Below are 72,089 nucleotides of genomic sequence, written 5' to 3'. Positions count from 1 at the left end.
TGCACAATTCCATACGGGCTTTTTCACAAACACTTATCATGCATGGTAAATATGTTGTTGAAAGTAGTAAATTTGAACATACAACCAACCCTTCAAGAAGTAATATTAATTGTCAAACAATTCCTTAATATACTCACAAGCAAAAACATAGAAGAAAATAATCACCCAATTAAATTTTTAACACCAATTAAAAGAATAAAAAAAAGAAAGAAAAAGAAAATACAGATAATGAAAGTAAAAAGAAAAGAAGAAGAAAATATAAATAAAAATAAGAATAATAATAGAAAAGTAAAAAAGGGAAGAAGAAAGGAAAAGAACCTTAATAATGGATGTGAAAAAGAAGGGGAAAGAAGGTAAAAAGTAAAAAGGAATAAAGAAGAAAGAAGGAAGAAGAAATAAATAAGAAGTGAAACTAAAAAAAAAAAATTAAGATTTGGGAAAGAAAAGATAAGATATCTGGCGCTGATCTGGATAAGCTGTGCGTTGCATGTGACGTGGAAGTAGATTTCTACACTATCTATCATAGTTTACTCATTTTCTGTAAACCTGGGTTACTAGTTTAGTATTTAAACAACTTTTAGAGATTTATTTTATATCTCATGACATTTTAGATCTGAACTTTGTACTCTTTGACGACAAGAGTCTCTAAACTCCATTGTTGGGCGTGAGGAGCTCTGCTGTGTCTCGATGAATTAATGCAATTATTTCTATTTTCTATTCAAACACGCTTGTTTCTATCTAAGATGTTCATTCGCACTTCAATACGATGGATGTGATGATCCGTGACATTCATCACCATTCTCAACCTATGAACGCGTGACTGACAACCACCTCCGTTCTACCTTCAATTGAATGAGTATCTCTTAGATTTCTTAATCAGAATCTTCGTGGTATAAGCTAGAATCCATTGGCAGCATTCTTGAGAATCCGGAAAGTCTAAACCTTGTCTGTGGTAATCCGAGTAGGATTCAGGGATTGAATGACTGTGACAAGCTTCAAACTCACAAGGGTTGGGCGTAGTGACAGACGCAAAAGGATCAATGGATCCTATTCCAGCATGAGTGAGAACCGACAGATGATTAGTCGTGCGGTGACAGCGCACCTGGACCATTTTCACTGAGAGGACAGATGGAAGCCATTGACAACAGTGATCTGCCAACACACAGCTTGCCATAGGAGGAACCTTGCGTTCGTGAAGAAGAAGACAGGGGAAAAGCAGAGATTCAGAAGACAAAGCATCTCCAAAACTCCAACATATTCTCCATTACTGCATAATAAGTCTTATTTAATCCATGCTCTCTTGTTTATTTGCAAGTCAACTGATAATTATAATTGATCTCCTGACTAAGAGTTACAAGATAACTATAGCTTGCTTCAAGCCAACAATCTCTGTGGGATCGACCCTTACTCACGTAAGGTATTACTTGGACGACCCAGTGCACTTGCTGGTTAGTGGTATAAGTTGTAAAAAGTGTGATTTACAATTCGTGCACCAAGTTTTTGGCGCCGTTGCCGGGGATTGTTCGATTTTGGACAACTAACGGTTTATTTTGTTGCTTAGATTAGGAAAAATTCATCTTTTTAGTTTAGAGTCACTAAAATTGCGTCTTCTATTATTGTTTTTGGTAAAAAAAATTTTAAATCCTTATTTTTTCTTTTTAAATTTTTCGAAAAACTTTTTAAACTAATAATTGAGTTTTTCTCTTTGAGTTTAGTTTCATATTTTAAGTTTTGTGTCAATTGCATGTTTTTATTTTCTTTTAAATTTTCGAATTTTTGTTCATTGTTCTTTCTTAATCTTCAAGTTGTTCTTGTTTATTTTCCTTGTTTGATCTTTAGTTTTTCTTGTTTTGTGATTTTTCTTGTTTTTCTTGTGCATTTTCGAATTATTAGTATTCAAAAAAAATAAAATAAAAAAAATAAAATATTTTATACATTAAATACTTTTTCTAAAACACTTTAAATTTATAGCTCAATTGGCTAGAGCATTGTGCTTATGTTCTTGGTAATTGGGATCTTCCTTTTAAAACTTTTTCAAAAATAATTTTTTTTTGATTAAATCTCGTGTCAAACTTTTAATTTTGGTGTTATCTTGCTATCTTCCTTTGATTTTCCAAAATTTATTTTTGGTTTTCTAAAAATTTTAAGTTTGGTGTTCGTTTTTTTTATATTCTTGAGTCCTTTGAGTCTTTGAATTTTTGTTCTTCGTGTTCTTGTGAATCTTCAAGGTGTTCGTGAGTCTTTCTTGCGTTTTGATATTAAAATTTTTATGTTTGGCGTTCCTTGGTATTTTTCCTCCAAATTTTCGAAAACAAGGAGTATTAGATCTAAAAATTTTAAGTTCTATGTCTTTTTATTGTTTTTCTCTTTCCTCATTGAATTCAAAAATATCTTTTTCCTTTCTTTTAATTGATTTTTCAAAAATTACCTTTAAAAATTCAGATTTTTTATTTCAAAAATCAAATCTTTTCAAAATTCAAAATCTTTTTCAAAAATCATATCCAAAGTTTTTCCAATCTTCTTAATTAAGCAATTACTTTCATTTTCAAATTTATTTTTCTCTTGGTTTTCGAAATTTGCATTCTAATTTCTAATTATTTTATTATTTTTAATTATCTTAATAATTTGTTTTATTCTACTTAAATAAAATAAAAAAATTAAAAATATATTTTTTCTTTGAAATTCATATCAATTTCATTTTATTCATCATGGATCTAAGTGGAAATGAACAGTCTAGAAGGACTCTGGGGTCATATGCTAATCCCACTGCTGCTGCATATGGGAGTAGTATCTGTATACCTTCCATCAAAGCAGGCAGTTTTGAGCTAAATCCTCAGCTCATTGTCATGGTGCAACAAAACTACCAGTATTCCGATCTTCCACAGGAAGAACCTACTGAGTTTCTGGCACAATTCTTGCAAATTGCTGACACAGTACGTGACAAGGAGGTAGATCAGGATGTATACAGACTGTTACTATTTTCGTTTGTTGTAAAAGATCAAGCTAAAAGGTGGTTAAATAACCAACCCACAGCAAGCATAACAACATGGAAACAGTTATCAGACAAATTCCTGAATCAATATTTCCCTCCAAAAAGGATGACACAGCTAAGGCTGGACATCCAAGGCTTTAAACAAGAAGATGATGAATCCCTTTATAATGCCTGGGAGAGGTACAGAGGGATGCTAAGGAAATGCCCCTCTGAAATATTTTCAGAGTGGGTGCAATTAGACATCTTCTATTATGGGCTTACAGAAGGAGCTCAGATGTCCCTAGACCACTCAGCTGGTGGATCTATAAACATGAGGAAAACTATTGAAGAGGCTCAAGAGTTTATTGATATAGTTGCTAGAAACCAGCATCTGTACATAAGTAATGGGTCCTCCATAAAAGAAGAAGCCAAAGCAGTGTCTACTGAACTTGGTCCTCCAGAACAAGTTGCTGAACTCAATCAACAATTGTGCTTTCTAACAAAACAGCTAGCGGAATTCAAGGAGATGCTACAAGACACTAAAAATGCTAATAAAAATATGGAGGCACAATTGAATCAGACAAAACAGCAGTTATCAAAGCAGATAACAGAAGAGTGCTAGGCAGTTCAATTAAGAAGTGGAAAAACATTAAATACCTTACTTCAGAGCAGCAGAAAGCCAAGGAAAGAACAACTAATAGACGATGAGCAGAATATTATCCAAAATCCTTCTGAGGAAAGTAAGAGCCCAGAAAGGAATAACTCTGGTGTTCAAATGCCAGAAAAAGATGCAAAGCTGGCGTTAAACGCCCAACCCACACGCAGTTCTGGCGTTCAAATGCCAGAAACAGGCAAGGAGCTGGCGTCAAACGCCCAATGGAAGCTCAGTTCTGGCGTTCAAACGCCAGAAATAGGTAAGAAGTTGGCATCCAATGCCAATCAAGCTTCTAACCCCCTGGCATTCAAACGCCAGTGAGGGATCAGACACACACAAGTGCTGATAGCAACCCCTCTAAAAAGGCTCTTCCAACCACCTCTGTAGGAAGTAAACCTGCAGCAACTAAGGTTGAGGAATAAAAAGCCAAGATGCCTTGTCCTTAAAAAATCTGCAAAGAGGAGCAGGATAAGCAATTTGCTTGCTTTGCAGACTATCTCATGACTCTTGAAATAAAGATTCCGTTTGCAGAGGCACTTGAGCAAATACCCTCTTATGCCAAGTTCATGAAAGAGATCTTGAGTCATAAGAAGGATTGGAGAGAAACTGAAAGAGTTCTCCTCACTGAAGAATGTAGTGCAGTCATTCTGGAAAGCTTCCCAGAAAAGCTTAAAGATCCCGGGAGCTTTATGATACCATGCATATTAGAGGGTATTTGCACCAAGACAGCTTTATATGATCTTGGGGCAAGCATCAACCTAATACCTGCATCCACTATCAGAAAGCTTGGTTTAACTGAAGAAGTCAAACCAACCCGGATATGTCTCCAACTTGCTGATGGCTCCATTAAATACCCATCAGGCGTGATTGAAGACATGATTGTCAGGGTTGGGCCATTCGCCTTTCCCACTGACTTTGTAGTGCTAGAAATGGAGGATCACAAGAGTGCTACTCTCATTCTAGGAAGACCTTTCCTAGCAACTGGACGAACTCTCATTAATGTCCAAAAGGGGGAAGTAACCCTGAGAGTCAATGAGGATAAGTTTAAGTTAAATAATGTCAAAGCCATGCAGCATCCAGCCACACCAAAAGACTGCATGAAAGTTGATCTTACTGACTCTTAAGTAGAGGAGATCAACATGGCTGAGAGTCTCGAATCAGAGCTGGAAGACATCTTTAAAGATGTTCAGCCTAATTTGGAGGATTCAGAGGAATTGAAAGAGCCTCTGAAACTTCCTCAGGAAGAGGAAAAACCTCCTAAACCCAAGCTCAAACCATTATCACCATCCCTGAAATATGCATTTCTGGGAGAAGGTGACACTTTTCCGGTGATCATAAGCTCTGCTTTAAATCCCCTGGAAGAGGAAGCACTACTTCAAGTGCTAAGGACACACAAGACAGCTCCTAGGTAGTCCATAAGTGATCTTAAGGGCATCAGCCCAGCAAGATGCATGATAAACCTATATTTCATGAGTTATTTTGTGCTTAGTTTGAGTGATTTATTCAATCCTTCACCCGCTTATTCATATTAATTGCATGGTTTTACTTTTCCTTCCTTATTATGTGATGTATGTGAAAAACATGTTTCCTAAGCTTTAAAATTAATTATTTTAATTACCTTTATTTCCATTCGATGCCGTGATTAGTGTGTTGAGTAGTTTCAGATCTTCTAAGGTAGGAATGACTTAAAGGATGGAAAGGAAACATACAAAAATGGAAGGAAAGCACCAAACGGAGCTTCTGAAGAAACTGGCATCCACGCGATCGCATGGACGAAGCGATCGCGAGCCAAGCGCGAATCAGCAGCGACGCAGTCGCATGACTGACGCAACCGCGCACCTTAAGCAGAACGCACATGACATAGTCGCATGACTGACGCGACCGCGTGGCAAGAAAATGCTATGAATGATGCGACCGCGTGACCCACGTGGATGCGTGACAGAGGCCACGCACCAGAAATTGCAGAAAACGCTCATAGCGAATTCTGAAGCCCTTTTTGTCCCAAATCCAAATCCAGAAGGTATAGACCAGAGGTTATGAAGTGGGGGAATGCATCCATTCAAAGGGGGCTCGCCAATTTTCACTTTCCATGATTTAGATTTAGTTTGAGAGAGGTTCTCTCCTCTCTCTCTCTTAGGATTAGGATTAGGATTTAGGACTTCTCTTAGTTTGTAAGAGTGACTCTCGATCCAGGTTTAATATTTACTTTAATTCTTTTATGCGTACTTATAAATGTTGCCAACTTGACTTATGAACCCTTTCCATATTATGATTTGAATTAATAATGATATTTGAGGTATTTCAGTTATTGATTGATTTCTCTTTAATTTGTGTTACCATTGTTTCCAATCTGAAGATATTCTATTCCAGCAATTTACTTTTTCTCTTTTTTTGGTCTTGGTTAAGAAATCAGTAACTCAACAGTTATCAAACTCAACATAATTGATAATCGTTATCTTGCTAATTGAACTGAACTTCAATAATCCCAACTTTTTCTTATGAAATAAATAGGATTTGAAGGTCAACTAATTAGTCCCTTGACTTTCCTTTACTTTAGTAAAGGTTAACTAAGTGGAATTTAGATTCAACTTTCATTATTGTTAAGGGAGGTAACCAAGTTGGACTTCCAATTTCTCTTACCTTGCCAGAAGTTTGCTTTTCAATATTCATTTATTTTAATTGCCATTTACTCTACTTGTCATTCAAATCACTTGCTTCTCACCTTCTAAACCCCGATTACAACCTTTATAGCCAATAATAAGAACATACTTCCTTGCAATTCCTTGAGAAGACGACCCGAAGTTTGAATACTCGGTTAACAATTTTTAAAGGGGTTTGTTACTTGTGACACCCAAAACGTTTGCACGAAGGGATTTCTGTCAGTTTAGAGACTATATCTACAACGCGACTGTTTTTATGAAATTCTTTACTGGAAAAAATCCCAACGTCAAAATGGCGCCGTTGCCGGGGAACTGCTAACGTGTGCCTTATTATTGGTTATTGTAAATATTTTTCTTTTGCTTGTTTTTCTATTTTTGTTTTTCCTCTTTATCTTTATTTGCTACCATGAACTCTCACCCCTCTCGCTTTGAGTTTGGTTCTAACTTTGTTGAAGGAAATAGAAGTTAAAGCAGGAATATGCATCAAGGTCAGACCAATCAAGGATGGATGGAGCCAAGAGGATCTAATCAACCCTTTAGGCAGCAACACCCTCCGAGATATCCTGGACAACGACCATTCCACCGTGCATACCCAGCTGAAAGATATGGTGGACAACCTTGTAACTACCAACAAGCCCCACCCCGTGCATATAAACCATCCTTTCAACATAACCTCGAACCACCACACTCACAAGCTTCTCTTCACCATTCGCCACCATATGATCCTTCCTTACCCCAGTACCAATCCAATCACTCCCAACCACCACCACTTCTCTATGTATCATGCCCAAGTCTGGCAACCCGAGAAGCAGAGGTTCGCCTAAAGGAAACAGTAAATAAATTTCAAACAACCATTCGACAACTGGAGCAAGTAGTAATTCAATGGGTTTCTAGGCGCTCAAATACACAAGGATTAGCCACAGCCCCATGTGAACAATCTAATGAAGAGCGTAACATAAAGGAGATACCAGAAACTCCAGTGGACAAGACAGAGAATGAATTCGTACTAGAACAGGTAGAAGAAGCTGTCATTGTTCAGGAAGAAGAGTTGGTTGAAGATCTAGGAGATGCTGAACCTCCATGGGAATCCAGAACTGAGGAGAACTCCGTCAAGGACGCTACAGTTGATGCTAAGGAGGATATTGTACAATCTCCAAGGCAAGTTATTTATGAAGAATCAGACGGAGTGATCCAGGACACAAATTCCCTTGATGATGATAGTCACAAGTCAAATTCTCTCAGTAATGAACTTGCATCCGCAAGTGAATTCTCTGAGATCGAAGAATCTTCCCCAAGTGAATATGAAGACGATGCGAAGGTAGATTTTTCTCAACCTCCAATCTATGACTCAAGTGATGAGGAAGACATAGAAGACTTTGACCAGGACATAGATACAATTGTAGAACCCTGCAAGGAAGTGGAGGAATTTACAGAAGAGCACAAGGGAATGGAACTTACAGAACCACCGGAAACACCTACCCCAAGGCCATTGCTACCTAATACAAGCTTCAAGTGGGTACAATCCTTAACCTTTAACTTTGCTTATTAACTTGAATATGGTTTGGTTGAAACAGATGGCCAGCTTAGAGCTCTTTGCGGATTTAAGAGTAAAAGGGAAATGGCTCGTACTCAGAGTTGGTGCACAAGGTTCAATAAGGTTCCACGCTTCACCTCGAAGTACACGGATTGGTATCATGCTTCATTGCATGGATCACGGAGAACGTTTGGCCACCATGGTGAGATTCTACTTTTTAAACCGCCCGGATGGAAACATATAGATCAAGACGGAGGCGGATTTAAAAACAAGGCTTGGGATCCTGGAATCTATTCTGACATTCGTCACCCCGGGAGCCTAAAAATTTGTTTGAAGCTGCTCAGAAGCTTTACATGCCTAGATTGGGACCCCGGAGGCTATTGGCATTCCAAGCACTGGTGGAGATTTCTGGATGAATTTAAACACAAGCCACCATAACAGGAAGCCCTCCCAATGTCCAACTTAAGTACTTTAACTAAAAGTGCTAGGTGGGAGACAACCCACCATGGTATGGTCGTTCCTTTTGCAATTTTAATTTTATTTCATTTTGTTTGTTTTTGAATTTTATTTTTTTATTTTATTAAACCTGGAATCATGCATAGCATTCACATTAAGCATTGCATCCTACATTCAGTTAAAAAAAAAAACAAGGGGATGCACGACGCGATCGCATGCCCCATGCGATCGCGTCACATGCCGAACTACACTTCCCACGCGACCGCGTCAGCGACGCGATCGTGTGACCCGGAGATCGGCGTAATTATCCAACGTCTAGAAAGTTAGGCTGGAATCGTGCGGCCCTTGTGCGTTTTGCACAATTTGGCCCACGCGATCGCATGCCCCATGCGATCGCGTCACTTGCACAATACCAAACGCGACCGCATGAGCGACGCGATCGCGTCGCATGGATTGCACATCACCCTAGAAGGAGACAGAGAGTTATGCTGAAACGGTGCTAGAGTCGTGCGTTTAGCACAATTTCCAGCGACGCGATCGCATGACCCACGCGATCGCGTCATCCCCTCTTCCACCCCTTTCATGCGATCGCGCGCCCCACGCGATCGCGTCACTCCCATTTTCACCCCAACCACGCAACCGCGTGCCCCACGCGGCCGCATGGATTCAAAAATATAACCCCCCCAGTCACGCGAACCCTATCAGTCGCGCAGCCCCCCCCCCAATCCTCTTCTCCCTCTCTTCTTCTTCTTCTCCCAACCACCACCCAGCCACCACCCAGCACCACCCAGCAACCACCGCGCCACCACCCAGACACTGCCGCCGTACCCTGCCACCGCGCCGGATGCCGCCGCAGCCACCACCCAGCCGCTTTCTTACCCCGTTCTACTCCTCACGCCTACCAGGTTCCGATGAATGCCGCCTTTCTGTCCTTCGCAGTTATTTTACAATTTTTTTCCGTTTCTGTTCTTAATTAGGATAGATAGATACGCATGCTGTAGTGGATTTTTAGGTTGTTAGGTAGCTTAGGCTGTGGTTAGTGGATCTAGGTCTGTTTACTTGCACTGTTCATGCTTCTGTTTTATTAACACTGCAATTCTGCTGTTCCTGTGACCTTGTTCATATGCTGTGATTTCCTGCATTTGCTGCTTGTTACTCTGAATTTTCATGTTTCTATTAATTATAGGTAACTGCAGCAAGTTTTTTTTATTCATATGAACTGCCTTGTTTGCTATTTATTTTTCGGGACAATCCAACTTTAGCCGGAATGCTGCCCAAATTTTTTGTGAATTGTTTTCATTCATGTTTTGGTTTGGCAATCTGAACTCTGTTGTTCTCTGCTTTACCCAAACCGTTTCATGAATGCTATGGCAGACTTTATTATCCTCTTTGATTTCCTGGTTTATAAACTGCATTTGTGATATTCTGATTCCAGTTCTTGCTTTCTTTATATCTGTTTGAATCAACATCACCCTGTTTTCCTTGATCAGTTATGAGTTATTTCTAGTCATAATCATGAATCCTTGTTATATGGAATATTTTCTTTATGCCACTTACCTTAACCCACATTTTATTGACTCACTAATTTTAATTTACCAACCCTCTTTCAAATTTTAACCATACTAACCTTTTTGAAATCTCTTTTCTGATATTTTTTGCACTTTCCTCTAACTTTCTAACCATGGCATACTGACAATTTTTTCTATTTAACTTGGATTCTGATACATTTTGGATTGTAAATTCTTCCTTTCCAAATTTTAAACTACTAAACAATCCTTAATGCACATTTACTTGACTCATTTACCTCATTCTAATTCTCCTTTGCCGCTTTGAGTTTTCTTTGTTTAAATTGCCTATTTGCTTCCCTATTTTTATCCATATCCTGGTTTCCCATTTTTCAGGATGTCTGCCTCACAAAGGAAAGGAAAAGGCAAGGCTACTGGCAAGCGCAAGAGAGGAGATTCCTCCCAGTCCATCATTGCACTCATGCATGATTCCTCATGGCGGGAGAAGAACTTTACACAGCAGGAAAAAGCTGACCAGCTACTCCCTGCAAATGATTCAATAAAATTTGCAAACCAGTATTATGAGCTGAAGTATACGGCATTTGCAAACTCCAGGAATCTATACCTGGAGAGAACTCTGAAGATTCCAGAAGCACTCTAGCAGTACACCACTGAGCAAATCAAGCAAAGAGGCTGGTTCTTTCTGGAGAGAACATTGACAGAGGTCAATGCATCTTGGGTCCGGGAATTCTACTGCAACTACTACATCACCACCCTAGATGCAGTAAACCTGAGAGGAAAATAAATTTTAGTCATTGAGGAGGCCTTAGAGGACATTCTCCAGCTCCCAGCCAAGTCCGATAAGCCTGATGGTTATTCAAAGGCTGAGGAGGACATGCGCCTGATGCAGTTTGATTGGGATGCTGTAAAGGCACGGATAGCTCACGACCCGACGGTTCCTTGGGAGATGGGTCAGGACACCACCATGCCTAGAGGAATCAAGAGGGCGTACTTAAATGATGAGGCTTGGTTATGGCACCAGATCTTGAGCAATTATGTCATGCCGAGTACTCATGAGACGGAGATCCCGGCTGCTTTGATCACCCTCCTATGGTGTGTGTTGGAGGGTAAGGACCTTTATCTACCACGCTTTATCCGACATTATATGGCCAGGGTCCACGTCCGAGGCACCCTCCCTTTTTCGTATCTGGTTACACAGCTAGGCCGTCGAGCTGACGTGCCATGGGAGGATGCCGATGAGAGACCACCAGTGGCGGACTGCAGGAAGATCATTCCTCACAGCAGGAACTTCCTAGCTTTGGGCTACAGACCACCACTCTTCACTGCTACTGATGAGATAGCCCCACCGTCTGTTGGACCCTCTTCATCCACAGCTGCCACTGCTGCCCCTGCTGCTACCACTGCACCTCCACCTGCCACTGAGCCCGTATACTGCCTCGTGCACCGCCTATTCCGACAGCTTGATCAGATGGAGCGCTGTAACCGGCGCCGGTATGAGAGATTGGAGCGTCGCAGCCAGCGACGCTATTCGCATCTGAAGCTGATGATCCGATAGGGTGGTGACATCCCCTTCGAGCCCGACACACCATCTGAGCCATCAGAGGAGGAGGAGGATGAGCACGATGAGGATACTCATTTCCAGGAGGAGACCCATCAACAGGCAGACACAGAGCAGGCTGCACCACATCAGGAGGTTACGCACCAGATAGAGGCTGCAGATCCGGAGATCCCGATCCAGTCAGCCCCGCCTCTACAGTAGCCAGACCCTTAGCCCACCACCACCACAGAGCCTCCAGCTACCATCCCTACCAGTGATGACACCCCTTCACACCCAGCTTGACTGAGCATCAGGGACGATGCTACATTTTAAGTGTGGGGAGGTCGCCATCTCTGGCGTTTTATTTTGGTGAACCACTACATCTCTTTTTTCTTTTATTTTGGATATTTTTCTGTATTTCTCTTTTTTTTTTTAGTACTTATACATTGCTGCTTTTATGTATTTTTACTCTATTTTTTGCATTTTGCATTTTTAGTTCATATTTTTAGTTATTTAGTTTAGTTGGCAATTCTGACTTATTAGTGGATTCATTAGTATAGTTTACCCTTTTTAGCATAAGATAGCATAGTTTAAATTGAAAAATATAAAAAGGAAGTAAGCTAGGAAATTGAACATAACAGATTTAAATCCATAAACCTTATATATATAGCATTACATCATATAGTTATGTTGACAATATTTCATCAAGGAGGAACATTAAAACTTTAAAGGCTACCCTAAATAATTTTTTTATGAGAATAATGGGAATTTTTAACTAAACCTGCATAACATGTATGAATGATATATGATGCTTGAGTTAGAGAACACACAGCCTGTGAGTCTTGAGCTTAATTGTATGGTTGCATTCAAACCATAATTTCATTTCTGTGTGTTTCGTTTCTTTTTATTCTGATGTTCTTTACTTTGCTTTAATCTATATGTCCAATTATAGAATATAGATACATGCCAAAAGAATGATTGAGGCCATCATTTGATTTTAGCTCACTTACCCCAAAATAACCTACCTTTCACATCACCCTTGTTAGCCCCCTCGAGCCTTTAAAACCCCTTTTATTCTATTTAGCCACACTACTAGCCTTAAGCAGAAAAACAAAATAAAATCCCAAGTCGAATCCTTGGTTAGCTTTAGATAGAAATTATAAATAGATTAAAATGTGGGAAACCTATTGGGAACATGGATGATAGAAACAAAAGAGTAGAAAAGTTAAAAAGAAATAAAATAAATTTTGGGAAGCATGCTCATGAGAAATCAAAGTGATTTAATTACCATGTGCATTTAAAAAAAAAATATTTTTCAGCATTCAATAAAAGGGGATACGAAAAAATTCCCCAATGCAAAATAAAAGCAATGCACATGGGATAAAAACAAAAATTGAAACATGAGCATGTAACAACAAGTGGGATAATATGGGAAAATTGGTAAAGAAGCTTGTTCTACTAAATATGTATGTTAGGTGATATCTTAGTCCAATTAAGGATTCACTTATTAGCTCACTTAGCCTTATACATATATCCTTACCTTTACCTTGGCCCCATTACAACCTTAATTAAAGACCTCATGACTTTTGGTATGACTGTACTCTATAATTGTTGATTGGTTAGATGAAGAACAAAGTTGTAGAAAGTAAGAATAAAAAGAAAAGTAGAGTGAATAAACCCAATAAACACTGAGTGACTAGAGAGTAAACACAAAATCCAATGAGGGTTCAATAGCTCATCAGCATATATCTGTGCTTAAATTACTAATTATTTTGCAAGTTTGTACAATATTTCCCATCTCATTTGCTAAAATGCTTTATTATTTAAGGGTTGGCTATATATATATATATATGACTCCTTGAGAATGTGAATTAATTTGACTACATGTAAGCTTTATATATGAGTGGATAAATTGGAATTGCATGACTCATTCAGGTAGATGCATTTAGAATAGGTTGCATTGCATAACATTCCACCACTTTAACCTTACCTTATTCTTTACCTTGGATTTAGCATGAGGACATGCTATTGTTTAAGTATGGGGAGGTTGATAAACCCATATTTCATGAGTTATTTTGTGCTTAGTTTGAGTGATTTATTCAATCCTTCACCCGCTTATTCATATTAATTGCATGGTTTTATTTTCCCTTCCTTATTATGTGATGTATGTGAAAAACATGTTTCCTAAGCTTTAAAATTAATTATTTTAATTACCTTTATTTCCATTCGATGTCGTGATTAGTGTGTTGAGTAGTTTCAGATCTTCTAAGGTAGGAATGACTTAAAGGATGGAAAGGAAACATACAAAAATGGAAGGAAAGCACCAAACGGAGCTTCTGAAGAAACTGGCATCCACGCGATCGCATGGACGAAGCGATCGCGAGCCAAGCGCGAATCAGTAGCGACGCGGTCGCATGACTGACGCGACCGCGTGGCAAGGAAATGCTCCGAATGACGTGACCGCGTGACCCACGCGGACGCGTGATAGAGGCCATGAACCAGAAATTGCAGAAAACGCTCATAGCAAATTCTGAAGCCCTTTTTGGCCCAAATCCAAATCCAGAAGGCATAGACCAGAGGTTATGAAGTGGGGGAACGCATCCATTCAAAGGGAGCTCGCCAATTTTCACTTTCCATGATTTAGATTTAGTTTGAGAGAGGTTCTCTCCTCTCTCTCTCTTAGGATTAGGATTAGCATTAGGATTTAGGACTTCTCTTAGTTTGTAAGAGTGACTCTCGATCCAGGTTTAATATTTACTTTAATGCTTTTATGCGTACTTATAAATGTTGCCAACTTGACTTATGAACCCTTTCCATATTATGATTTGAATTAATAATGATATTTGAGGTATTTCAGTTATTGATTGATTTCTCTTTAATTTGTGTTACCATTATTTCCAATCTGAAGATATTCTATTCTAGCAATTTACTTTTTCTCTTTTTTTGGTCTTGGTTAAGAAATCAGTAACTCAACAGTTATCAAACTCAACATAATTGATAATCGTTATCTTGCTAACTGAACTGAACTTCAATAATCCCAACTTTTTCTTAGGAAATAAATAGGATTTGAAGGTCAACTAATTAGTCCCTTGACTTTCCTTTACTTTAGTAAAGGTTAACTAAGTGGAATTTAGATTCAACTTTCATTATTGTTAAGGGAGGTAACCAAGTTGGACTTCCAATTTCTCTTACCTTGCCAGAAGTTTGCTTTACAATATTCATTTATTTTAATTGCCATTTACTCTACTTGTCATTCAAATCACTTGCTTCTCACCTTCTAAACCCCGATTACAACCTTTATAGCCAATAATAAGAACATACTTCCTTGCAATTCTTTGAGAAGACGACCCGAGGTTTGAATACTCGGTTAACAATTTTTAAAGGGGTTTGTTACTTGTGACACCCAAAACGTTTAGACGAAGGGATTTCTGTCAGTTTAGAGACTATATCTACAACGCGACTGTTTTTATGAAATTCTTTACTGGCAAAAATCCCAACGTCAATGCATGCACAATATCCTATTGGAGGACGATGCTAAGCCAGTGGTTCAACCACAGAGGCGGCTAAATTCAACCATGAAGGAAGTGGTGCAGAAAGAGGTCACCAGGTTACTGGAGGCTGGGATTATTTATCCTATTTCTGATAGCCCCTAGGTGAGCCCTGTCCAAGTTGTCCCCAAAAAGGGAGGCATGACTGTGGTTCATAATGAAAAAAATGAACTGGTTCCTACAAGAACAGTTACAGGGTGGCGCATGTGTATTGACTACAGAAGGCTCAATACAGCCACCAGAAAGGATCATTTTCCTTTACCATTCATAGACAGATGCTAGAAAGACTAGCAGGTCATGATTATTACTGCTTTTTAGATGGCTATTCAGGCTACAACCAAATTACAGTAGATCCCCAGGATCAAGAGAAAATGGCATTCACGTGTCCATCTTGAGTATTTGCCTACAGAAGGATGCCATTTGGGCTGTGTAATGCACCTGCAACCTTTTAGAGATGCATGCTCTCTATTTTCTCTAACATGGTGGAAAATTTTCTAGAAGTCTTCATGGATGACTTTTCAGTATATGGAGACTCATTCAGTTCCTGTCTTGATCACCTGACACTGGTTCTGAAAAGATGCCAAGAGACCAACCTGGTTTTAAACTGGGAAAAATGTCACTTAATGGTGACTGAAGGGATTGTCCTTGGGCACAAGATTTCGAACAAGGGAATAGAGGTGGATCAAGCTAAGGTAGAGGTAATTGAAAAATTACCACCACCTGCCAATGTTAAGGCAATCAGAAGCTTTCTGGGGCATGCAGGATTCTATAGGAGGTTTATAAAGGATTTTTCGAAAATCGCAAAACCTCTAAGCAACCTGCTAGCTGCTGACACGCCATTTGTGTTTGACACAGAGTGTCTGCAGGCATTTGAAACTCTGAAAGCTAAGCTGGTCACAGCACCAGTTATTTCTGCACCAGACTGGATATTGCCATTCGAACTAATGTATGATGCCAGTGACCATGCCATTGGTGCAGTATTGGGGGTAGAGGCATGACAAGCTTCTGCATGTCATTTATTATGCTAGCCGTATTTTAAATGATGCCCAGAAAAATTACACAACCACAGAAAATGAATTGCTTGCAGTGGTTTATGCCATTGACAAGTTTAGATCATACTTAGTAGGATCAAAAGTGATTGTGTACACTGACCATGCTGCTCTTAAATATCTACTTACAAAGCAGGATTCAAAACCCAGACTCATAAGATGGGTGTTGCTTCTGCAAGAGTTTGATATAGAAATAAGAGATAGAAAAGGGACAGAAAACCAAGTGGCTGATCATCTGTCCCGGATAGAACCAGTAGAAGGGGCGTCCTTTCCCTCTATTGAGATCTCTGAAAATTTTCCGGATGAGCATTTGTTCGCCATTCAGGAAACACCATGGTTTGCAGACATTGCAAACTATAAAGCTGCAAGGTTCATACCCAAGGAGTACAGCAGGCAATAAAAGAAAAAATTAATTACTGATACAAAGTACTACTTGTGGGATGAACCATATCTCTTTAAGAGATGTGCAGATGGAATAATCCGAAGGTGTGTGCCTAGAGAAGAAGCACAGAAGATCTTATGGCATTGCCATGGGTCACAATATGGAGGCCATTTCGGAGGTGAGCGAACAGCCACCAAGGTCCTCCAATGTGGCTTCTACTGGCCTACCTTCTATAGATATTCCTGAGAGTTTGTACGTAACTGTGACAGCTGCCAGAGAGCTGGTAATCTACCTCATGGTTACACCATGCCTCAACAAGGAATCTTGGAGATTGAGATGTTTGATGTATGTGGTATTGACTTCATGGGGCCTTTCCCACCATCATACTCAAACACTTATATTCTGGTTGCAGTCGACTATGTATCCAAATGGGTAGAGGCCATTGCCACACCCACTAATGATACTAAGACAGTACTGAAGTTCCTCCAGAAATATATCTTCAGTAGGTTTGGTGTCCCTAGAGCACTAATTAGTGATGGGGGCACTCACTTCTGCAACAAACAACTTTACTCTGCTATGGTCCGGTATGGAATTAGTCATAAGGTGGCAACTCCATATCATCCACAGACAAACGGGCAAGCTGAAGTCTCTAATAGAGAACTAAAAATAATCCTGGAATGGACTGTAAGTACCCGTAGACAGGATTGGGCAAGAAGCTTGGATGATGCTTTGTGGGCTTACAGAACAGTATTCAAGACTCCTATAGGGACCTCTCCATACCAGCTTGTGTATGGTAAGGCCTACCATCTGCCCATGGAAATGGAACATAAGGCCTATTGGGCAACCAGATTCCTAAACTTTGATGCCAGATTAGCTGGAGAAAAAAGATTGCTGTAGCTAAATGAGCTAGAGGAATTCAGACTCACTGCTTTCGAAAATGCCAAGCTTTACAAAGAGAAAGCAAAAAGGTGGCATGACAGAAATCTGTCATCTATAGTCTTTAACCAGGACAGAAGGTTCTGCTGTTTAACTCTAGGCTCCGGCTATTCCCCGGGAAACTGAAATTCCGGTGGAGGAGACCATATGTGATTACAAGTGTGTCACCATATCTTTTTCAAATACCTTTCATATCTTTTCAATTTTAAATTACATCTTTTCCTATCATACTTATCTTTTCCAAATCACATTTTCTATCATATCTTTTTCAAAAAATTTTTGAAACCCACCCTCTTCCCTTTAAATCCTCGTTCGGCCTCCCCCTCTCTTCCACAATTCGAACTTGGCTCTCCCTCTATCCCTGTCCTTTCTTTTCTTTTGCTTGAGGAACAGCAAACCTCTAAGTTTGGTGTGTTTATCCATGATCACTAAGCCAATACCCACCAAGATCATGGCCCCTAAAGGAAAATAAACCAACTCAAGAGGCAAGAAAGAGAATATTCCAAAACTTCTTTGGAATCAAGGGAAGTTCTTAACCAAAGAACATTCAGACCATTACTACAAAATAATGGGTCTAAGGTCAGTGATCCCGGAAGTTAAATTCGATCTGAAAGAAGATGAATATCCGGAGATCCAAGAGCAAATTCGAAACAGGAGCTGGGAAGTCCTAGCTAATCCTAAAACAAAGGTGGGAAGAAACATGGTTTAGGAATTCTACTCTAATCTGTGGCAAACAGACAGGCAGAGAATAGCTGGAACCGCATTCTATGACTATCAAACTCTGGTCAGAGGGAAGATTGTTCACACCCACCCTGACAAAATAAGGGAGATCTTCAAGCTACCTCAACTGCAAGATGATCCAGACTCCTTTAATAGGAGAATGATGAGACCAAATCAGAGCTTGGACAAAATCCTAGAGGACATATGCCTCGCTGGAGCCAAATGGACAACCAACACAAAGGGGGTCCCAAACCAACTCAAAAGAGGAGATCTCAAACCAGTCGCCAGAGGCTGGTTGGACTTTATTAGGCGTTCTATACTGCCTACTAGCAACCGCTCTGAAGTCACCATCAAAAGAGCAGTTATGATTCATTGCATTATGCTGGAAAAATAAGTGAAAGTTCATCAGCTGATTTCGTGTGAGCTTTACAAAATTGCAAACAAGAACTCCACAGATGCCAAATTGGCTTATCCAAGCTTGATCTCCCTGTTATGTAAAGATGCTGGAGTAAAAATGGGAGTAGATGAGTATATTTCAGTTGAGCAACCAATCACCAAAAAGTCAATGGAAGGACAAGTGCAGGACGACCCCATCAAGAGGAGAGCACAGGAGTTCCTCCCGGAAATTCCTCAATTTGAATACTGGGGGCGCCTAGAAGCATCTATCATCAAGTTGCAAGAAGCTATGGATCAACTGAAGGAAGAACAGCAAAATCAAAACAGCATGCTCTGCAAACTGCTTAGGGAACAAGAAGAGCATGGGCGTGAACTGAAATAACTGAAGCGCTAGAAGCTATCTCTTGAAGGGCCAAGCACCCCACAAACTAAAGAGGCATCTACCTCCCAAAGAAAAGGTTGTTGAGTCCTAACTCTGTGATAACCTTTTATCTATTTTAAGAGTATATGAGTATTAAAATTAGAGTTAATTGTCTTTATGTCTTTAGTTTCTTTTCTTTTATTACAAAGTGTCTGCTTTTATGCCTAATTTATATTATTTCCATTAAATAATAAATAAAGATTAGAGTCTATGCCTTAAAGTTATGAACATCCTATGAATCCATCACCTTTCTTAAATGAAAAATGTTTTAATTACAAAAGAACAAGAAGTACATGGTTTCGAATTCATCCTTGAAATTAGTTTAATTATTTTGATGTGGTGACAATACTTTTTATTTTCTGAATGAATGCTTGAATAGTGCATATGTCTTTTGATACTGTTGTTTATGAATGTTAAATATGTTGGCTCTTGAAAGAATGATGAAAAGGAGAAATGTTATTGATAATCCGAAAAATCATAAAATTGATTCTTGAAGCAAGAAAAAGTAGTAAATACAAAAGCTTGCAAAAAAAAAGAAAAGAAAAATGGTGAAAAAAAAAGAAAAAAAAAGAGAGAAAGAAAAAGAAAAAGCAAGCAGAAAAAGCCAAAAGCTCTTTAAACCAAAAGGCAACAGCAAAAAGCCAATAGCCCTTAAAACCAAAAGGCAAGGGTAAAAAGGATCCAAGGCTTTAAGCATCAGTGGATAGGAGGGCCTAAAGGAATAAAATCCTGGCCTAAGCGGCTAAACCAAGTTGTCCCTAACCATGTGCTTGTGGCGTGAAGGTGTCAAGTAAAAACTTGAGACTGAGCGGTTAAAGTCAAGGTCCAAAGCAAAAAAAAAAAAAGAGTGTGCTTAAGAACCCTGGACACCTCTAATTGGGGACTTTAGCAAAGCTGAGTCACAATTTGAAAAGGTTCACCCAGTTATGTGTCTGTGGCATGTATGTATCCGATGGTAATACTGGAAAACAGAGTGCTTAGGGCCACGACCAAGACTCATAAAGTAGCTGTGTTCAAGAATCAACATACTGAACTAGGAGAATCAATAACACTATCTAAAATCTAAGTTCCTATAGATGCCGATCATTCTGAACTTTAATGGATAAAGTGAGATGCCAAAACTATTCAAGAGGCAAGAAGCTACTAGTCCCGCTCATCTGATTGGAGCTAAGTTTTATTGATATTTTGGAATTTATAGTATATTCTCTTCTTTTTATCCTATTTGATTTTCAGTTGCTTGGGGACAAGCAACAATTTAAGTTTGGTGTTGTGATGAGCGGATAATTTATACGCTTTTTGGCATTGTTTTTACATAGTTTTTAGTATGATTTGATTAGTTTTTAGTATATTTTTATTAGTTTTCAAATAAAAATTACATTTCTGGACTTTACTATGAGTTTATGTGTTTTACTATGATTTCAGGTATTTTCCGACTGAAATTGAGGGACCTGAGCAAAAATCTGATTCAGAGGCTGAAAAAGGACTACAGATGCTGTTGGATTCTGACCTCCTTGCACTCAAAGTGGATTTTCTGGAGCTACAAGAGTCCAAATGGTGTGCTCTCAATTGCGTTAGAAAGTAGACATCCAGGACTTTCCATCAATATATAATAGTCCATACTTTGCCCGAGTTTAGATGATGCAAACTGGCGTTCAACGCTAGTTCTCTGCCCTATTCTGGCGTTAAACGCCAAAAACAGGTTACAAGTTGGAGTTAAACGCTCAAAACAGGTTACAACCTGGCGTTTAACTCCAGAAACAGCCTAGGCACGAGTAAAGCTCAAGTCTCAGTCCTAGCACACACCAAGTGGGCCCCGGAAGTGGATTTCTGCACTATCTATCATAGTTTACTCATTTTCTGTAAACCTGGGTTACTAGTTTAGTATTTAAACAACTTTTAGAGATTTATTTTATATCTCATGACATTTTAGATCTAAACTTTGTACTCTTTGACGGCATGCATCTCTAAACTCCATTGTTGGGGGTGAGGAGCTCTGCTGTGTCTCGATGAAATAATGCAATTATTTCTGTTTTCTATTCAAACACGCTTGTTTCTATCTAAGATGTTCATTCGCACTTCAATATGATGGATGTGATGATCCATGACATTCATCACCATTCTCAACCTATGAACGCGTGACTGACAACCACCTCCATTCTACCTTCGATTGAATGAGTATCTCTTAGATTCCTTAATCAGAATCTTCGTGGTATAAGCTAGAATCCATTGGCAGCATTCTTGAGAATCCGGAAAGTCTAAACTTTGTTTGTGGTATTTCGAGTAGGATTCAGGGATTGAATGACTGTGACGAGCTTCAAACTCACAAGGGTTGGGCGTAGTGACAGACGCAAAAGGATCAATGGATCCTATTCCAGCATGAGTGAGAACCGACAGATGATTAGCCGTGCGGTGACAGTGCACCTGGACCATTTTCACTGAGAGGACGGATGGTAGCCATTGACAACGGTGATCCACAACACACAGCTTGCCATAGGAGGAACCTTGCGTGCGTGAAGAAGAAGATAGGGGGAAAGCAGAGATTCAGAAGACAAAGCATCTCCAAAACTCTAACATATTCTCCATTACTGCATAATAAGTATTATTTAATCCATGCTCTCTTGTTCATTTGCAAGTCAACTGATAATTATAATTGATCTCCTGACTAAGAGTTACAAGATAACCATAGCTTGCTTCAAGCCAACAATCTCTGTGGGATCGACCCTTACTCACGTAAGGTATTACTTGGACGACCCAGTGCACCTGCTGGTTAGTGGTACGAGTTGTGAAAAGTGTGATTTACAATTCGTGCACCACTCCTCCTGGGTCCTCTCTGGCAGTGTGGTTCCGGACCTCAAAGTGATGGCATTGATGCCACCCTTAGGGTTAGTTAAGGGTTGAGAAAGAATTCTACTGGAGCTTAAAGGTTGGTTAGTGAAGGTAGGTAATGAATCTATCCGAGCGGCGAGAGCTTGTAAAGTAGCATTCAGACCATTTAGAGTAGAGTTTAATGTAGTCTGCATGTCTTGTTGTCCTTATGCAAGAGAATGAAACATCTCGTCATTTGATGAGGAAGTAGGGTAAGTGATCTGTGGGACTTGTTGTTGGTTATGCTGGGGTCCTTGTGACTGTCTTAGGTGAGGAGCTCTGTAAGGTTGGTTCTGATTCTGCTATCTGTTATTGTTATTCCACCTTTGGTTTCCATTGTTATCTCTGCCTCCTCTGTTATAGTTGTCCCTCCAGCCATGGTTGGAATTATCTCTCTAACCTTGGTTGGAGTTATCCTGCCATCCTTGGTTATAGTTCCCACCTTGGTTATAGTTGCCGCCTTGTTGATTGTATCCTTGATTTGGGTGGTCATAGAAGTTGTGAGTAGCTGCCATAGTGTTGTCTTCTTGTTGGAGCTGCGGACATTCATCAGTATAATGACTATAATCAGCACAGATTCTGCATACTCTTTGTGGGACTAACTGTTGGCTTTGTTGTGGTGGGGAAGGCTGAGCTTGTTGTTGTTGGTTTAACTGCATTTGCTTCAGTAGGTTGGTCATTTCACATATACTCTGTGTAAGAGCAGTAGTCTCACTGCTAGAGGAAATCTCTGCAACAGTCTTTGAGTAGTTGTTCCTGTGCCTGTGATTCCTAGTGGACTCAGCTAGGTCGCTGATCAGTTGCCATGCTTAATCTGCGGTCTTGTACTTTTTCATAGAACCATTACTAGCACCATCCAGTGTAGTTTTATCTTGAGGCTTCATGCCTTGAGTGAAGTAGCTGATCAACACTAGCCTATCAATCATGTGATAGGGGCATGCATCCAGAAGGTTCTTAAAACGCTCCCAGTACTCATAAAGAGTCTTTGATTCTCCTTGAACAATGCAGGAGATCTCTTTTTTCAATCTATCTGTAACTTCAGCTGGAAAGTATTTTTCCAGGAATTCTCTCCTGAGCGTATCTGATGACAAGTCATCTTAGCCTAGTTTCACTAGCCTTTTTCTTTTGTTTTCAATTGATTTTATGTACTTTCTTAAGCCATAAGCAAGCCAATTAGGTAGATTTCCATGTTTCCTTTGATTTAATCAACCATGGATGAATTCATGCACTTTCATGAGATTTTATGCTATAATTGTCATATATTAAGAAAGAAACACAATCTCATGATTTGGGGCATAGCTTTGATTGTTTTGATTGATTGATGATAGGTGAAAAGAGTTTTGAAGAAGGTTGAAGAAAGAAGGAATGGCTAGGAGCAAGAGAGAACAAAAAGCTTGAGCCAAAGTTTGCCTCAAACTTTAGCTCAAACTTTTGGAAGAATTGAAAACACCCCAGAGAAAAAAAAAGCTTGAGCCAAAGTTTGCCTCAAACTTTAGCTCAAACTTTTGGGAGAAAAGCTTGAGCCAACGTTTGCCTCAAACTTTTTGGCAAACGTTGGCATCACAAAATCAACACCCTGGAGGAGAAAAGCTTGCGCCAACGTTTGCCTCAAACTTTTTGGCAAACGTTGGCGCCACACTTGCACACCCTGGAGGAGAAAAGCTTGCGCCAACGTTTGCCTCAAGCTTTTTGGCAAACGTTGGCGCCACACATATACACAAGGGGACCAACATTTGAGCAAAAGTTTGACCTCAAACTTTATCCCAAACGTTGGTAGCAGCAAGTAAGGCCATCTGGTATAAAAAGTTAGAGTAAAAGTTTGCCTCAAACTTTTACTCAAGCTTTTATAATTTACAACCCGGTTCATAATAGATCTTTCTCCAACTCCAAGAGCAATCAACCAAGGCCTTTATCAACCCAATTCCATCAAGTTCAAAGGCCCAATTCAAGGCTTGAAGACCATTTGAAGAAAGTGTATAAATAGCTTAGGATTTAAGTTTTAGTGGAGAGTTTTTTTCTGGGGCAATTACAGAACACTTAGGAGAGAACTCATATTTACATTTCTGAATTGTTGTTTTAGAATTCTAGAGAATTGGGGAGGAGAATTGATCTCTCTTCTCCCTGGTTCTTGTTGAGCACTCTTTACTTCTCTTGCTTTAGATCTTAGGTGAAGAATTGAAGAACTTCTGTTTCAATCTCACCTTTGGATCTTTTTAAATTTTCTGCACAATCAAATTGCAATTTCTGTTCATTGCTTCTTCTTCTACTATTCTGCACTTTACTTTTCTTCATTTCCCTTGCAATTATTCTTGTTGGATCTAGGAAGGCAGTGAGATCTAGACTTGGCTATCTAGTCTCTTGAGTCCTGAGATCTATTGTTTCGTTGTCACACCAAGCTTATTCTCATTTTCATTTAAGATCCAATTTAATTGAATCCATCTTTTACATTCCTGTTTGTTGAATTTTTCTTTTCCTTGTTTAATTTCTGCAAATCCAATTCCCAATTCCCTTTACAATTCAAGCCATTTACATTTCTTGCACTTTAAGATTCTGCAATTTACATTTCTTGCGTTCTAAGTTTCTGCCATTTAATTTCTTGTTCTTTAAGATTCAGCACTTTATTTTCTGTTCTCTTTAATTTCATGCAATTTACCCATTCCCTTTACTTTCCTTGCAATTTAAATTCTGTTAATCACAAACCACTCAACCAAATCTTGATTCGCTTGACTAAATCAACCACTAAACTGAAATTGCTCAATCCTTCAATCCCTGTAGGATCGACCTCACTCACGTGAGTTATTATTACTTGACACGATCCGGTGCACTTGCCGGTGAGTTTTGTGTGTTTGGAATTTGTTTTCCGAAAATATACATCAAGTTTTTGGCGCCATTGCTGGGGATTGAAATAGATTGACAATGATTAAGTGAAGTGGAGATCTAGATCAAGCACCTCTTCTTTTTTGTTTCTCTAATTTTTGACTGACACACTAACTGTTTGAAATTTTGCTTAAGCTAAACTTCATTCTAGTAATAGATTGAAGTGTTACTGGTGGTGTTTCTTTTGTTTTGTTTGTATGTCAGGTACAGGGAGATCCATTCCTGTTTTATCTGAAACTGACTAGAGAACTCTTAGAAGGTTAAGAAGAGCTGAAAGAGGGAAAAATATTGTTGGAGAGGAAGAATCTGAGGAAGAATATCACGAGATGGAAGGAGATCCATCTAATCCTGAAGGAGCAGCCAATAACAACAATAATCTACCACAGAGAAGAGTTTTGGCTTCCTACACAAGTGCAGATCCTAGACATTGTGGGAGTAGCATTCTTACCCCAAATGTTAATGCAAATAACTTTGAACTAAAGCCACAACTCATCACCTTGGTTCAAAACAATTGTTCTTATAGAGGAGGACCACTTGAAGACCCTAACCAACACTTATCCACCTTCTTGAGGATTTGTGACACTGTCAAAACCAATGGTGTGCACCCTAACAGTTACAAGCTACTGCTATTTCCATTTTCTCTCAGAGACAAAGCCACTCAATGGTTGGAATCCTTCCCAAGAGGCAGCATCAACAATTGGGATGATCTAGTAACCAAGTTTCTTGCCAAGTTTTACCCACCTCAAAGGGTTATTAGATTGAAGACTGAAGTGCAAACATTCACACAAATGGATGCTGAACCCTTGTATGAGGCATGGGAACGATACAAAGCTCTAATCAGGAAGTGTCCACCAGGAATGTTCAGTGAGTGGGACAGATTGCAGAATTTCTATGAAGGCTTGACACTGAAATCTCAAGAGGCTTTGGATTATTCAGCAGGAGGTTCTTTACAATTGATGAAAACAGCAGAGGAAGCTCAAAATCTCATTGATATGGTGGCCAACAACCAATATTTCTTTACTCACCAAAGGCAACGCCAACCGTCACAGAGGAAGGGAGTGATGGAGTTGGAAGGAGTGGACTCAATTCTAGCTCAAAACAAAATGATGCAGCAGCAAATTCAACAACAATTTGAGCAAATGACCAAGAGGATTGATAGCCTCCAAGTTGCAGCAGTTAACACAAGCCAACCATCATCTACATGGGGCAAAATGAAGAAACTCAAGAGGAGCAACAATAGGAGCAAGTGCAGTACATGCATAACCAAAACTCTGGACAGAATGAAGTGTATGGTGACACATACAATCCATCTTGGAAGAACTACCCAAACCTCAGATGGGGAGATAATCACAACCAGAACCAACAACCATGGCAGAGGAACTCAAACCAAAACACTTCAAGAAACAACCAAAACCAAAACCAGCAGCAAACTAACCAAAACCCTTACAGAAAACCTCAAAACAACTACCCCAACCCCAACCATTACCAATCCAATAACCAACCCACCAACCAAAATGCTTACCATCCACCATCCCGCAGAACTTTCTTTTCATTCCTAATATCTTTCGCATTCACGCATGACGCGTACGGGTCATGGATGCTTGCACGTCGAATGCTTTTTTTTTAAACAGAATAAATGTATTTATGCAGAACTTAACACTGAGAAAAATAACATAGAGCTAATAATAAAAATGAAAGATCATACCATGGTGGGTTGTCTCCCACCTAGCACTTTTCTTTTACGTCCTTAAGTTGGACGGTTCACAAGCTCAGTCTTCTTCTGTTGGTAGAACCTCCAAGAGGAAGATCTCCAGCTCCTTATTGTTCTTCATCTTCTCACCATGATACAGCTTCAAGCGGTGGCCATTGACTTTGATGAATTTAGAGCTTGAAGGATGACTTAGGTGGAAGACGCCATATGGCTCAGCCTTTTCCACCCGGTAGGGGCCTTCCCATCTTGATCTCAGCTTGCCTGGCATGAGCCTTAACCTAGAGTTGTAAAGGAGAACCAACTCCCTAGGTCTGAACTCTCTTCTCTTGATATTCTTGTCATGCACAGCCTTCACCCTCTCTTTGTAGAGCCTAGAGTTCTCATATGCTTCTAGGTGAAGGTTCTCTAATTCCTGTAGTTACAACTTCGTTTCAGCTCCGGCTCTCTCCAATCCCATGTTGCATTCCCGTACCGCCCAAAAAGCTTTGTGCTCCACCTCCACTGGGAGGTGACAAGCCTTTCCATAAACTATGTGGAAGGGACTCATTCTGATGGGTGTCTTGTACACTGTCCGATAAGCCCAAAGCGCATCTGCAAGCCTAGTACTCCAGTCTTTTCTATGAGGCTTGACAATCTTCTCCAGGATACATTTTATCTCTCTGTTAGACATCTTGGCTTGTCCATTGTTCTAGGGATGGTAAGTCGTTGCCACCTTGTGAACAATGCCATGTTTCTTCAATAGACCAGTTAATCTCCTGTTACAAAAGTGAGTGCCTTGATCACTCACGATTGCTCGTGGTGATCCAAAGCGACAGATGATATTATTTTGAACCAAGGAGACAACAGTGTTAGCATCATCAGTACGGGTAGGAATTGCTTCCACCCATTTGGAAACATAATCAATAGCTAACAACGTATAAGAAACCACTAGAGTTTGGAAATAGACCCATAAAGTCAATGCCCCAAACATAAAAAATTTCACAGAACAACATAAGTTGTTGGGGCATCTCATCCCTCTTGGATATATTCCCAAACCTCTGGCATGGGGAGCAAGATTCACAGAAATAGTTGCATCCTTAAAGAGTGTGGGCCACTAGAATCCACAGTCTAAAATTTTTCTAGCTGTTCTTTGAGGACCGAAATGTCCACCACTCTCAGAAGAGTGGCAGGCCTCTAAAATAGACTGGAATTCTGATTGTGACACACACCTTATAATTATCTGGTCAGCACCACATCTCCATAAATATGGGTCATCCCATATATAATACTTGGACTCGCTTTTAAGCTTGTCCCTTTGATGCTTAGTAAAATTAGGAGAGAAGGTATGACTAACCAAATAATTAGCTGTAGGTGCGTACCAAGGAACCACCTCAGATATTGCGTGCAAGCTATCAAATGGAAAAGCATCATTGATAGGAGTAAAGTCATTCTTAAGGTGCTCAAGGTGACTCAAGTGGTCCGCCACTAAATTTTGGGAACCACTCCTATCTTTGACTTCTAAATCAAATTCTTGCAGCAACAATATCCAACGTATTAACCTTGGTTTGGACTTTTTTTTAGCTAATAAATATTTTAGAGCTGCATGGTCTGAGTATACTACCACCTTAGTACCAAGTAAATAGGCTCGGAATTTATCCAGAGCAAAAACAATAGCCAGAAGCTCTTTTTCAGTGGTAGTATAGTTAGACTAAGCAGCGTCTAGGGTCTTAGAAGCATAAGCAATTATATAAGGGTCCTTACCTTCGCGCTGAGCCAGCGCCGCTCCTACTGCATAGTTGGAGGCGTCACACACTATCTCAAATGGCTGGCTCCAGTCTGGCCCTCTCACAATCGGAGCTTTAGTCAAGGTGATCTTCAGCTTATCAAACACTTCCATGTAGTCCTTACTCAGCTCGAATTCAACATCCTTCTGTAGCAGTCGGGATAAAGGCAATGCTACCTTACTGAAGTCCTTGATAAATCGCCGATAGAAACCTGCATGACCAAGAAATGAACGGACTTCCCTCACGGAGAAGGGATAAGGTAAACCAGAAATGACATCTACCTTTGCTGGATCAACTGAAATACCAGTATTAGAAACAACATGTCCTAGAACAATACCTTGTTTAACCATAAAATGACATTTTTCAAAATTCAATACAAGGTTTGAACTAACACACCGGTCTAATACTCTAGCTAAACTATCCAAGCAAAGGTTGAATGAATCACCATACACACTAAAGTCATCCATGAAAACTTCCATACAGTTTTCAAGAAGATTTGAGAAAATACTCATCATGCATCTTTGAAACGTAGCCGGTGCATTGCATACGCCAAAAAGCATCCTCTTATATCCATACGTTCCAAAAGGATATGTAAAAGTAGTTTTCTCCTGATCTTCAGGAGCTATATGAATTTGAAAATAGCCAGCGTAACCATCTAGAAAACAGTAGTGTGATTTACTGACAGGCGATCAAGCATCTGATCGATGAAAGGTAGTGGGTAGTGATCCTTGTGAGTAGCCTGGTTGAGACGCCTATAATCAATGCACACCCTCTAGGAGTTCTGCACTCTAGTTGCCATGAGTTCCCCATGCTCATTCTTCACTGTTGTGACGCCAGACTTCTTTGGTACCACCTGTACTGGGCTGACCCATTCACTATCTGAGATTGGATAGATGATGTCAGCTTCAAGCAGTCTAGTCACTTCCTTCTTGACAACCTCTAGAATGGTGGGGTTCAACCGCCTTTGAGGTTGACGGACAGGCCTTGCTCCCTCTTCTAAAAATATACGGTGCTCATAGACTTGAGGGCTGATGCCTACTATATCCGCCAAGCTCCACCCAATAGCTTTCTTGTGTCTTCTCAGCACACTAAGCAACTGCTCCTCCTGTGGGAAGTGAGTTCCCTTGCAATGATAACTGGGAGCTTTTGATTATCCTCAAGGTAAGCATACTTGAGGTGGGGTGGAAGGGGCTTCAACTCTATTTTCTGCTCATGGCTAGGCACTTGATCATCTGGAGCCATTGGTGGTGGCAAGGTATCTTTAGTAAGCTCAGAGGGTTTCCCCACAATTGCACCTTGCTCCATGTCCATCTCTTCTACTTCTTCTGGATGAACTTCAGCCACGATCTCATCAATAATGTCGCACTGGAAGATGGAGTGATCTTTCGGTGGGTGCTTCATAGCTTCATCCAGGTTGAAGCTCACTGCTCGGCCATCTATCTCAAAAGAGTAAGTTCCTGAGAAGGCATCCAATTTGAACCTTGAAGTTTTCAGAAATGGCCTTCCAAGCAGGATGGATGATGGTCTTCCTTAGTCATTAGGGGGCATCTCTAAAATGCAGAAGTCAATAGGGAATGTTAGCCCCTTAATGGTCACCAGCACGTCCTCAGGAATTTTAACCACTGAGATTATGCTCTTATCTGCCAAAACAAAACGTGCTACCAAACCTTTTAAGGGAGGGAGCCTCAAAGCATCATATATAGATAATGGTCATAATACTCACACATGCACCTAAATCACACATGCAGTCAAAAAATTGTACACCCTCAATAGTACAAGTAACCATGCATGGACACGGATCCCCACATTTTTCCAGTATGGCACCCATTAAAGCAGAAATAGAGTTACCTAGAGGAATAGTTTCTAAATCATGTATTTTATCTTTATTTATGCATAAATCTTTTAGAAACTTAGCATATTTAGGTACCTGGCGAATAGCATCAAAAAGGAGAATGGTTACCTCAACCTTTTTGAAGATCTCCACCATCTTGGGGTCTAGCTCTATCTGCTTTCTGGGTTTCCTAGCAAGGTGTGGAAAAGGAATGGGAATGGCTTCTCTTGTAACTTCATCTTCCTTTGGTTCTCAATTCCTTGGTTGAGCTGCTTCTTCTTCAACCATGTCTTGTACTTCATCATCTTTTTCAACACACTCTACCTCAATAATGTCTTTAACTTGAATGTCTTCCTTTGAGCTTGGCTTCACATGACTCCTCTCTTGCAATGTGGTTCCGGACCTCAAAGTAATGGCATTGATTCCACCTTTGGGGTTGGGTAAAGGTTGAGAAGGAAGTGCACTAGAACTTGAAGGTTGATTGTTGGGGGTAGATGGTGGCTCCATGCGGGATAGGAGAGCTTGTATAGTGGAGGTAAGACCATTTATGCTAGAGCTGATTGTATTCTAAAGGTCTTTTTGTCCTTGCGCAATAGAGCGAAGCATCTCATCATTAGAGGAGGAAGGGAGGTGCTCGGTAAGGCTGGCCTTGGTTCTACTGTTGGTAAGGAGGGTTCTGTTGATACCGGTTCTGCTGATTGTTGTTGTTGTTCCACCTATTTCCACCGTTGTCTCTGCCTCCTTGATTGTAGTTGTCCCTCTATCCTTGGTTGGAATTATCTCTCCATCCCTGGTTGGAATTGTCTCTCCATCCCTGGTTGAAGTTGTCTTGCCAACCTTGATTGTAGTTCCCACCTTGGTTATAATTACTGCCTTGTTGATAGTACCCTTGATTCGGACGATTGTAATAGTTGTTGGTATCCGCCAAGGTGTTGTCTTCTTGTTGGAGTTGCGGACATTCATCAGTGTAATGAGAATAGCAGGCACATATTCTGCACACCCTCTGAGGAACCAACTGTTGACACTGTTGTTATACAGGAGGCTAAAGTTACTGTTGATTTAGCTGGAGCTACTTCAGTATATTGGTCATCTCTCCCAGAGTCTGTGTGAGAGCAGCAGTCTCACTACTAGAGGAAACCTTCACAATAGCCTTGGGATGGTTGTTCATGTGCCTTGCAATCCGAGTAGACTCAGCTAGATTGGCGATCAGTTTCCATGCTTCTGTCACCGTCTTGTACTTAGTCAGAGAGCCATTACTCACAGCATCTAATATAGTCTTGTCTCAAGGCTTCATGCCTTGGCAGAAATAGCTAATCAACACCAACTGGTCAATCTTGTGGTGGGGACATGAGTCTAGGAGATTCTTGAAGCGTTCCCAACACTCGTAAAGAGTCTCTAATTCGCCTTGGATAATGTAGTAAATTTCTTTCCTCAGTCCATCTGTAACTTCAGCCGGAAAGTACTTGTCCAAGAATTCCCTTCTGAGCAGGTCTCAATTAGTAACAACTTCAAGTTGGGTGTAGAACCACTCCCTTGCCTTTTCCTCAAGAGAAAATAGGAAGGCATATAACCATATAGTAGTCTCATCCGCACCATGACGCTTAGTAGTTGAGCAGCCTGTCTGAAAATCTCTGAGGTGCTTGATAGGCTCTTGAGCAGGTAAGCCATGAAACTTGGGCAATAAATTGATTAGCGTAGTCTTCAGTTCAAAATCCGCAGCTAAATTTGGATGACGCGCTTGGTATGGTTGCAGTGTAAAGTCTAGAGCTCCTGCTTCCTGGAGAGTAATCCTTCTAGGCTCCGCCATAATACCTGCACATAAATCAACATAATCAATAGACGAGGAGCTTGTTTCTTCCTCAAATGACGCTTTAGATTCACCCTCAGATAAGACTGGTAATTGGTAGAAACCACTTCACCACCCTCAGAGGCTAACCGACGCCGAGCTCGCCTAATACGTGAAATAGGTCTTTCGATTTCAGGATCAAACGCGGCTAAGCTCGGATCCGGTAAAAAACTCATCATTCAATGAAAGAAACATAGAGCTCGTGGTAATAAAATAAAATAAAATATGCAAATATATAAATTTAAAAATATTTTCACCAACCAATAATTTAGCACACTGTTGCAACTCCCCGGCAATGGCGCTGGTGCACGAAATCACAATCACACTTTCGCAATTTCGCACAACTAACCAGCAAGTGCACTGGGTCGTCCAAGTAATACCTTACATGAGTAAGGGTCGATCCCACAAAGATTGTCGGCTTGAAGCAGCTATGGTTATTTTGTAAATCTTAGTCAGGAGATTAATGATAAAAGTGGTTATATTTATGAAAAATAAATAACATAAATTAAACAGTACTTGTGATTCAGTAATGAGAACAGATTGAGGTTTTGGAGATGCTTTGTCTTCTGAATCTCTGCTTTCCTACTGTCTTCTTCTTCATGCATGCAAGGCTCCTTCCATGGCAAGCTGTATGTTGGTGGATCACCGTTGTCAATGGCTACCAGCCGTCCTCTCGGTGAAAAGGGTCCATGTACATGGCAAATCATCTGTCGGTTCTCACTAATGTTGGAATAGGATCCATTGATCCTTTTGCACACTGTCACTGCGCCCAGCATTCATGAGTTTGAAGTTCATCACAGTCATCCCTTTCCGGATCCTACTTGGAATACCACAGACAAGGTTTAGACTTTCTGGATCTCAGAAATGCTGCCAATTGATTCTAGCTTATACCACGAAGATTCTGATCTCACAGATTTGAATGCTCTGTTGTTAGGAGAGGCAATTAAACTCATGAACCAGGAACCAAAGAGATACACACTCAATCTAAGGTAGAACGGAAGTGGTTTTCAGGAACGCGTTCATAGGTTGAGAATGGTGATGAGTGTCACGGATCATCACATTCATCATGTTGAAGTGCGAGTGAATATCTTAGAATAGAAACAGGCGTGATTGAATGGAAAACAGTAGTAATTGCATTAATCCATCGAGACACAGCAGAGCTCCTCAACCCCAACTATGGAGTTTAGAGACTCATGCCGTAGAAGATACAAAATTTAGATGTAAAAATGTCATGAGGTACATAGTAAGTCTCTAAAAGTAGTTTTTATACTAAGCTAGTGACCTAGGTTTACAGAAAATGAGTAAACTAAGATAGAAAGTGCAGAAATCCACTTCTGGGACCCACTTGGTGTGTATTTGGGCTGAGCATTGAACCTTTCACGTGCATAGGCTGCTCCTGGCATTTAACTCCAACTTTTGTGTCAGTTTGGGCATTTAACTCCAACTTTTATGCCAGTTCTGGCGTTTAACGCCGGAATAGGGTAGAAACTTGGCGTTAAATGCCAGTTTGCGTGATCTCAGCTCGGGCAAAGTATGGACTATTATATATTTCTAGAAAGCCCAGGATGTCTACTTTCCAACGCAATTGAGAGCGCACCACTTGGGTTTCTGTAGCTCCAGAAAATCTATTTCGAGTGCAGGGAGGTCAGAATCCAACAGCATCTGTAGTCCTTTTTCAGCCTCTGAATCAGATTTTTGCTCAGGTCCCTCAATTTCAGCCACAAAATACCTGAAATTACAAAAAAATACACAAACTCATAGTAAATTCCAGAAATGTAAATTTTGCATAATACTAATAAAAACATAGTAAAAACTAACTAAAACATACTAAAAACTATGTAAAAACAGTGCCAAAAAGCGTATAAATTATCTGCTCATCACAACACCAAACTTAAATTGTTGCTTGTCCCCAGGCAACTGAAAATCAAATAGGATAAAAAGAAGAGAATATACTATAAATTCCAAAATATCAATGAAACTTAGTTCCAATTAGATGAGCGGGACTAGTAGCTTTTTACTTCTGAACAGTTTTGGCATCTCACTTTATCCTTTGAAGCTCAGAATGATTGGCATCTATAGGAACTCAGAATTCAGATAGCGTTATTGATTATCTTAGTTAAGTATGTTGATTCTTGAACACAGTTACTTTATGCGTCTTGGCCGTGACCCTAAGCACTTTGTTTTCCAGTATTACCACCGGATACATAAATGCCACAGACACATAAATAGGTGAACCTTTTCAGATTGTGACTTAGCTTTGCTACAGTCCCCAGTTAGAGGTGTCCAGAGCTCTTAAGCACACTCTTTTTGCTTTGGACCACGACTTTAACCGCTCAGTCTCAAGTTTTTCACTTGACACATTCACGCCACAAGCACATGGTTAGGGACAGCTTGGTTTAGCCGCTTAGGCCAAGATTTTATTCCTGTGGGCCCTCATATCCATTAATTCTCAAAGCCTTGGATCCTCTTTACCCTTGCCTTTTGGTTTAAATGGCTATTGGCTTTTTCTGCTTGCTTTTTTTTTTAATTCACTGCTTTTTCTTGCTTGAAGAATCAATTTCATGATTTTTCAGATTATCAATAACATTTCTCCTTTTTTATTATTCTTTCAAGAGCCAACAATTTTTAACATTCATAAATAACAAATTCAAAAATATGCATTGTTCAAGCATTCATTCAGAAAACAAAAGGTATTGTCACCACATCAAAATAATTAAACTAATTTCAAGATATAGTTCAAAATCATGTACTTCTTGTTCTTTTGTAATTAAAACCATTTTTTTCATTTAAGAAAGGTGAATGATTCATAGGAAATTCATAGCTTTAAGGCATAGACTCTAAATTTTATTAATCATGAAATAAAAATAAGACTTAAAATAAACATAAAAGCAGACCAATAATAATAGAAGACAGAAAATTAAAAATATAAAAATAAATGACTCTTAAAATAGATCTCTAATGACAAAAGTTATCACAGAGTTAGGACTCAACAACTTTGATTTTGAGAAGTGGATGCTCTTTCGATCTGTGGGGTGTCTGGTTCTTCATGAGACAGCTTCTGGCGCTTCAGCTCCTGTAGCTCACGCCCTTGCTTCTCTTGTTCCTTCAGCAGTTTGCAGAGCATGCTATTTTGAATTTGTTGTTCTTCTTTCAGTTGATCCATAGCTTCTTGCAGCTTGGTGACAGAGGCTTCTAGGTGGGTCCAGTAGTCAATCTTAGGGATTTCTGGGAGGAACTCCTGTGCCCTCCTTTTGATGGAGTTATCTTGCACTTGTTGTCCTTCCATTGACTTTTTGGTGATTGGGTGCTCGACTGAGATATACTCATCTACTCCCATCTTTACCCCAGCATCTTTACATAGCAGAGAGATTAGGCTTGGGTAAGCCAATTTGGCATCAGTGGTGTTCTTGTTTGCAATTGTGTAAAGCTCACAAGAAATAAGATGATGAATCTCCACTTCGTTTTCCAGCATAATGCAGTGGATCATCACTGCTTTTTTGATAGTGACTTTAGAGCGGTTGCTGGTGGGCAGTATAGAATGCCCAATGAAGTCCAGCCAGCCCCTAGCAACTGGTTTGAGATCTCCTCTCTTGAGTTGATTTGGGACACCCTTTGTGTTGGTTATCCACTTGGTTCCAGGGATGCATATGTCCTCTAGAACTTGGTCCAAGCGCTTATCTAATCTCACCATTCTCCTATTAAAGGATTCTGCATCATCTTATAGTTGAGGCAGCTTGAAGACCTCTCTTATTTTGTCCAGGTGGAAGTAAATAATCTTCCCTCTGACCATGGTTCAAAAGGTATAGAAGGTGGTTCCAGTCATTCTCTGCTTATCTGTTTGCCACAGATTTGAGTAGAATTTCTGAACCATGTTTCTACCCACCTTTGTTTCAGGATTAGCTAAAATTTCCCAGCCCCTGTTTCGAATCTGCTCTTGGATCTCCGGATATTTGTCTTCTTTCAGATTGAATTTAACTTCTAGAATCACTGACCTTAGACCCATTATTTTGTGGTAATGGTCTGCATGTTCTTTGGTTAAGAACCTCTCCTGATTCCAAAGTGGTTTTGGAGTGTTCTCTTTCTTGCCTCTTGAAGTGGTTTATTTTCCCTTAGGAGCCATGATCTTAGTGAAGCTTAGCTCAGTGATCACGAAAAATACACCAAACTTAGAGGTTTTCTTGTCCTCAAGCAAAAGAAAGGAAAGAAGAGGAATAGAAGGAGAGTCAAATTTGAGTTATGGAGGAGATGGGAAGGCCGAATGTGAATTTATAAGGGAGGGGGTGGGTTCGAAAATTTTGAAAAAGATATGATAGAAGATATGATTTGTAAAAGATAAATATGATATCAAAAAGATGAAATTTTAAAATTGAAAAGATATGAGAGATTTGAAAAAGATAAATCTGAATTTGAAAAGATAGTATGATGAGTTGAAAAAGATTTGAGAAGAAATTAAAAAGATAGATGAGTTTTGAAAAAAATTTGAAAAGAAATTGAAGAAGATTTGAGAAAGATTTTTAGGATTAAAGAAGAATTTAGTTTTAATTTGTTTTTTTGTTTTTTTTTTTTTTTTGAAATTGAAATTGAAAGATGATAATTTGTAACGTGTTTATGCAAGAAATTTTGGATGGAACCATGAAAAATTGAAAAAAAATTGAGTTGGAAACAAAACTTCCTCCCCTCCACATTCCTAGCGTTAAACACCCAGAATGGCACCCATTCTCGTGTTTAACGCCCATTTGTTGCTTCTTTTGGGTGTTTAATGCCCAACCAGGTACCCTGGCTGGTGTTAAACGCCAGAAAGCCTTTATCACTGGGCGTTTTTCTAAACACCCAGGATGCTGCAATTCTGGCGTTAAACGCCCAGAATGGTACCCATTCTTGCATTTAACGCCCAGAAATGTATCTTTACTACTGTTAAATGCCCAGAATGGTGCCCATTCTGGCGTTTAACGCCCACAATATCCCTTACTGGCATTTTTGTGCCAGTGAGCTCCTTTTCTCTGCTTTATGCTCTGAATTCTTCTGTAACTCTGTGAACTCCTGCAATTGATAATTAACCTTGAAGATAATTTATATCAAACTCCTATAATTATTATTTGAATAACAAATAAACTTTGCTAATGGCTGGGTTGCCTCCCAGCAAGCGCTTCTTTATTGTCTTTAGCTGGACCTTACTGAGCTTTAATCTAGTCTCAGCTTTGAGCATTCTTGCTCAACATTGCCTTCAAGATAATGCTTGACTCTCTGTACATTAACGATGAACTTTTTATCTGAAATATCCTGAAGCTCTACATATCCATATGGTGACACACTTGTAATCACATATGGTCCCGTCCACCGGGATTTTAATTTCCCAGGGAATAATCTGAGCCTAGAGTTAAACAACAAAACCTTCTATCCTGGTTCAAAGACTCTGGATGACAGTTTTTTTATCATGCCACCTTTTTACTTTCTACTTGTAAATTTTTGCATTTTCCAAAGCATCGAGCCTGAATTCCTCTAGCTCATTTAACTGGACTAATCTCTTCTCTCCAGCTAACTTAGTATCTAGGTTTAGGAACCTGGTTGCCCAGTAGGCCTTATGCTCCAGTTCCACGGGCAGATGATAGGCCTTGCCATACACAAGCTGGTATGGAGAGGTTCCTATAGGAGTCTTGAACGCTGTTCTGTATGCCCACAGAGCATCATCCAAGCTTTTTGTCCAATCCTTTTTACGGGCAATTATAGTACGTTCCAGGATTCTTTTTAGTTCTCTATTAGAGACTTCAGCCTGCCCATTTGTCTGTGGATGATATGGAGTTGCTACCTTGTGGCTAATTTCATATCGGACCATAGCAGAGTAAAGCTGTTTATTGCAGAAATGAGTGCCCCCATCACTGATTAGTACTCTAGGGACACCAAACCTGCTGAAGATATGTTTCTGGAGGAACTTCAGCACTGTCTTAGTATCATTAGTGGGTGTTGCAATTGCCTCTACCCATTTAGATACATAGTCTACTGCCATCAGAATATAAGTGTTTGAGTATGATGGTGGGAAAGGCCCCATGAAGTCAATACCCCATACATCAAACAACTCAATCTCCAAGATCCTTTGTTGAGGCATGGCGTAACCATGAGGCAGATTACCAGCTCTCTGGCAACTGTCACAGTTACGTACAAACTCTCGAGAGTCTCTATAGAGAGTAGGCCAGTAAAAGCCACATTGGAGAATCTTGGTGGCTGTTCGCTCACTTCCGAAATGTCCTCCATACTGTGATCCATGGCAATGCCATAGGATTTTCTGTGCCTCTTCTCTAGGCACACATCTGCGGATCATTCCGTCTGCACATCTCTTAAAGAGATATGGTTCATCCCACAAGTAGTACTTTGCATCAGAAATTAATTTTTTCATTTGCTGTCTAGTGTATTCTTTGGGTATGAATCTCACAGCTTTGTAGTTTACAATGTCTGCAAACCATGGTACTTCCTGAATGTCAAAGAGTTGCTCATCCAGAAAAGTCTCAGAGATCTCAGTAGGAGGGAGGGATGCCCCCGCTACTGGTTCTATACGGGACAGGTGATCAACTACCTGGTTCTCTGTCCCTTTTCTGTCTCTTATTTCTATATCAAACTCTTGCAGAAGCAACACCCATCTTATGAGCCTGGGTTTTAAATTCTGCTTTGTAAGTAGATATTTAAAAGTAGCATGGTCAGTGTACACAATCACTTTTGATCCTACTAAATAGAATCTAAACTTGTCAATGGCATAAACCACTGCAAGCAGCTCTTTTTCTGTTGTTGTGTAATTCTTCTGTGCGTCATTTAAAAGACGGCTGGCATAGTAAATGATGTGTAGAAGCTTGTTATGCCTCTGTCCCAGTACTGCACCAATGGCATGGTCACTAGCATCACACATTAGTTCGAATGGTAATGTCCAGTCTGGTGCAGAAATAACTGGTGCTGTGACCAGCTTAGCTTTTAGAGTTTTAAACGCCTGCAGACACTCTGTGTCAAACACAAATGGCATGTCAGCAGCTAGCAGATTGCTCAGAGGTTTTGCAATTTTTGAAAAATCTTTTATAAACCTCCTATAGAATCTTGCATGCCCCAGAAAGCTTCTGATTGACTTACCATTGGCAGGTGGTGGTAATTTTTCAATTACCTCTACTTTAGCTAGATCCACCTCTATTCCCTTGTTTGAAATTTTATGCCCAAGGACAATTCCTTCAGTCACCATAAAGTGACATTTTTCCCAGTTTAAAACTAGGTTGGTCTCTTGGCACCTTTTCAGAACAAGTGCTAAATGGTCAAGGCAGGAGCTGAATGAGTCTCCAAATACTGAGAAGTCATCCATGAAGACTTCCAGGAATTTCTCTATCATATCAGAGAAGATAGAGAGCATGCACCTCTGAAAGGTTGCAGGTGCATTCCACAGACCAAAAGGCATCCTTCTGTAGGCAAATACTTCAGAAGGACATGTGAATGCTGTTTTCTCTTGGTCCTGAGGATCTACTGTAATTTGGTTGCAACCTGAATAGCCATCCAAAAAGCAGTAATATTCATGACCTGCTAGTCTCTCTAGCTTCTAGTCTATGAATGGTAAAAGAAAGTGATCCTTTCTGGTGGCTGTATTGAGCCTTCTGTAGTTAATACACATACACCACCCTGTAACTGTTCTTGTAGGAACCAGTTCATTCTTTTCATTATGAACCACTGTCATGCCTCCCTTCTTGGGGACAACTTGGACAGGGCTCACCCAGGGGCTATCAAAAATAGGATAAATAATACCAGCCTCTAGTAACTTGGTGACCTCTTTCTGCACCACCTCCTTCATGGCTGGATTTAGCCGCCTCTGTGGTTGAACCACTAGCTTAGCATCGTCCTCCAATAGGATCTTGTGCATGCATCTTACTAGGCTGATGCCCTTAAGATCACTTATGGACCACCCAAGAGCTGTCTTGTGTGTTCTTAGCACTTGAAGTAGTGCTTTCTCTTCCTGTGGATTTAAAGCAGAGCTTATGATCACCGGAAAAGTGTCACCTTCTCCCAGAAATGTATATTTCAGGGATGGTGGTAGTGGTTTGAGCTCGGGTTTAGGAGGTTTCTCCTCTTCCTGAGGAATTTTCAGAGGTTCTTTTATTTCCTCTGATTCCTCCAGATCAGGCTGAACATCTTTAAAGATGTCTTCTAGCTCTGATTCGAGATTCTCAGCCATGTTGATCTCCTCTACCAGTGAGTCAATAATATGAACACTCATGCAGTCTTTTGATGTGTCTGGATGCTTTATTGCCTCAACAGCATTCAGCCTAAAATCATCCTCATTGACTCTCAAGGTCACTTCCCTTTTTTGGACAACAATGAGGGTTCGTCCAGTTGCTAGGAAAGGTCTTCCTAGAATGAGAGTTGCACTCTTGTGCTCCTCCATTTCCAGCACTACAAAGTCAGTGGGAAAGGCAAATGGCCCAACTGTGACAATCATATCCTCAATTATGACTGACGGGTATTTAATGAAGCCATCAGCAAGTTGAAGACAGATCCGGGTTGGTTTGACCTCTTCAATCAAGCCAAGCTTTCTAATAGTGGATGCATGGATTAGGTTGATACTTGTCCCAAGATCACATAGAGCTGTCTTGGTACAAGTACCCTCTAATGTGCATGGTATCATAAAGCTCCCAGGATCCTTAAGCTTTTCTGATAAGCTTTTTAAAATGACTGCACTGCACTCTTCAGTGAGGAAGACTTTTTCAGTTTCCCTCCAATCCTTCTTATGACTTAAGATCTCTTTCATGAACTTAGCATAAGAGGGTATTTGCTCAAGTGCCTCTGCAAACGGAATCTTGATTTCAAGAGTCCTGAGATAGTCTGCAAAATGGGCAAATTGTTTATCCTGCTCCGCTTGGCGGAGTTTTTGAGGATAAGGCATCTTGGCTTTATATTCTTCAACCTTAGTTGCTGCAGGTTTATTCCCTACAGAGGTGGTTGGAGACGCCTTCTTAGAGGGGTTACCATTAGCACTTGCAGGTGTCTGATCCCTCATTGGCATTTGATCGCCAAGCTTGGGGGCTGGATGGGCGTTTAACGCCAGATTCCCTCCCCTTTCTGGCGTTTGAACGCCAGAACTGGACATGGACTGGGCGTTTAACGCCATTTTTCACCCTTTTCTGGCGTTTGAATGCCATAACTGGGCATCCCCTGGGCGTTTAACGCCAATTTTTCACCATTTTCTGGCGTTTGAATGCCAGAGTTATTCCTCTCTGGGCTCTTACTCTCCTCAGAGGGATTTTGGGTAGCAGGTTGCTCATCCTCTGTCAGTTGTTCTTTTCTTGGCTTTCTGATGCTTTGAGTTGAGGGATTTGGATTCTCTAAAGTTTGAATTCCAGTTTAGAGAGTAAAGTGTGATCTTCTACCCTTAAATAGTTTCTCTTTCATATTTATTTTTGGTCTCACCTATAAAATCAATGGTGAGAAAACACACTTCACTCTCTAAAGTGGAATTCAAACTTTAGAGGATCTAAATCCTGAGTTGAGGTATTTAATGTTTTTCCACTTCTTAATTGAATTGCTTGGCACTCTTCTATTATCTGTGTTGCTAACTGCTGTTTTGTCTGATTCAATTGTGATTCCATATCCTTGTTAGCATTTTTGGTTACTTGTAGCATCTCCTTAAATTCTGCTAACTGCCTTGTTATAGAAGATAGTTGCTGATTGAGTTCAACAACTTGTTCCTGAGGACTAAAGTCAGTTGATACTACCTTAGCTTCTTCTTTCATGGAGGACTCACTACTTATATACAGATGCTAATTTCTAGCAACTGTATCGATAAGCTCTTGAGCCTCTTCAATAATCTTTCTCATGTGTATAGATCCACCAGCTGAGTGGTCTAGAGATATCTGAGCTTTTTCTGTAAGCCCGTAGTAGAAGATGTCTAACTGCACCCACTCTGAAAACATTTCAGAGGGGCATTTTCTTAGCGTCCCTCTGTACCTCTCCCAGGCATTATAAAGGGATTCATCATCCTCTTGTTTAAAGCCTTGGATGTCCACCCTTAGCTGTGTCATCCTTTTTGGAGCGAAATATTGATTCAGGAATTTGTCTGATAACTATTTCCATGTTCTTATGCTTGTTGTGGGTTGGTTATTTAACCACCTCTTAGCTTGATCTTTTACAGCAAATGGAAACAGTAACAATCTGTATACATCCTAATCTACCTCCTTGTCATGCACTGTGTCAGCAATTTGCAAGAACTGCGCCAGAAACTCAGTAGGTTCTTCCTGTGGAAGACCGGAATACTGGCAATTTTGCTGCACCATGATAATGAGCTGAGGATTTAGCTCAAAACTGCTTGCTTTGATGGGAGGTATACAGATACTACTCCCGTATGCAGCGGTAATGGAGTTAGCATATGACCCCAGAGTCCTTCTGTTAATTTTCACTTATGTCCATGATGGAGAAAAGGGAATTGATATGGATTGCGAATAAATTATATTTTTATTTATTTTATTTTATTTAATTAAAAGCAACTGAATAAAATAAAATAAATGGAGAATGAAATAAAAGTTTCGAAAACTAGAATAATTGATTAATTAAGAAAATTTGAAAAACCTTGGATATGATTTTTGAAAAAGATTTGAATTTTGAAATTCCAAAACTAAGATAAGATAAAATAAGAAGTTTTAAAATGAAAATCTGAATTTTTAAAGGAAAAATTCGAAAATCAATTAAAATAAAGAGAGAAGATGTTTTTGAATTTAATGAAGAAAGAGAAAAACAGTAAAAACGACACCAAACTTAAAATTTTTAGATCAAAACAAGGAAAACAAACAAGGAAGATTTGAATATCAAAATGAACACTAAGAGCAACTTTTTTTAAAAAAAAATTAAGAAAACAGAAACACAAAGGACACTAAACTTAAAAATTTTTATACTCTGAGCACTGATAATTCGAAAAAAATGAAAGAAAAAAAATCATGCAACTGACACCAAACTTAGAATATGAAACTAAACTCAAACAGAAGACTAAATTATGAAGTTATCGGTTTTAAAAATTTTCGAAAATAATTTAGAAAAATAAAATAAGGATTTTAAAATTTTAACCAAAAACTATAATAGAAGACTCTAAACCAAAAAGAAAAATTTTTCCTAATCTAAGCAACAAAATAAACCGTCAGTTGTCCAAACTCAAACAATCACCGGCAACGGCGCCAAAAACTTGGTGCACGAAATCACAATCACACTTTTGTAATTCCGCACAACTAACCAGCAAGTGCACCGGGTCGTCCAAGTAATACCTTACGTGAGTAAGGGTCGATCCCACAGAGATTGTCGGCTTGAAGCAGCTATGGTTATTTTGTAAATCTTAGTCAGGAGATTAATGATAAGAGTGGTTATACTTATGAAAAAATAAATAACATAAATTAAACAGTACTTGTGATTCAGTAATGAGAACAGATTGAGGTTTTGGAGATGCTCTGTCTTCTGAATCTCTACTTTCCTACCGTCTTCTTCTTCACGCACGCAAGGCTCTTTCCATGGCAAGCTGTATGTTGGTGGATCACCGTTGTCAATGGCTACCAGCCGTCCTCTCAGTGAAAAGGGTCCATGTACATGGCTAATCATCTGTCGGTTCTCACTAATATTGGAATAGGATCCATTGATCCTTTTGCACACTGTCACTGCGCCCAGCATTCATGAGTTTGAAGTTTATCACAGTCATCCCTTCCCGGATCCTACTCGGAATACCAAAGACAAGGTTTAGACTTTTCGGATCTCAGGAATGCTGCCAATTGATTCTAGCTTATACCACGAAGATTCTGATCTCACAGATTTGAATGCTCTGTTGTCAGGAGAGGCAATCAAACTTGTGAACCAGGAACTAAAGAGATACACACTCAATCTAAGGTAGAACAGAAGTAGTTGTCAGGCACGCGTTCATAGGTTGAGAATGGTGATGAGTGTCACGGATCATCACATTCATCATGTTGAAGTGCGAGTGAATATCTTAGAATAGAAACAGGCGTGATTGAATGGAAAACAGTAGTAATTGCATTAATCCATCGAGACACAGCAGAGCTCCTCACCCCCAACTATGGAGTTTAGAGACTCATGCCGTAGAAGATACAAAATTTAGATGTAAAAATGTCATGAGGTACATAGTAAGTCTCTAAAAGTAGTTTTTATACTAAGCTAGTGACCTAGGTTTACAGAAAATGAGTAAACTAAGCTAGAAAGTGCAGAAATCCACTTCTGGGGCCCACCTGGTGTGTATTTGGGTTGAGAATTGAAGCTTTCACGTGCATAGGCTGCTCCTGGCGTTTAACTCCAACTTTTATGCCAGTTCTGGCGTTTAACGCCAGAATAGGGTAGAAACTTGGCGTTAAATGCCAGTTTGCGTGATCTCAGCTCGGGCAAAAGAATGGACTATTATATATTGCTGGAAAGCCTAGCATGTCTACTTTCCAACGCAATTGAGAGCGTGCCACTTGGGTTTTTGTAGCTCTAGAAAATCCATTTCGAATGCAAGGAGGTCAGAATCCAATAGCATCTGCAGTCCTTTTTCAGCCTCTAAATCAGATTTTTGCTCAGGTCCCTCAATTTCAGCCACAAAATACCTGAAATTATAGAAAAATACACAAACTCATAGTAAAGTCCAGAAATGTGAATTTTGCATAAATACTAATAAAAACATAGTAAAAACTAACAAAAACATACTAAAAAACTATGTAAAAACAGTGCCAAAAAGCGTATAAATTATCCGCTCATCAAGCGCCAAAAATTGACAGGCAGAAAAATTCTGATTAAGAATTTATAATGGAAATAATGTTGCAAGTATAGTTCTTAACCGACGAAAATTTCGCTTATCAATTTAAAAAGAGTTGTCACAATTTAAGAATAAAATACTGGGAGTAGAATTCCCAGGTCGTCTCCCAACGAGTTGACAAAAGAGTACAATTTATTGGTCAGAAATTTTTTGAGAAATTTTAGAGTTGGAGAATGAGAAAATAAATGATTATAAATTAAAGCAATAAAAATTAACAAGAGGTTTTATGTAATTGAAATAAAAAGCCTTGACTAGGAGAAGATTAATCGAAAGTTCTAACCTTGTTAAATTTTCCCAAATGTAATAGTAAGAGGTTGTTGTTTCTACTTAGTTATCCTTTACCTAATAAAGGAAAGTCAAGTAACTAAACCAACTCTGATTCACAAGTCCTAATCCTCTCCTAGGGAAGGATTAGAGTTAGTGACTAGAGAGTCAGCCAACAACTTCCAATTACAAATTAACACTTGAGTATTTCAACTCAAGGGTTTCCTATTAATCAACTCCAAATTCGAGTTGGGAGCCTACTCCATTGTCCTGGATTCCATTTTCGCAAACATGTAAAAGGAGTAGAAACGAGACATGGTAATTAAAATTAATTTAGTAAAAGCAATGTTTTTGAAATAATAAATTAAGGGAAGATGACATTCAAACAAATGATGAATTTAAATGTAAAAATAACTATTGCATTAATACTTTCCAAAATCAAAGATATCCATATGTAACTCTGAACAAACTCAATGGAAAATAAAAGAGTAAGGAAATAAGAAAGCAAACTGTGATGATAGAGACTTCAAACGGAGGTAGTAATTCTCTCGAGATCCAATCCAAAAGCATAAACTAAAAAAACCTAAGAATATGAAGAACCCTAGAGGAAGTAGTATTTTCTCTCTAAAATTTCCAACTAAAACTAAAACAGAGTAAATGTAAATGTGTGTTGAGTCTCTACTATCCCTTGGCTCTAGTCTGTATTTCTGGGCTGAAAACTGGGTCCAAACTCAGCCCAAAATCGCCCCCAGCGTCTTCTGCAGTTGCAGAATATTATGCACGTCACGCGTACGCGTCATGGTCTTCTACACGTGTCACGCGTATGCGTCAGTCACGTGTACGCGTCAGTGTGAATTGCGCCAAGTCATGCGCACGCGTGAGCCATGCATGCGCATCGGTCCTCACTGGTCAGCTCCTTAGTTTCTTGTGTTCCTTCCATTTTTGCAAGCCTCTTTTCGATCCTCTAAGCCATTACTGCCCTATAAAGCCTGAAAACACTTAACACACAGATCATGACATCGAATGGTATAAAGGGGAATTAAAAATTGACAATTTAAAGGCTTTAGAAGCAAGTTTTCAATCATAGAACAAAATCAGGAAGGCAAATGTAAAACATGTGAATTACATGAATAAGTATGCAAAGAACTGATAAAAACCAATCAATTTAGCACAAGATAAACCATAAAATAATGTTTTATCAGGCGTCATTTTCTTGCTCTTGTACTTCTAACTCTTCTTCTTTTTCAGGGGGCAGGGGGTAAGCTCTTTATGAGTGCAGCAGAAAGAGGTCTTTGCTCTGAAACCTCAGCAAAAGGAATATTGATTTGCAGCTTCTTAGAGACTTCCAAGAATTGTGAGTGGTGCTCATCCTTGGTCTCCTCTTGGGGCTTTTGAGGGTGTGGTACTTCAGGCTCCTGTGCCACCAATGGGGCGTGTAGCAATGTCCTTTCAATCTCTTCTTGAGCCTTTTCTTCTTTCAGTTCCTCAGCAACATACACCTTCTTAGACTCTGCCTCCTTGCTAAAGACCACAATTCCATCTTCTTTCAAGGTCTTCTTCCCAGAGAATATGCTTTTCAGACAGGCCACATAGGGAGGCACCTCCTCTAACAACTCAGCAAGAGGGATATTTTACAAGAACTGAATGAATTGATCACCCTCGATCTCCTCTTATGACTCTGAGGGTGTATTTTAACGCTCTCAGCCTCTTCTGGTCTTTCTATTTGATCGAATCTTTCAGCAACTATGGCCTTAGGTAATGCAGGATGAATGTCCAGAGTGACTGAAAAAGGGTTGTCAAGGTGCCTGGGGGAAACGTCTTTTGAATTGATGTCTATTTCCCCCCCCCTCTCTAGGTTTTCAACATCCATGCTGCCCCCTCTTGGGCGTTCAACATCCCCTTTGCCCCCTCCTGGGCGTTCAACTTCCATTCTACTCCCTCTTGGGCGTTCAGCTTCCATTTTGCTCCCTCCTGGGCGTTCAGCTTCCATTTTGCTCCCTCCTGGGCGTTCAGCGCCCTCCCTGGCACTCTCTGACTCTGCCCAATGCTTGGTAATCACCTTCACATGCCCCTCTATATTCTTGACATTATCATGAATGCAATTTTGAGCGGCATCCCTTAATTCTTTCATAGAAAGCTCTAAAGCTGATTGTTCTGAATAAGAAGATGATAATTCTTGATATGAATAATGAGATGTTGGCTCTTGATATGAGTAAAAGGAGTATGGTTCTTGGTATAGATAGAGAAGTGGTGTTCTTGGTATGAATATGGAGATGGTGGTTCTTGATATGAGTGAGGAGATGATGGTTCTTGATAGGAAAAATATGGAGCACTGAAGTTTCCTTGGTCTTGGTTTTCCCAACCAAAGTCTGGATAAGAAAATCAGATGTATGTTTACTCAGATAATGATCCTGAGACCGCTGATAAGAAAATGTCTCTTTGTCCTCCTTCAGCGTGTGGGTGTACTTGAACATCTCCGCCGATGTCGCCTCGCGATCCAACAACTTTGACTACACATATTACATTAAAACAATATGATTAGGATGCCTAGTATTGATATAGAAAAGAATATAACTAAGTTGTTAACAAAATTAAAGTCACTTTACATACCATCCTTGCCTTCATCTTCATGAAGGTTGCTGAGCCGCCAGTATACTTAGACGACCTGGTCGAAGCCTGGTAGCACGAATCCCCACACTTTCATACTGTTGTACCAGCAAGTGCACTGGGTCATCCAAGTAATACCTGAGTAAGTCAGGGTCGATCCCATGAGGATTGTGGTTTGAAGCAAGCTATGGTTATCTTGCAGGTCTTAGTCAGGCAGATCAAAAGGTTGCAGGATTACGGAATTTTGGATTATTATAATAGGGTGCTGATATTTTAAGGATATAGTTGAGGATTGGAGTTTCTTTGCCTTTCTGAATTAACTCTGGTATTATTGTCTTCTTTTCTTGTGAATGATCTCTTCTATGGATGGCTGTATGTGATCAAAGCCATTGCTTGTGGTCATTGATCTCCTTTGCTCTAGATCAAACGGCATTGCCCGTGGTCATCCAATCTGACGGAGGGTGAAACTCTAGTAGTTCATTCTCTTGGCGATCCTACTCAAAATGTCACAGACAAGGTCGAATCTTCTGGATCAGAGAATGCTGCTTCTTTGGATTCTAGCCTATAAGACGGAGACCCTAATCTTCCCAGAAATCAGCTGAACTGATGTCTCGAGAAGTCCTCAACGATGTCGTGGATTAGCCGTCTAAGAGATGTATAAACATAGCTTTTGGTTCATGCTTTTCGGCCACGTATTCATACGAACCCAAGTAGACGTAGGTGTTTGTCAGGGACGTTCGTCTTAGTATGATGAATAGAGCTGACTGTCACTGATCATCTTATTCACCATGTTGATGTGCGAATATACATCTTAGAATTAATCAAACACGGATCAATGAAGAAACAGTAATACTTTTATTAATTCATAGGACTCAGCAGGGCTCCTCCCCTCAACTTAGGAGGTTTAGAAACTTATACTGAAAGGAAAATACAATGTAAAACTCGAATGTAATGGCTGTCTCCCTTATGGAGAATGTAAAATACACTTTAAATACTAAACAGATGACTAGTAAGTGTAAAATAGTCTATTCAGTGCTAAAATCCACTTCTGGGGCCCACTTGGTGAGTGTTTGGACTAAGCTTTGATGAGATCCACGTGCTATGAGGCTTCTAGGGCATTAAACGCTGGCTAGGGGATCCTCTCTGGGTGTTTGGATGCTGGACTCTGCTTTGTGGGTGCTGGATGCCTGGAAGGGGGCAGGTAGCTAGCGTTGGATGCGATTTTTGGGCCTTCTAATCTGAAGCAAAGTATGGACTATTATACATTGCTGAAAATCTCTGGAAGTCAGCTTTCAATAGCCGTTGAGAGCACTCTATTTGGACTTATGTAGCTCCAGAAAAGCTCTTTCGAGTGCAAGGAGGTGAGATCCAGACAGCATCTGCAGTGCTTTCTCTGTCTCTGAATCAGACTTCTGCTCCAGCTCCTCAATTTTAGCCAGAAAACACCTGAAATTGTGCAAAAACACAAAAACTCATAGTATAATCCAAAAATGTGAATTTAACACTAAAACCTATAAAAAATTAATAAAAACTAAATAAAATATACTACAAACTATATGAAAATGATGCCAAAAAGTGTATAAAATATCCGCTCATCAAAGTCCTATTAGCGCTATTGATGAGACGCTGATGCCGGAACCCCTAACCCATATCCCAATGAACAACCAGAGCCTTCTTGATGTACAGTCAGAGCCACTGTGTCTGATGGTCCAGCCCCTGACGAACATCATCCAGCATCTGCTGGATCCGTTGACCTATTATATGGTAGAATATCTTAAAAAAGTAGCTAAAAAGGTTTAGAACTTAAAAAAATGGTAATTACCGCTCATTCCTGAAACCATCGCTCCTTGGTCTCAGCGGGGATCTTCGTGTAACTGGGCCAGGGATGGTCGTACATCATCTTGATGACATTGTCTCCTGAGTACAAGCCTTGTTGTTCAACGCAAACATAATAACAACCCACACACAAGGATCAACCTAAACCCACTAAATAGGAATCATGATAATTGAAACTTAAAATAATAACCAAATTAACCAAAATTCACTAATTAAGAATCAAAATTATTGAAGCATAAAACAAAAACCAAATCAACCTAAATCTACTAAACAGAAATCAAAATTATTAAAACTTAAAATAATAACCAAATCAAACTGAATCCACTAAATAGGAATCATAATTGCCTTCTAAAATAATAACCAAATCAACCTAAATCCACTCACAACAGGAATCATAATCGCTGAAACTTAAAACAATAACCAAATCAACCTAAATTCACTAAACAGGAATCATGATCATTGAAACTTAAAACAATAATCAGGAAAGCATAAATAGGAAAATACATGAGACTGAACGCGATACTTACCTCGTGCTGCCAATAGGCCAAATGGTCAACCGCACGATGGGAGGTGGTAGAGGGGCATCAGCTGCTGCCTCACTTTCGTGGATGGACTCCAGGGCTGCGGCATTGGTGCGTGAAATTTAAACTCGCACAACTTAATCGGCAAGTGCATTGGGTCGTCCAAGTAATACCTCAGGTGAGTGAGGGTCGATCCCACGAGGATTGTCAGACTGAGAAAGCAGTGGTTATCCTACAGATCTTAGTAAGGCGAATAGAAAGTTGATTGGTTATTGTTGAATGCGCATAAAATAAATAAGAAAACAATAAAGAAATAGCAAAGAAACAATAGTGAGAAATCAGTTAAGGTTTTGGAGATGCCTTATCTTTCTGGATTAACTTTTCTTACTGTCTATTCCAATAATGAATGATTCATTCCATAGCAAGCTGTAAGTGATTAACGCCATGCTAATGGTCATTAATCTCCTCTGCTTCACATCAAACGCCACGCTAATGGTTATTCAATCTGAACGAGGGTGAAGCTCTAGCAATTCAATCTCTGGTGATCCTACTCAAAATGCCACAGACAAGGTCAGATCTTCCGTATCGGAAAATGAAGCTTTATGATTCTAGCTTAGACCACAAAGGCCCTAATCACCCCAGGCTCGGCTGAACAGATGTTCCCATGTCCCCAATGAATGCATGGATTAACCGTCTAAGAGATGTATAATCAAGCTTGTAGTTCAATGCTATCCCTCTCGAGACTCACAAGAACTCATGTAGAACAAAGGGTTATACGCTAGTTCCATCGCAGATTCATAAGGATTGAAAAATGAAGATACATCTTAGAATGTAATCAAACATAGATTGAAATAGAAACAGTAATATTATTATTAATCCATGAGAATCAGCAGAGCTCCTAACCTTAACCTAGGAGGTTTAGTTACTCATGCTTTACAAAGTGAACTAGAGAAATAGTGTCTGTGCTTCTCCCCTCCTAGGAGGCCTTATCCTTAGGAAGAAGGAAGTTTCTTATTTGTAGTAAATACTAGACCTAAAAGATGTTACTAATGATTAAAAATTATAAAAATGTGATAAACTAAGCTAAAGGGTGTGAAAATACACTTTTGGGCTCACTTGGTGAGTGTTTGGGGTGAGCTTGGTGTCCAACTTGGGTGAGAGGGCATTGAATACCCTCTAGGGGGTATATTTTCTGCCTTGTACTCCCTCTTAGGGGTTGGATGCCGGTTTGGGCGTTCAACTTGGAGGGTCGGTCCTTCTTGGGCGTTGAACTCCAGATAGGGGGTAAGTTGGGCGTTCAACGCCCGTTTTGGGCAGTCAATTCCAAAGTAAAGTATAAACTATTATATATTTCTAGAAAGCCCTGAAAGTTAGCTTTCCAACACCGTTGAGAGCGCATCATTTGGACTTCTGTAGCTCAAGATATGCTCGTTGGAATACACGGAGGTCAGGATTTGGCAGCATCTACAGTCCTTTCTTTGCCTCTGAATCAAACTTTGCCAAAACTTGCCAGAATCACCCAAAATTTATCTAAAATCATAGAAAAACTACAAAAACTCAAAGTAGCATCCAAAAGGTGAATTTTGCCTTAAAACCTATTAAAATTAACTAAAATTCAATGAAACATAACTAAAAACACTAGGAAAACAATGCCAAAAAGCATATAAAATATCCACTCCTCACAACACCAAACTTAAATTGTTACTTGTCCTCAAGTAACCAAAAACAAAGTAGGACTAATAGAAGAGAAAAATACAATATGTCTCAAAGTTATCAATTAAGCTCAGTTCCAATTTAGATGAGTGGGGCTAGTAGCTCTTTACTTCTGAATAGTTTTGGCATCTCACTTTCCTTTAAAGCTTAGAAATGTTGGCATCCCTTGGAACTAGAATCCGGATGATATTATTGATTTTCTTTGTTTAGCTTTTCTTGATTCTTGAACACAGCTTCTTTTTTAGCCTGGTCGTGACCCTAAGCGCTTTGTTTTCTAGTATTACCACCGGATACATAAACGTCACAGACATTTAATTGGGGGAACCCTTGGATTCGACTTTAGCTTTGATTAAAGTCGCAGACAGTGGTGTCTGAGTTCTTAGGCACACTCTTTTGCTTTTGGGATCATGACTTTAACTACTCAGTCTCAAGCTTTCCACTTGACACCTTCACACCACAAGCATTTAGTTAGGGGAAGCAGCTCATTTGAACTTTTTAGGCCTTATTTTTTACCCTCTTAACCATTGATTCTCAAAGCCTTGGATCCTAGCTCTCCTTTTCCTTTCTTTTGAGCTTTTTGGATTTTTCTTTTGCTTTTTCTCTTTTTTTTCGTTTTCTTTTCTCTCTCTCTTTTTTCTTTCTCTTTTTTTTCCGCTACTTTTTCTTGCTTCAAGAATCAATTTTTTTTTGGATTTTTCATATCACCAATAATACTTCTCCTTCTTCATCATTCTTTCAAGAGCCAACACACTTTACTCCAACATCAAATATGCACTGTTAACTCATGCATTCAGAAAGTAAAAGCAGGGCCACCACATCAAATAATTGGACTATTCTTATTATATAACTCTAAATTATGTATCTCACTTTTCTCATTTTCAAATAAATTTTTCTTTTAAGCATGGTGAGAGATATATGGAATATTTCATAGCTTAAGACAAAACAAAAAGATGATCATGCACCAGAAACAGGAAACAAACAATAAAATACAGTGGAAGACATAAAAATAACATAAGCAAGGGGGTAATAGAACGTGACCACCTTAGTGACAGCGGCTACTGCTTCCTCTAGCTGTGCTCTTTTAAGAAGATGATTCAACTTTCCTTGGTGCCGTTGATGATAATATAAACCTAGAGCTCGCTCTGCAACACCAAACTTAAAAACTTTGCTTGTTCCTAAGCAAAGAAAGTATGGGAGGGAAGAACGGGTGGGAAAGATATGAATTTGAAGTGGATGGGGTTTTGGGTGGGACCCACTGGCTAAGAAGGCTGCCAAAATTGAGCTACTTGCCACTGCCTGGGCGTTCAAAATGGTGGCTCTGGTTACTCCAGAGTGGGCGTTGAACACCCAGCCTTGCTCCCTGGTCGGTGTTCAACGCTAGGCTTGTGTCCTTCTAGGGCGTTGGACGCCCAGAGTGGTTCTTCTCTAGTATTCAATGCCAGCTCCTTGTTCCTCTATGGGCGTTGAACGCCCATTTTCCTCCTTGTCTGGCGTTCAATGCCAGCAAGGGGATCTCCCTAAGGTGTTCTGTTTCCAACTCTGAATGTCTCTGTTTCTGTTCTAAGTACTGTACATGATCACAAACATCAAAAGCAAAGGAAAACAATGAAATTAAACTTAAAATGAAAATGAACAAAAAGAAATAAACACCATAGTACTCTACTCATGGTTGGATTGCCTCCCAACAAGCGCTTCTTTAATGTCATTAGCTTGACACTTGATTGTTGACTTTTCTTCCTCTTCTTCCAGTTGGTTAAAAGAAATGACTCCAAAGGAAAATAGGAGGAGATTAGTGCCTCTGGATTTGAATTCCTCCTAACAAGCTTTATTTTGTTGTTATCAGCTTGATTCTCCTTGTTTGCTAGGGTAGGGGTTGGATGTCTTCCTACTGACCCTTTCTTTTTCATGGGTATCCTCTTTTGTTCGTTGGTCACAATTCCCTTTTCAATACTTTCCTTAATTGTCACTACCATCCTAAATTCAGGGTTTGGGTGTTGTGTGATGGGTGGAGTGTACCCTTCATTAAGAACCTCTGGAACTGGTGGTTCAATGAACTCACCCTTTATGTAGCTCTCTGCTTCATTGGAGTGTAAATTCCCATAAATGTTTTCCTCTCCTACAACCTCCTTTTTTCATGCATCTTCTGCTTTTTCCATGTGTGAGGGTGGAGAACTCGTTAATTCACTGGGGTATGGACTCTTTCAATTGATTCTCTCACATTCTTTTGTATGAATTTACATTGCTTTCCTTGTGAGGGAGTTTGCTTGTTCCTCTGCCCAATGCTTGGTGATCACCCACATATGCCCCTCCACATTCTTGACACTCATTCTCATATCTTGTATGCAATCTTGAGTGGCATCCCTTAATTCTTTCATGGTAAGCTCTAAAGCTCTAAGGAGATGATGATTCTTGATATGAATAATGAGATGGTGGCTCTTGATATGAGTAAAAGGAGCATGGTTCTTGGTATGAATATGCAGGGGATGAAGATGGAAATTTTTGTAGAATTTCCTCTATTAATTGCTCTAGGTCTTGGCAGGCAAGATCAAAAGATGATGGTTCTTGATAGGGATAGAAAGGTGGTGGTTCTTGATAGATGGAATATGGAGCACTGAAGTTTCTTTGGTCTTAGATTTCCCAGCCAAAGTCTGGATAATTCTTCCATCCATAGTAATTTGAATCACTCATTGGGTGTGAGTAGTAGTCCATGATTGTTCCTCAGCACAAATACCAAACAAAATTAAACGCACCAGGTGGTAAACAAAAAAGGAATGAATAAAGAACAAATATCTTTTTTTAATAAAATTTCGAAAATAAATAAAAATATAAAAAAATTAAAAATTTTGAAAAAATAAAAAATTAGAAAGAAAAGGGTTTAAAAATGTTTGAAATTCAAAAAGAAAGAAAAAACACTGAAGGAACACAAGATTTAAAATTTAAATTTAAAATTTGAATTTAAATAAAAAATCAAATAACTAGAATCAAGAAAAAGATAAATAAGATATGATTTGAAAATTTAAAAATTAAGTGAAAAAAAAGAAAAGATTTGAAAATTTTAAAGACTTGAATTTTAAATTTGAAAAGAACAACTAACAAACTACTCAACTTTTAAATTTTAAATTTTTTTTATAAGATAACAAGAATTGAAAATCAAGAAAAAAGATAAGATAAAGATTAAAGATCAAGAAAGATAAGCAAGATATGAATTAAAATTTTGAAATTTATTAACAAGGAACACCAAATTTAAAATTTAAAATTAAATAAAGATAAGATAAATATTTAAAAATTTTAATTTTGAAATTTCAAAAATTAAAAGAAAGGATTTTAAAAATTTTTGAAATTCAAAGAGAAAAAGAAAACAATAAAGAAACAGAAAACTTTTTAAAAATTAAAATAAGATAAAACAAGTAACTAACTAACAAAATTTGAAATGAAGAATAAAAGATTTGATTTTGAAAATTTGAAAATTGAAAACCGAAAGTCAAAAGAAGATTTTGAAATTTTAAATTTGGAAAGAAAAAGTCAAACAAGGAAAAATAAGATTTAAAATTTTTGAAAAGATTTTGAATTTAAATTTTGAATTTTGAATTTTGAATTTTAAAATTTTAAAATTTTGAAAATTGAAATTGAATTACGATAAGATAAAATTTTGAAATTTGAATTTTAAAATTAATTTAAAATAAGATAAGATAACAAAATTTGAATTTCAAAGAGAAGGAAAAAGATAAGATAAAGATCTAAAAAGATAACAAGATAAACACTAAAAGATAACTATCAAGACACCAATCTTGAATTTTTAAATCAAAATAAGATAACAAGAAATTTAAAATTTGAAATCTTGAAATTTGAATTTTTTTAAAATTTGAATTTGAAACAAGATAAGATAAGATTTTTGAAATTTAAAGAAAGATAAAAAGATAAGATAAAGATTTGAAAAAGATTAATAAGATAAACAAAATAATTTTAAATTTTAAATTTTGAAAAGATAAGAAAAAGATAACTAATTAGGATACCAAACTTTAAATTTTTGAAATCAAAAGATAAGATTTTCAAAAATTGAAAGGGAAAAACACAAAAAGACACTAAACTTAAAACTTTTAATATCAAACCACACTATTTTCGAAAATTTTGAAAGAAAAACAGAAGAGACACCAAACTTTAAAGATTTTTAAATCAAACAAAAGAAAATCGCAAGAACAATTCGAATACCAAGAAGAAAAATTAAGAACAAGTTTTCAAAAACTCAAGAAAAGACAGACCAACTAAAGCCCAAAAGACAGAACAATACAAACCCAACTGACACCAAACTTAAGAACTCACACAAGACTCAAACAAAAAAAAGATTTTTGAAAAACTTTTGAAAATGAAACCAGACAGTTCAAAAAATTTTAACAAGAAACACAATAAGCACAAACAAAAGAAAAACAGTAAAAAGTACCTGATCTAAGGAACAAGACAACCGTTAGTTTGTCAATCTCAAACAATCCACGGTAACGGTACCAAAAACTTGGTGCGCGAAATTTAAACTCGCACAACTTAACCGGCAAGTGCACCGAGTCATCTAAGTAATACCTCAGGTAAGTAAGGGTCGATCCTACGAGGATTGTCAGACTGAGCAAGCAGTGGTTATCCTGCAGATCTTAGTCAGGCGAATAGAAAGTTGATTGGTTATTGTTGAATGCGCATAAAATAAATGATTAACCAATAAAGAAATAGCAAAGAAACAATAGTGAGAAATCAGTTAAGGTTTTGGAGATGCCTTATCTTTTCGGATTAACTTTTCTTACTGTCTATTCAAATAATGAATGATTCATTCCATAGCAAGCTGTAAGTGATTAACGCCACGCTAATGGTCATTCAATATGAACGAGGGTGAAGCTCTAGCAATTCAATCTTTGGTAATCCTACTTAAAATGCCACAGACAAGGTCAGATCTTCCGGATCGGAGAATGAAGCTTTATGATTCTAGCTTATACCACAAAGGCCCTAATCGCCCCAGGCTCGGCTGAACAGATGTTCCCATGTCCCCAACGAACGCATGGATTAGCTGTCTAAGAGATGTATAATCAAGCTTGTAGTTCGATGCTATCCCTCTCGAGACTCGCAAGAACTCATGTAGAAAAAAAGGTCATACGCTAGTTCCACCCCAGATTCATAGGGATTGAAGAACGAAGATACATCTTAGAATGGAATCAAACATAAATTGAAATAGAAACAGCAATATTATTAATCCATGAGAATCAGCGGAGCTCCTAACCTTAACCTAGGATGTTTATTTACTCATGCTTTACAAAGTGAAACAGAGAAATAGTGTCTGTGCTTCTCCCCTCTTGGGAGGCCTCATCCTCAAGAAGAAGGAAGTCTCTTATTTATAGTAAATACTAGACCTAAAAGATGGTACTAATAATTAAAAATTACAAAAATATGATAAACTAAGCTAAATGGTGTGAAAATCCACTTATGGGCCCACTTGGTGAGTGTTTGGGTTGAGCTTGGCGTCAAACTTTGGTGAGAGGGCGTTGAATTCCCTCTAGGGGGTGTATTTGCGGCCTTGTACTCCCTCTTGGGCGTTGAACTCCAGACAAGGGGTAAGTTGGGCGTTCAACGCCCATTTTGAGCAGTCATTTCCGAAGTAAAACATAGACTATTATATATTACTAGAAAGCCGTGGAAGTTAGCATTCCAACGCCATTGAGAGCGCGTCATTTGAACCTCGGTAGCTCAAGATATGCTTGTTGAATGCACAGAGGTCAGAATTTGGTAGTATCTGCAGTCCTTTCTTTGCCTCTGAATCAGACTTGGCCAAAACTTGCCAGAATCATCCAAAATTTACCTAAAATCATAGAAAAACCACAAAGACTCAAAGTAGCATCCAAAAAGTGAATTTTTCCTTAAAACCTATTAAAATTAACTAAAATTCAATGAAACATAATTGAAAATACTAGGAAAACAATGACAAAAAGCGTATAAAATATCCACTCATCAGGTATCCCTCGCTAGAGGCTGCATCACCATGGATGCGGCCTACTAACTGGTAGGAGGCGGCATTGTTGCCGTGGATGGAGGCACGTAGTTCTGGTTAGAGACTATGATGAACGGCTAGTACACTAAACCTGTAACCTGTGGCGTCACCGGCGTGGTCGGAGTAGACGGAGAGGATCCAAAAATCCCGGGGGTACCAAAAGAAATCATCCCTCTACCCCGACCACGACTACGACCATAGCTACGACCACGACCAACAGCTTGATCTGTAGCACTTCTGCATGTCGACATGTTTGCAAATATCAAATTATCAAACAATCAGCAGCATTTTTCTCAGCATAACAGTCATCCACTTGGTAATTAACACAATTAGACAATTTCAAATACTTCAATGATTCAAAACCTAATGTATTGAATATAACCTAACTTAATCAACCTAAATTCACTAATTTGAAAAAACTAAACTGAACTAACTTCGAAACTGATTGAAAATTAAAATTGAAATTCTAATCAAACCTAAACTAGATTCAATTAAAGTTAAACAAATCAAATTCCATAGGATAAAGTGTACCAAACTTGCAATATTAGGTAAGAAACTTCATAAATTCAAAATTAAAAAAGCTCGGTCAATGAAAAAACAAACCAAATTCCATCAATACAAATAGTCAAAACAAGAGGAGAACAATCAATAATTTCAAGAGATTGACCAAAATTTTTAATAAAAACTTTTTGAGGCATATTTACAAACATTTGGCATCCAAAGTCATAAACAACATAACTTAGCATTAATAAGTAATCTGTGCAACACCAATTCACAAAATTCAACATCAATGAAAAAAATAAACCAGCAAGTCAGTAGCGTTGATCATAAATTCATTAGACAATAGTCTAATTAATTCAAAGTAGCAAACCAACAAAACAGCAATTAACACAGTGAATGAACACAATCAAACAAATAACCAAATAAACTCAGCAGCAATTTCTCCATTAATTCAATCAGCAAACTCAGAATAGTTCCAGACATTTTCAACAACAATTCAAAATCTATAAATCTAAACTATCCTAACTACTTAAATCCACTAAAACAGAAAATTAAACTAACTCAACTAATTAAACCAATCTAATGAACTAAAACTAACTAACAGGATTTGAAAAAAAAAAGTTCACAGAAAGAACTTTGAATTCAGGGTGCAGAAAGCAACGAAGAAGGAGGGAGGAAGACGACAATACCAGGTTGTTGCCGGTGCTAGAGGTGGCGGTCGTGAGCTGCTGGAGCAGGGAGCTAGAGGCTATGGCCTGAGAAGGGCAAAAGGACTGCGACGACGCTGATAGGGAGGGGAAAAATGAGAAGAAGGAGGCGTTAGCAGTAGGGTTGATGGCGACGGAGAGGGGGTGGTGACGGTGGTGTTCTTGGCGGCAGGCGGCTGGTACGCAAGAGAGAGAGAGAGAGAGAGAGAGAGAGAGAGAGAGGAATGACGGTTATGGTAGTGAGGGTTCGAATGAGGGTGAAGGGGTTTGTGATTTGAGTTTACACCACCTTTACCATCAGATTTACCATCGAAAAATTCCGACGATACACCATTGCTAATCACCAAAACGCATCGTTTCACTAAATTGAGTTACCGTCAGATAATCCAACTGTAAACCTGATGGTAAAGGACGTGCCAATTTAATTTATTTTCCCTCCAAAAATTACCAGCTAATTTACCGTCAGAAAACAGAATTTGTCGGTAATTAAAACCCTTATGAATTCGACGTGGTTACTGGCAGTAAATCTGCCGCTACTCTGCAACGCTAAATTCGACGGTAAATCTGACAGTACTCAGTGTTTTTCTTGTAGGGTTAGAGGCTCGTGTGTTCCTAGATAGGATTAGAAAGAATCTTAGAAAATTGGTATTTATAATCTTAAATAAGATAGTGAAATTTCTATTATAGTTATAATGAAGACTAAATGTAGATTATATTGCATAAGATAATTGAACCAAAATACATAGTGTAAACTTCTCTTTTCTATTCTGTTTTATTTTGTTCGTTATGAGATAAAATATTTGTCTCCTGCATAATTACTAACTTAAATATAACAAAAACAAAGTTTTAATTTGTCTTAGTATTCAAGTTTTAAAAGAAAAAAAAAGTAATTCTACATTCAATTCTCTTTTCTCTAATTTTCTAAGTCATTGAAAATCTTTATAACAATATTTATTCCCATTTCTAACAATAATACTCAAATATTATTTTAAGATTGAATAAATCTGACTCCATCTTTCAAATTAGCTCAAAAGCGAGAGACATCTTACACTAATAAATTATTTAAGATGATCTCTTTAAAAAATTATAGGGCTTGTAATTCTATATGGTTTATGCTGTACTACGTACTTGACTTCAATATGATTAGTGCACAGTTCTAAAAATTAGTCCACATACAAACTCTCATTTACTTTATAAGTTGTCCAGCATTACTTGATATATAATAACATTGATTGTCTTTAGAATATAAATGTGTTCATGTGCTTAATTATTTCCTCTAATAAAGAAGATACCTAAACTTTACATTCATATTATTTTCTAGACATGCCTGTCATGTTACCCAACAAATAAAAAATGCAACTCGCTCTAATTAAGTTTCAAACTTTCAATGCTCAAATGTTGATTGTTAACAATATAATATATTGGAAATGTTTGGTAACCAAAGAAAATCAGCCAAAAACAGTCATAATTTGTCTTATTTAGCATTCATTAATTGTTGCGACAATTAATTAATGCTAAATAAAGCAAGTTCTAGCTGTTTTTTTTTTTTTTTGTCTACCTAGCATTACCCATAATATATATGTTACTACTTCTCTCTACTTGGTATTCAATTTTTTGTATAGGAAAAGTCTAAGAGCCAGCAACTTTTGTATTTTCTGGCCAGCACTTAACCATCAAAATAGAAGTAAGTGATTTCTCACCATTAGATGTAATCTCACACCATTAAAAATACTATTGATGGCCAATTAATAGTTACAAAACACAAAAATTGCTAGCACCTAACATTCCTCTTTTGTATATTCTAAAAATAACCCTTCTTAGTTTTTTTTAATTGTTATTTTCTTTGCTGGTTGCTGGCGTGGTTACAAAACTATATTTCTTTTTTTAAATAACTTCCCGAAAGTTAAAGATTGTGCCTGCATCATCACTATCACCGTCACTGGTATATATATAAAGGTAGATACTATTAGGATATCGATAATATATGCATTGTGAGGCCAGTATGGCCATATTTTTAAACAAAAAAGTATAAGTAACCAACATTTTCTCCGGCCAAAATTTTAAGAAATTAGCCAATTTTACAACAAAATGATGAAAAAAAAATTAAAATCATTAAAAAAATATCTAAATTTTAATAAAAAATTTAAAATTATAAAAACATTTAAAATTAATAAAAAAACATTCAAAATCAAAAAACTTAACCAAACAAAACAACCAAAATTATAAAAAAAAATCCAAAACTTCTAAAATTTAAATAGACAAAATCCTGAAGTGTTATTTATTTTCATTTACTTTTTAATGTTTATTTCCAAAAACCATCTAAATTCTCTAAAATTTAAACATCCAAAATCTAAAAAATATCCGAAATAATATCTTTCTTTTTAATAATTTGCTTTTATTTACTTTTAATTGTACAATCCGAAAAAAATATTTAAAATTTTTAAACTTTAAATATCTAAAATCTAGATATAAGAAATATCTGAAATGATCCCATTTTTTTAATAGTTTGCTTTTATTTATTCTTATTGTATATTCGCAAAAAGATTTGAAGCCTCTAAAATTTAAACATCCGAAATCTAAATATAATAAATATCTCAAAGTGATGCATTTTTTTATTATAATTAAAAAATTTTATTGTGTTCAAATTTTAGATTTTTTTTGTTAGGTATTAGATATTCATTTGCAGTGACTTCGGATATTTTTTGGGTTAAATTTTAGATTTTTTCATCTAATAATTTTGGATGTTTATTTTTGTTTGGTTTTAATTTTTTTTATTAAATTTTGGATTTTTTTAATTTAGTTTTGGAGGTTTTTTTTCATTTGATTTTAAAATGTCAAAATGTCAAATAGGTATTAAATTCGAGCACGTGTCACTACATCCGTGCTGCACAACCCCGTCCATAACACAATCAGAGAAAAAGATTGGCAGAATGGTGCTTCAATAAAAGTATGAGAGTAAGTACTCCTGGTACTCTATAATATATCTATGTCTAATGTAAGGCGGGATAAAGTTAGACAGCCTCATGTTGAAAAAATCCACGGATTTGGAATTGGGAAGCGTATCTCTGATTGGAGAGTGAATCATTCACAATTTTTGTGGATAATTTACTTGGCAATATTTCGAAGAATGAATTGTTTCATATGTTCAAGTGAACAGGAAGAATAAATGACATCTATTTAGCACGTAAGGAGAAGTATGGCCGGATCCATTTGTTTGTTTTTATCATGTATACTACAAAAGGAGATGCACCAAAGGCCATCAAGGAGATGAATGGAATGTGATTAAGGAGCAAAGAGATCTTTGTGGGTGAGACTAAGTACAGGAGGAGGATTGATGTCCAGGGAAAAATCACTACACACGATGAAGATGTCAGGGAGTCTCCTGATGGAAAACAAGAAAAAATCAAAGAAAAGAATATTGAGGTGAACCAGAAAGAGAGAATTGTTTTGGAACACCATAGAAGTGAAGAACTAGAAATTTAGAGGGAACCGTTGGATGTGGGATGGGATGCGGTGGTAATGATGCCACATGGGCTACGAAAAGTAGAGCATGACAAGGATAGAAAGGTATTTGCTGTTGAGGATTTGGATGAGTGGCATGAGGGTTTTTTGAAAATGCGAACGGATAATCCTTTGATGTATCCGGCAGTTATGATGAGTGCAGAATCTATGGGATCTCAAACAATCAGCAACGAAGCAATCTCTGAACGAACAGAGACTTGGGAATACGATGATAAACAAAAAGAAGGGGTTGATCTGGTGTTGAACAAAAGTTCAGTTGGGGATGAATTGAAGCATATAAGGCCCAATATGTTAGTGGGGTGTGGCGGCGAAGTGGTTGTGTGGTGCGACGGAGAGTACTTCATTGTGCGTTTTAAAAGGGCCTCCTTGCTAGCTGCTGTGGGCAACGGTGACGAGAGGGGCGTGGCTAGTCATGGAGTTCGCGGGGTTGATGCCACGGTAAATAACGCTGATGAGACAGATCTGGGAGCAGTGTGAAAGTCAGCTGCTAATGGCAGAGGTGATAATGTCCACGCTGAACTTGATGGCGTGGAGGGCAGGGAAGAGCGTGAAGCCCCTTATACACCCAACGAGTAGAATCAAGTCAGAAAAGAGATTGGTGGAGGTGCGGAGAATTGTTCGAACAACACAGCGAAGAAAAACATTCCACCAGGTGTAGTTAATGAGATCCACGCTAGTTTGGACGAGAGTGGTAAGAAGCTTGTTAGCATATGTCTGATGAGGGGTGATATAGTGCAAGATTCAGATTTAGCGGATGAGAATACAGTGGTGCAGGAAATTGGGTTGGATGATGAAAGGGCTGTAAGGAACTTAGAAGATTTGCAGGACTCAGAGTAGGATGCAGATGGTGAAACTAATCAAGATGAACACAGAGGAAGTTGGGATAAAGATATAGCTGAAAATATGGCTGCTTGGGATTTGGCTGTCGAATTAAGAGCTGTTTTATATGACGAGGATGAGGACATTATGGCTATTCTCCAAGCTCAGAATGAAGTATTGGCACAAAAAAGAAGGCAAGCGAAAGAGAAAGCAAGAAGGTGCCGCCCTAAAAACCGAAATAAGGTGTGTAATAAAGTTTTTAAATGATTTTAGTTTGTGGAATACGAGGGGTTTAGGGGGTGTTGGAAAGTGGAAAATGATAAAAAATTTAAGAGTAAAAATAATGTGAATATATTAGGATTGATAGAGACAAAGAAGAAGGTGATTTCTAAGTTTGATGTAGTGCAATTTTGGGGTAATGATGCGGTGAGTTTGGAATTTGTGAGATCAGAAGGTGCTTCTGGAGGTTTATTAATAATGTGGGATGTTATGATGTTTAGGTTGAGTAATTGTTACAAAGGGGAGAGATGGTTGTGTATAGAAGGGGAATTGACAAACAATAATTTTATTTGTGCTGTTTGCTTGGTGTATGGTACACATACAAAGGAAGAGAAACTTGCTCTGTGGGAAGATTTGAGTTATCGAAAATATGTCAGGTTCCTCTTTGCTACATGGGTGTCTTCAATGAGGTTGTGCAGTTGGAAGAAAGAAAAGGTGCTAGTGTGTTAACAGCTTTATCGAACTGGTGGATATAGAGCTGAATGATCGTAAGTTTACGTGGTTTAGGGGGTCAATCGTGCAGTCAAATTAATAGAATATTGGTGAGTTTAGTTTCATTGTTATCATTTGGAGCACTTGGTTGAAAAGGAATGACAGAATTTTCAGGAATAAAGAATCAGGTGTTGTAGGAGTAGTTAACAGGTCGATTAAGAGTTACAAAGAGTAGAATGATATTTGATCTTTTGAGTTGTTGATGACTTTTGTCGAAGATGATTAAGAATTAATTTATTTTATCTGTTTAGTACTTTTCTGTTGAAACATTGATGCTCCACTTTGTTGTGTTGAGGTTTTTATTTCAAAAAAAAAAGTTAATTGTTGTTAGTTGATATTCTAATTAATTATCTAGCATGAGAGTATGAAGTTTCATTGTAATAAATAACAAACAAGACATATTCTAATTAATAAGCTCTTGTTTGTTTAGAGAAAGGATATATATAAAATTATTAATAAAATAATGCATTATTCTCAACGATTGAGAACAGCAAGAGTCACTTGACCCGCAAACAAAAAGGTTGGTACATAAGTCTCTCAAGAAATAAGAAGATATCCAAGTTAGGTTTCATCATGAAACAATCTGTCCGGGTGTTTTTCTCATCAGTCTTAGATTTTTCGTCTAATAGCATTATAACATGTCAAGAAGCGACAAACCAAAAGTTATTATTTGTGATGCGGCATACATAAAAAGAAGTGATATATATATACGTTATTTTTGTATATGGTTATTTTATATATATTTTATGTTAATATTAAAAGTAATTAATAAAAAATTTAAAAATAACAAATTATTTTTTTAATCATAGAAAGGTGTATAAAAATTATTTTTGCTGCTAAACATATTCTTGTTCTGACAAATAAAAGAAAACAAAAAAAAGTGTATAATAGTTTATAGTTTCATAATCTGTTGATGAATAATAGAGTAAAATACTTAAATAAATCAAAGAGAGACTAAAATTACGTAAAAGTCTCAAAATCAAAATACTACATATATGTATGTCTCCATATATATTTATATACAAATCGAATTGATTTAATTCGATACCAAAAGTTGGAAGCATTCTCACCCTTCATATAAATCGAATTAACAAGATTCGAATTAGTATGATGTCAATAGTTAGAAGTATTCCATCTATGTAAATTAAATCAAGTAGCTTCGATTTACGTTTTTATATGTTTTGAACGGTAAATCGAATCAATTGTCTTCGATTTACTTGAAGGCCACAAGCCATCTAAATCGATACTTATTAATTCGATTTATTCTTGAATTTTTGTTTTTCTTTTTATATATATTTTTAATATTTTTAAATTTTTATCATTATAAAATTTTTGGTATTCTTTGTATTCTTTATTGTAAAAATTTTTGGTCCTTATTATAAATTCAAGCACTAAATTCATTTCCATATATATCACCAATTTGAGAGAAAAATGCAATCTTCCCAAGTTTGTCAAAACATTTTGTACAACGGAATAAATCTTTTGTACATAAATTTATAATACAATTCACCTCCTCTATGAATATATTTTCCAATAAAATATTTTCGGTAATCTTTAAGTAGTGATGGCCAAATATTTTTTTAAATAAATAAATCTTATTTCCAACAAATATATATATATATATATATATATATATATATAAAAGAAGCTAGTTGGGTTTAATCAAATAATATAATAAGTTGATATTTAATTTTCATGAATTCACTTCATATTTACTCTAATAACTTTTTTTTCTGCACAATCTGAGGTCAGCCATTAAAGGTGTTAATATTTTTATTTTCATTTTATTTTCAAAATTAACATGAACTTTAATTTATATGTAAGCTGTTTATCTTCTTTGCTATTATGTTCTTTCTTGTTTTCCTTCTTGTTTCCGTTGATCTACAAAACATGTTGTAGCTATGAATGGTTTCTTAGTTTTTTTTTATTCGGTTAAAATAAGGTATAAAATAATTCTTCTCTGTATTTAGTTTTTTAATAATATAATTGTGACAACATTGAATATTAAAAACTTGAGATGATTAAAGACTGAAATTATTACTCATAAATTTCATATAATTATGTAATTTAATTTGATATCATGTTTAATATTTTGATATATTTTCTTAATTTTAGATGAGTCGTAAAAAAACAGTTTATGAATGTATCCAAAACAAACGAGAATGTAAAATTTCTTTCATGCAAAGAAAATATGAAATCATGAAGAAAATTTTAACATTTTTAAAGTTATATAAAGTTAAAATTTGTCTAATTCTTTATGGAGATGATTCTTCTTAACCCTGACTTGACCACAAGAATCTTCAAATGTGTAATCCATAATTGAAAAGTACGAGATTCAAAAGAACAATGAAACACACCCCATGATCTTTGATGAAGGAGAATTTTTCAAGAACAAGAAGATCATGGATGAGGCTTAGATTTTTAAATTGAAAAAGAGGGTACCCCAACTAAATTATCCTATCATGGATCTAATCTTTACTACCTTAGATGGAAACCAATTGATGGAGCTCATTGCTTTGGTGAACACTAAAATTGAAGCTTGTAAGGAAAGAATTGACATGTTGAAGGAGGATAATCAAGATAATGGTAACGACTTCAATGTTGACCATAGTTAAAGTCAACTCAATTTTATGAACAATATTCCTAATCATGATTATGCTCTTCATTATGATAATTTGGTATATCAAACCCAAAACTCTAATTTTGACCCAAATGTTACTCATCTTGTGACAAATAATAATGAGGTAATTGACGTTAAGGATTTTTGCTGGTAAAGAATTTATAAAAATAGTCGCGTTGTAGATATAGTTTCTAAACTAACAGAAAATCCCTTTGTACAAATGTTTTGGTTGTCACAGGTAACAAACCCCTAAATAAATTGATAATCGAAGTATTTAAACCTCGGGTCGTCTTCTCAAGGAACTGCAGGGAAGTATGTTCTTATTATTAGTTATGAAGATTGTAAATTGGGGTTTTGAAAGTAGGGAGCAAGTAATTTAAATTGCAATTAAAATAATTAAATGACTGTAAAATAAAATTTTGGTAAGGTATGAGAAATTGGAAGTCCTGTCCTAATTATCCTTATCAATGGTGATGAGAATTGAGTCTTAATCCCACTTAGTTAGCCTTTACTAAAGCAGGAGAAGGTCAAGTTGATTGATTAGTCTGATCTTCAGGTTCTAGTCAATTCCTAAGAAAGGAATGGAATTATTGAAGTTCAATTCAATTAGCAGAGATAACAATTATCGGTCACGTTGAGTTTGATAACTCCTGAGTTACTGATTTCTTAACCAAGACCAAAAGGGGTAAAGTAAATCTACTCGAATAAAAATATCTTCAGATTGGAAGTAACAGTGGCATAAATAAAAGAAAGCAATCATAAACTGGAATACCTTAAATAACATTAATTAAGAGAATTATCTAAAAGTTCATAAATTAAATTGAGAAAATAAATAATTAAAAGGAATGTTGAACCTGATAAAAAGGGACAATCACGAAAGTAAGAAAAATCCTAAATCCTAATCCTAAGAGAGAGAGGAGAGAACCTCTCTCTAAAAACTACATCTAAATCATCAAAAGTGAATAATTGGAGACTCTCCGTTGACTGGATGCATTCTCCCACTTTATAACCTCTAATATGTGCTTTCTGTACTTGGATCTGGGCCAAAAAGGGCTTCAGAAATCGCTGGGAGCGTTTTCTGTAATTTCTGGTGCGTGGCCTTTGTCACGCGTCCACGTGGGTCACGTGGTCACGTCATCTGGAGTTTTCCTTATCACGCGTTCGCTTCGGTTATGCGTCCGCGTCATCTGCGTTCTACTCAAGGCGCGCGTTCGCGTCATTCACGCGTTCGCGTCGCGCTCTCTTCGCGCCAGGCATGCAGCCGCGTCGCCCACGCGTTCGCGTCGCTGCCAGTTTCTTCAAAAACTCCATTTTGTTCTTTCCTTCCATTTTTGTATGTTTCCTTTCCATCCTTTAAGTCATTCCTGCCTTTAGAATATCTGAAACTACTTAACACACAAATCACGGCATCGAATGGTAATAAAGAGTAATTAAAATAATTATTTTTAAAGCATAGGAAACATGTATTTCATATATATCACATAATAAGGAAGGAAAAGTAAAACCATGCAATTAACATGAATAAGTGAGTAAAGGATTGAATAAATCACTTAAATTAGGCACAAAATATATCATAAAATATGGGTTTATCAACCTCCCCACACTTAAACAATAGCATGTCCTCATGCTAAATCCAAGATAAAGATTAAGGTTAAAGTTAAAGTGGTGGAATCTCATGCAATGCAATCTACTCTAAATGCACTACCTAAATGAATCATGCAATTCTAATAGTCATTCACTTGTATATAAAACTTACATGTAGTTGAATTAATTCACATTCTCAAGGAATCATATATGCATAGCCAAACCTTAGATAATGTCAAAGCACTTTTACAATTGAGATGGGAAAGAAAAATATTGTACAAACTTGCAAGATAATTAACAATTTAAGCAAAGATATATGTTGATGAGCTATTGAACCCTCACTAGATTTTGTGTTTACTCTCTAGTCACTCAGTGTTTATTGGGTTAATCACTCTATTCTTCTTTTTATCCTTACTTTCTATAACTTTGTTCTTCATCTAACCAATCAACAATTACAGAATATAGACATACAAAAATCATGAGGTATTTAAGGTTGTAATGGGGCCAAGGTAAAGGTAAGGGTATATGTATAAGGCTAAGTGAGCTAATGAGTGAATCCTTGATTAGTCTAAGATCTCACCTAACATACATATTTTTGTAATTCAAAGGTTTCTTTACCTATTTACCCAAAATTTCTCACTTTGTATTGCAAGCTCATATATTAACTTTAACTTTTGTCCCATGTGCATTGATTCCTTTTATTTTGCAATTGGGGAATTTTTGTATCCCCTTTATTTAAATAAATTTTTTTAATACACATGGTAATTTAATTGTTTTGATTTCACATGAGCATGCTTCCCAAAACTTTTATTTTGAAATGTCTTTATTCTTTTTAACTTTCTACCTTTGTTTCTATAATCCATGTTCCCATAAGGTTCCCCACACTTAAACAATACACAATTTCTATCTTAAGCTAACCAAGGATTCAACTTGGGATTTTTATTTTGTTTTTCTGCTTAAGGCTAGTATTGTGGTTTATAGAACAAGAGGGGATTAAAAGCTCAAGGGGGCTAACAAGGGTGATGTAAAAGGTAGGCTAATTTTGGGATAAGTGAGCTAGAATCAAACAATGGCCTCAATCACTTTTTTGGTATGTATCTATATTCTATAATTGGACATATAGATTAAAACAAAGTAAAGAACATCAGAATAAAAAGGAAGGACGAAACACACAGGAATAAAATATTATGGTTTGAATGTAACTATACAATTAAGCTCAAAACTCACAGGCTGTGTGTTCTCTAGCTCAAAAATCATATCTCAGTTATATATGTCATGCAAGTGAAAAATTAAGAGTTCCCATTATTCTCAATGTAAACCTTAGGGTGGCTTTAAAGTTTTAGTGTTTCTCCTTGATGAAATGTTGTTAACTAACTAACATGTAATGCTATATATACAAGGTGTGGATTGTTTTTATTATGTTAAAGTCTGTAGTGTACTTCCTTTTTATTTTCAATTTAAACCAAGCTTATCATATGCTAAAAGGGTAAACTATACTAATTAATCCACGTATTCTATAGCTAATAAGTTAGAATTGCAACTAAACTAACTATCTAAAATATAAACTAAAGTGCAAAATGCAGAAATAGAGTAAAAATACATGAAAAGAGCAATGTATAAGTACTGAGAAATAAAAATAAAGATCAAAATACAGAAAAATAACAAAATAAAATAAAAAGAGTCTTTAGTAGTTCACCAAGAAAAATACGCCAGAGATGGTGACCTCCCCATACTTAATAAAAAGCATCGTCCTCGATGCTCACTCAAGCAGGGTTTGAAGGAGTGTCATCGCTGGAAGGATGTGTGGCTGGAGTCTCTGTGGTGGTGGCCTGAGGGTCTGCCTGCTGCAGAGGAGGTGCTGACTGAATAGGAATCTCTGGGTCTGTAGCCTGAATCTGATGCGGGGCCTCCTGCTGTGGTGCAGCCTGCTCTAGGCCTGCCTGCTCAGCCTCTCTCTGTGGATGGGTCTCCGCCTCATGATCATCCACCTCCTCCTCAGATGGCTCTGATGGTGTGTTAGGCTCGGAGGGGATGTCGCCGCCAGATCGTATCATCAGCTTTAGGTGCTCATAGCATCGCAGCAGATCTCTCATATCGGCGCCGGTTGCGGCGCTCCATCTGGTCTAGCTACTGAAATAGGCGGTGCACGAGGTGATAAACTGGCTCTGAGGCAGGTGGAGGTGCAATGGTGGTAGCTGGGGTAGCAGTAGATGAAGAGGGGCCAGCTGAAGGTGTGGCTGTCTCATTAGGGGCAGTGAAGAATGGAGGTCTGTAGCCCAAAATCAGAAAGTTCCTGCTGTGAGGGATAATCTTCTTGCATTCTGCAGCAGGTGGCTTCTCATCAGCATCCTCCCAAGGCACGTCAGCTCGACGGCCGAGCTGGGTAATCAGATATGGATAGGGGAGAGTGCCTCTGACGTGGACCCTGGCCATGTAGTACCGGATGAATCGTGGCAGGTACAGGTCCTTACCCTCCATCACACACCAGAGGAGGGTGATCATAGCGGCAGGTAGCTCCATCTCGTGAGTACTCGACATAACAAAGTTGCTCAGGATTTGGTGCCAGAGCCGATCCTCATCTTTTAAGTATATCCGCTTGATTCCCTTAGGCATGGTGGTGTTCTGACCCATGACCCATGGGACAGTCGGGTCAAGGGCTATCCTTGCCTTGACTGCATCCCAGTCAAACCTCATGAAGCGCATGTCCTCCTCAGCCTTTTGGTAACCATGGAGCTAATCGGATTTAGGCTGAAGCTTCAGAATATCCTCAATGGCCTCTTTAGTGACTAGTATCTACTTCCCTCTTAGGTTCACTGCATCTAGGGAAGTTTTGAAGTAATTGCAGTAAAACTCTCTTACCCAAGAAGCATTGACCTCTGTCAGGTTTCTCTCCAGGAAGAACCAGCCTCTTTGTTTGATCTGATCGGAGGTGTATTGCTGGAGTTCTTCTGGAATTTTCAGAGTCCACTCCAGGTATAGGTTCCTGGAGGTTGCAAACACTGGATACTTCAACTCGCAGTATCTGTTTGCAAACTTAGTGGGATCAGTGGCAGGGAGTAGCTGGTCAGCCTTCTCCTGCGGGGTAAAGTGTTTCTCCTGCCAGGAGTCATCATGCATGATGTCCAGGATGGACATAGAGGATTCTCCTCTTTTTTGTTTGCCAGTTGTTGTCTTTTCTTTTCCTTTTTTTTGAGTGTCAGACATCCTGAAAAACAGAAATCTATGAGATAATAAAAACAGGAAAACAAGTAGACAAATAACAAAATAAGCACAAAGTGGCAAAGGAGCAGTAGAATAATTAAATGAGTTGAAGAATTGTGCATTTTGGATTGGTTCGGGAATAAAAAGCTGAGATGAGAAATTTCAATCCAAAAAGTAATAGAATTCATGTTAATTTAGGAAAAACCATAAACATGCCTTGAGTTAAAAAGTAAAAGTGAAGAGTGAGTATAAAAGCAGAGGGGGTTGTTAGAAAGGTAAAAGTGGTTTTAAATTGAAAAAGAGGTTAGAAATAAAAAAATCAGTGAGTTAGTAAAAAGAAAGTTAAGGTAAGCGGCAGGATGATTGGTTTCTAAGTAACAAGAATTTCACAATTTGAAGCAACAGACAACTCATATTTAAGCAAGAAAATCAAGGTGTTGATGATTCATATAGATATACCAATAACGAAAATTTGAAATCAAATCATCAATAATGTGATTTATAAACCGGGGAAACAAAAGGAATAAGAATGCTGGCCCGTGCATTCATGAATTGGTTTGGTGAAAGCTAAAGAAAGCAAAATTGAAAATGCCAAAACCAAGACATGAATGAGAATGAAAACGATTTATAGAAAATTGGACAGCATTCTGGCTAAAATTGGATGTTCTCGGAAAATAAACAGCAAGCAGAATAGTTCATATAAACTAAAATAAACTGCAAATAGATAAAAATAATATGAACATGAAAGAGCAGTCGCAATAGCAGCATGAACAGTAAGAACATCATATGAACAATACTTAGATCACAGTAACAGCAGAATTACAAAAATTACAAAACAGGTAGCAAGAACAGCGCAGTTAAACAGGCCTAAATCCACTAACCACATCCTAGGCTACCTAACAACCTAGAATCCACTACAAA

General features: G+C 38.1%; 1 pseudogene; it reads left to right on the top strand.

The window, feature by feature from the left end:
• Nucleotides 1–65,878: 65,878 nt before the first annotated feature.
• Nucleotides 65,879–66,537, top strand: LOC148555388 (uncharacterized; annotated as a pseudogene).
• The last annotated feature ends 5,552 nt before the right edge of the window (nt 66,538–72,089 follow it).

This window comes from Arachis ipaensis, chromosome B6 (genome assembly GCF_059453495.1).
Source record: "Arachis ipaensis isolate K30076 ecotype BB chromosome B6, ASM5945349v1, whole genome shotgun sequence".
Taxonomy (NCBI): Eukaryota; Viridiplantae; Streptophyta; class Magnoliopsida; order Fabales; family Fabaceae; genus Arachis; species Arachis ipaensis.
Note: the sequence above shows the minus strand (reverse complement) of the source record. Positions and strands in the feature narration are given on the sequence as shown.